Source organism: Sarcophilus harrisii, chromosome 3 (assembly GCF_902635505.1).
Source record: "Sarcophilus harrisii chromosome 3, mSarHar1.11, whole genome shotgun sequence".
Taxonomy (NCBI): domain Eukaryota; kingdom Metazoa; phylum Chordata; class Mammalia; order Dasyuromorphia; family Dasyuridae; genus Sarcophilus; species Sarcophilus harrisii.
In genome coordinates this window covers 418,947,662-419,019,750 of record NC_045428.1, presented here as the reverse complement: position 1 = coordinate 419,019,750, position 72,089 = coordinate 418,947,662, and the positions used below count along the sequence as shown (strand labels likewise).

The following is a 72,089-nucleotide window of genomic DNA, read 5'->3' as shown; positions in this document are numbered from 1 at the left end:
CAAGTCCTGATGTGTTGTATAGGAAATGACGATTTTGGTGGGTGGAGGCAGAGAGAGACAGGAAGAGAAGCTGGAAGAGATTGAGCCTGACTTCCATACTCCCAGCTGCTAGTAGTGTGGCTTCTGCTCTAGCTAGCTTCTTGACTCAGCTGCACACATTGCTATTGCTGATTCCTTTCCACCTCCAATCTTTCTTCACTGAGAATAAACTGACGATTTTCCCCTAACCTGAATTCCTGACTCCGGTTGATTTTAAAATACGCGGTCTTCACACCCGTGGATGTCTTTCTCTTTCAAGTATGTTTCTTCTAAACACCTTATTTCTGGTATCTAGTTTTTAATCCATTCTGCTATCTGTCTCCATGTTATGGCTGAGTTCATCCTATTCATATTTACAGTTATGGTTCTTAACTGTGCATTTCCTTTCTTACTATTTACCTTTTTTCTCTTTCTTATTATTCTGTATCTCCTCAAAATTCTGTTTTCCTTTGATCAATACCTTACTCGATCTGCCATTCCTTTTAACCATCTTCTTTTCTCTTATCTCCTTCCCTTTCTCCTTTTCTTTTGTGTAAGAGATCTGTACACTACTGAGTTGTACTATATATGTATGTTATAATATATATATTATATATATAATATAAAAAGATAAAAAATAATAATATATAAAATTTGGAACACAAAGGATTTTTTGTAATTTTAAATCTTTCTAACTATTTAGGTGTTTTTAAAAATTGTAATAATTTTATTTATTTTTAATATACATTGCTTTATGAATCATCTTGGGAGAGAAAAATCTGAGCAAAAGGGAAAACTATAGGAAAGAAAAAAAAAAACAGAAAAAAGTGAACATAGCATGTGTTGATTTACATTCAGTCTCCTTATTTTTTTTTCTGGATGCAGGTGGCATTTTCTGTTCAAAGACTATTGGGATTGTTTTGGATCACCGAACTACTGAGAAGAACTAAACCTTTTTTCTTTGATCATCATATATTCTTGCTGTTATCGTGTACAATGTATTCCTAGTTCGGCTTGTTTCTCTCAGCATCAGTTCATGTAAATCTTTCCAGGCCTTTCTATAATCAACTTATTCATCATTTTAAAAGAACAATAATATTCAATTACCTTCACATACCACAACTTGTCCTTTCTTTATGATTTCCTTGGATACCAAACCAGTCGTGGCACTGCTGGGTCAAAGCATATGTCCAGTTTTAAAGCCCTTTGGGCATAGTTCCAAATTGCTCTCCAGAACAGTTGCATCATTTCACAACTCTGCAATGCATTAGTGTCTCAGTTTTCCTACATTTCCTCCAACACATTTATATTATCTTTTCTGATCACCTTAGCCAATCTGAGAGGCTTGAGGTGGTAATTCAGAGTTGTTTTAATTGGAACACAAAGTTTTACAACAACGAATGAATGTTGAAAATTATCTTTATATATTTGGAATTTATATTTATATTATTTATTTATTATTATATTTATAATATTTGGAAAAATAAGATACTATTGAAAAACTAATGGCCAAGGTCTACCATTGCATCTAGGGCCATCTCCAGTTGTTCTGATCTATATCTTACTACTGGACTCAAATGGCTTGGAAGGAGAAAGTGATGCTGGTGATTTTGCACAATCCTTCCTCTTTTAAATTGAACTCACTTTCATCCTATGGCATCAACTACATGATGTCATAGTCCTCTTCAAGATTGAAGGACAAATAACATCATTATCAACAACTGTCCTAAGTGACTACAGTGGGTATATGTGAAAGAATATTAGAGAATGTTTCCCAGCTGAAATCTGAACTCTTTATCCCATTCTTTCTCATTCATTCTTACACTGCCCTGCACAGTATCTCTTGCCTCTCCCTCCCTGATGATGTCTTAACTTGTTCCTTGTTGCTTAGTTCTCTGGTTGGCTATTTCTGAACATTAGCACCTGGGATTGAATTCTGCCATATTCAGATCTGGAAACAACATACACACACATCACACACATATATATATATATATATATACACACAAATATATGCCTATATATGTATATTGTATGTATATATATATAGTATATAAGTGTATTGTATATATCTGTGCATATATGCACAGATGTATATAATACATGTCTTTTTGGGTAGCATTTACTTTTATAATATTTACTTCTCTGTGTAAATGTTATTTTTTTCTAGTAGAATACAAGTTCCTTAAAGACAGTGGTTATTTTATCCAATCTTCCTTTCCTCAGCACCTATCACAGAGTAAACACTTAATAAATGCTCAATGAGTTGAATACAGGAGGGAAACCAAAGAAGAAAGGATGTCTCAAAGGCATGATGGGTAATCTTTAAAGATAAATTTCATTTGCCTCCCAATTTCCTGTGGCTATAATATCATTTTAGGCAAGTGTCTACTGAGCAAGGCCTCAGGGCAATATCAATAGAAATTACATGGAGCAAAGCTAAACTATCAGGACCTTGGACAAGTACTTGTAGACTGGGATGAGAGTTTTATGTGTGTTTGTATTTTTAATCAGGGCCTAAGTTTTATTCTTCTTTGATGTCTACAGTCTTATGTTAGTAAGTGGGGATAACATAGGAAGACAGGAGGTAATCTTTCCAGTATGCTTGGCAATGGAAAGCTTTTAATCAAACACTGTGCTGATTTGAGAGAACTATATATTTAAAAGGATAGAAGGTTTGGAGTGATTCCAGGACCTTTGTGGAAAAAATTAAAGGAGTTGGGATTATTTAGTGTGGAAAAGGTACAAACCCAAGGGTAATGTAATTTCAAGAATATCAATGGTTATTTTAAGCATGATATCCACCAACTGTTCTAACTGTTGTCTGAGAATAACAGAAAAAGCTCCAACAGCAGCACTAAGGACTTGAGTTAGGTGTAAGAAAGGACTTCCAGGATCATAGATAATCCAACAGCAAGCCAAGTTACTAAAATATACCGTAAGAATATCTTGTCTGAAGAGTTTTTAGAATCACATATCATGTGGCTTAATTTGAAACCTGTTTCTTCTCTAGTCAAAGGACAGGTTCTAATATATAGAAGTTTCTTCCTCTTTAGGATCCCATGAACTTTTTTTGATTCCCATTTATTTAGTGATTTAATTTCTAATAATACCAGGAAGAAAATTTGAACATAATTTATGAAGTCTAGGATATTCTATCTCAATTCTATAAGCATTAAGGGTCCACTGGGTTGAAGGCATTATATATATATACATATATATTATATGTGACAAGGACACAAGAACTAAAGCAAAATTCCCCTTACTTTCAGGGATCTTATATTCTACTTGGTGAATTTGACATATACACAGATAACTAAATTTAATTCATATACAAATTAAACATTAATATCATGAAAATTCAAGGAGTATTAATATCCAGGAAAGTCCTTGTATAGGAAATTGTACTTTAAATGAACTCTAAAGAGAGCTACAGATGTCAAGAGATGGAGTTGAGTAGGGAGAACATTCCACATATGTAAGATAGATAGGCTTTGAAAAGACACATAGATGAATGATATACTTTCATGTTTGGGGAACAAAAGTGGCTGTTTTAGCTAGAACATAGAATGCATGATGAAATGTAACAGGAAATAAATATGAAAAAGTAGTCTAGAGCTGATTCAAAGAGCTTTAAATGTCATATAAAAAGAATGTACTTTATCCTAGAGGCAATAGGGAACCATTTGCTATCTTATGTACTTCAGCCTTTTTTTTTTTTTTAAAAGGGTTATTGAAATTAAACTTGCTGGAGACCTTTATTTAAAAAAGCAACTTGTTTGGGCTGTTGCAAAAATACTACTTTTTCTAGATGCTATGTATTATTGTGTTCTGACAAAGTACAAGGAAATTGTCCCAAGTCTGTGATAAATGTTGCTTCAGAATTTGAAATTTTTCTCAGATATTTCTGCCCCTCCTTTGGATGAATAGAAAAAATATAATATGTAGTCATGGATTAGAAGGAGTTTATTCTCTTCTTCAACCAGCCTTGTTGATGTACTTCTAGAAATTAAAGGGTAGATAACAGAAATAAAGATATTGATAGGAAAAAATATTGAGATTTTATACTCCCTGAGTTGTAATTTTCCTTGACCATACATGCAGTCTACATGTGTGCCTAACTACCATTATATTCTGAGTTGTACCAACTCTCCTCTGCAGCACTCTATTGAATAATGTATTTTTTTTTCCTATTTGCCTTTTTATACTTCTTAAATCTTATATTTGAAGATTGACTTTTTTTGTTCAGTTTTGGTCTTTTCATCAGGAAAGTTTGCAAGTATCGAAGTTCCTCTGAAAAATTATGCTCAATTTTCCTGGATAATTGATTCTTGGTTGTCATCCAAGCTCCTTTACCTTCTGGAATATTGTATTTAAGCCCTCCAAATTTTTAATACAGAAGCTGCTAAATCCCATGTAATCCTGACTGTGGCTCCTTGATATTTGATATTTGTTTCTTTTCTGGCTGCTTATAATATTTTCTCTTTGACCTGATAATTTAGAAATTTGACTATATTATTTCTTGGAGTTTACAATTTAGTATCTTTTTCAGGAAGTGATCAGTGGATTCTTTCATTGATTATTTTACTCTCTGCTTCTAGCATATGAGAATAGTTTTCCTTGATAGTTTCTTGAAAGATGCTGTCCAGAGTATTTTTTTTAATCATAACTTTCAGGTATCTAATAATCTTTAAATTATCTCTCCTGGATCTATTTTTCATGTCAGTTGTTTTTCCAATGAGGTATTTTACATTTTATTCTACTTTTCCATTCTTTTGATTTTGTTCAACTGATTCCTGTTGTATGATAGAATCATTAGTTTCCACTTGCCCAATTCTAATTTTGAAGGAATTTCTTAAGTTAGCTTTTGCACCTCCTTTTCTATTTGGCCAATTATACTTTTAAAGAAGTTGTTTTCTTTAGTGGAATTCTCTCTCCTTCCTTGGCCTGCCTTGGCCAATTCTATTTTTTAAAGAGTTGAGTTTTTTTTCAGTGAATTTTTGTGCTTCCTTTTCCAAGATGTTGACTCTTTTTCATATTTCTTCTGAATAATTCTCATTTGCCACCAATTTTTTCTTCAAAAGGTTTTGTGTAGACTTATTAGGCTTCAGACCAATTCACATTCCCTCTAAGGCTTCACATGGAGGCATTTTGACATTGTTATCCTGTTCTAAATTTGCTTTTGATCTTCTCTGTCACCATAGTATCTTTCTGTGGTTTTTGTCTTTTTGATTTTTTGCTCATTTTAAAAAGTTGAGCTCTATTCCTGGTGCACTACTCAGCCTTCTTATGTTGGAGCCAGGGGCCTGGTCTCTGACTTTCTGCCCTAGAGTCTCAGGTGCTGATGGCTTGTCCATTATGCTGTGGTAACCTGACCTGGATTGTACCTGTTGTGCTGCTGTTCTGGGGCAGCAATTTGCTGTCCATGCTGGGATTGGAGGCCTTATATCTGGCTTGCTGTGCCATTAGTCTGCTTATTTGTAGCTAAGAAACTCCCACTGCATTGTTTGGATATCATCTTCCTTGAGCTATACTTACTTTTTACCCAAGTGAAACAGATCTTTCTTGCCTTCTAAGTTACCTTAAGCTGGAAAATTTTTTTATTCTAACTTTTTTGTGGATTCTGTCAGTCCAGAATCCCTTTAGAGTATTGGTTTAACATTGTTTCTTAAAAAAAACTAGAGAGAAGTCAGGGATCTTCCTGGCTTCTCTCTACCCATCTTGCATTATTTTGTAGCACTTTACTTATTTCAGAGCGTTCTAAATCTTTGAGGAAAGGATATTTTCTAGTTACTGTTCTAAGTATGCTAGGTTAGTAAATGCATTTGCCTTGAGATAATTCTGTTTACTGGCTGATTATTAAAATAGAATACACCAGTGGGGACTTGTGAACCTATTATATTTGTCATTCTGGTTGACAGACTATCTTTTGAATCTCATGGTAGCCTCCTCTGGTGAATCAAACTTTTAAGTAAAAGTATAAGTTAAGGAGCCACAGCACCAGAGAGAGTATTATATATAGATGCAGAATTAGAAGGTGATTTTGTCCAACTCTTTCACCTTATAAATGAGGAAAGTGAGATCTAAAGAAGTTGAGGGACTTGGCCAAGATTCTACAAGTAGTAAGTTTCCATTTCAGGTCTTCTGACTTAAGGCATAAAGTCAGAAGAGGAGGGATGAATTTATGGTATAAGCTGTAATGAGGATAGAGCCCTTTGGAGTAAGCAAATCCCACCCAACTTGTTAGTGAGCTCTTTGTCACTACACAATGGCAGTAAATCTTGTATCTATAACTTGGACTACCTCTTGACCACTAAAGCTATTGACTATAGGTAACATTCTGCCTTGATTTCTGTGGATTTCACCTGTAGTATCTAGCACTGTGTTGACTCCACAGGGAAATTATACTTTGAATATCTTCCATATCAATCTGTCTCTGATTTTCTCTGATACCCTATTTTGATTGTTATAGAGTTTTATAAACTTTGTAACAAGCTGTAAAGAAAAAAAATAACCAAAATCTGTTTTAGGCTGAGAAATCAATCATATATCTCTATTTCCTCATCTTCTCCCATTATGAAAACAATCAGCAATGGATTCTAACCTAGAAGTTTTTTTTTTTTTTTTAACAAGGTATGAGGTGATCCACTTAAAACTGGTTCCATTTAATTTTGGCCAGATTTAAATTGTTGCCTTAAATTGTAATTTGAACTTCTTTTGTAATTAGGACAAAAAAAAGTGTTGGAGTTATTATGGAGGTCCAAATGACTAAACTTGTCCTTTTCTATACACTAATTATTATATAGGTTCCAGAGATGTCTAAGCAAACCTTAATCCTCAAGCCTCAAAATATCTTTCTACATAACTGAGAAACCTCTAACTATGATTCTTGCTTCTACCATGACTTATTCATATCACCTAGGATAAGCTACTAAAAATCTCTGGGCCTCTGTTTCCTGATCTATTAAAAGAGTGGGTAGGACTAGATGTACAGTAAGTTGCCTTCTATCTCTAAATCTGTGATTTTATGCTTCCTGAATTAAATATCTGCTGAAATATACCAACTGAGAATTCTGGAACCAGCCTTCTTTAGGAAAAGGACTTAGAAACCGACTATAGAAAGTGGTGATCCCCAGGTGCTTCCAAAGGTCTTTGGGAACTCTCAGTCTCCTTGGCCTTAATATTCCTGGCAGTTTTCATTTTGGGATTTCTTTCAGGATCTCAATCTCCTTGAGAGATGAATATGCTCACTGTTTTGCTCTCACAGTCATAGGAAGTTTGTCAGGCAGGGCTCTGATACAGAAGAAGGAGCCAGTTATACTAAGGATGCCAGTATGATATCACAGGATTTCTGCCAGGTAATTAAGTTGGGGTCCTTATATAGTTTCCTGTCCCCAGATGGACTTTAGGAACAGGGGTCCCTGAAAGTTTGGGGTTGATTAGGGCTGGAGAGGTTTTAGTTATTTTTAGATGGATGAAATTATATTATATTAATTAATTTATTTAATTACTCTAGTAGACCACAAGCTGTGTCTAGAAAAAATCATCAAAGAGGGAATAGAGAAACTGCTGCTATGGAGAGCTTTGAATGACTCAACCACCCCATCCCCCAATCCCTGCCTCAAAAACAAACAAACAAACTTTCAAAATCAAAACATCAACACTCTCTCTCTCTCTCTCTCCTTTCTTCCCTTCCTCCCTCCTTCTTTTTCTCTTTCAACTCTCATGTCTCTCTCTTTCTCCCTCTTTTCCTCTCTCCTTCCCTCTCTTTCTATCAACTCTTTCTCTCTCTTCCTCCCTCCTTCCTTTTCTCCTCCTCCCTCTTTCTCTCTCATTTCTCTTTTTGTCTCTCTTTCATTTCTCTATCTCTTTCTCTTTTCCATTTCTCTCTTTCATATTTCTCTCATCTCTTTCTCTTTCTTTTAATCTCTCTTTCTTTGTGTGTGTGTATATGTGTGTCTTTCTGTCAATTTTAAGTGACTTTCTATATTAATGTAAGCATGGTTCAGTGGAAAGTAGAATCACAGAACCCACTCTACCATTTACTACCTGTGATACTTTGGGCAAGCCATTTGAATTTCATTTGTGTTCATCTATAAAACAAGGGAGTTAATTTCTCCTCTCTCTAAAATCTATGATCTTATGAATTGACATGACATCAAACAACTTTTAAATGCTAAAAATTAGACATTAAATATGAAGTATTCTCCACTAGATCTAGACATAGTTCCTTACTACTTTTCTTCACTAAAGCCGTTATCTTCACTAGGCTAAACTTTTCAAAAAAATGTACTTAACTTCTTTCAAATCTACAGCAAAATTAATGATATGCAAAGCAGGAAGGAAGAAAATTCTTTTTAAAAACTGAAATTATTTGTATAACCAGGAATTGAGATGTTTTCCTACAGAGCTAAGCAAGAGGCAAAAGGGCCATGTTAGTAAAGCATCAGTTAAGGTGACAGGATTGTTGAGAATGGAAGATAAATCAATCAAAAGCATAGGAATCCATTTAGCAGACCTTCAAGGAATAAGATGACAAGGATTGAGAAGACATTATAAAGGGGCAAGTCATTTGAGAAAAAAATAGTATTTCCACCAAGATTTTAGCTTCATGTAGTAAAAATACCTTTATCTCTATTGTTTTATTTCATTCGCACAATAGCCCTTTCAGATAAATGAGAAATATTTTCATTTGTATTTTATAGATGAGGATACTTAGATACTTTGATGTAATAGATAGAGTAATAAACAAACCTATTTGTCGTGTGTGTGTGTGTGTGTGTGTGTGTGTGTGTGTGTGTAAAAAGCATTGGATTTGGAGTTAGATGATCCAGGTTCAAATCCCACCTCTGCCATTTATAGTACTCGTGTGACTTGAAGTAAGTCATGAAATTTCCTTATAGGCCCTGGTGTTCCCATCTATAAAATGAGGGTGTTGGAATTGATGGGACCACTAAAGTTTTTTTCCTGCTCTAAATTTGTATTCCTTTTGTATACTTTTCAAAGATCATCTAGTTTGACTATATAATTTTACAGATAAGAAATTAAATAATTTGTCCAAGCTGAAAGAGTGACTTAGTGCTAGGCCTGGGTTCTGAAGCTAAGTTTTGGATATCAGCTACAACTTTGGGTGAATCATTTATTGTTAAGGACTATGTCTGGGTGAAGAGGCAGGTCAATTCTCTGAGAGCCTCTTCAACTGTGGATTGTGACACTTGAGGGAGTTGTGGGGAAGCCTTTACTGACACAGGTGTTGTTTGTAGACTGGGAATGAAATAAATTGGAGGCAGAGGGAAGAGGAGAGAGGTCAGACAACACAACTGTCTCTCACTCTCCTCATATCACCATCACCCTCTCATAGGAAGAGATCCATTCCACAGGTCTGAGTTAGACCTCCAGCAGCCACTGGCAGGTGGCTTCCATAGCACAACAATTTATTTTTTCTGTGCTTCAGTTTCTAAAGTTGAAAAATGATGAGTTTGAAACAGAGGGCAAGTAAGATCTATTTCAGATGTAGAATTCTCTTATTCTATTGGCTTAGAGAATCTAAAACAATGTCTCAGTCATGCAACTAGCGATAGGCTGAACTAAGACCAGAATTCAGATTAATCCTAATTCAGAGATCTTCTCAATAGCTGATAATATTGTTTGAATTCTCTAGTTATGTGCAAATTCCAGGGCCATGACAAGGTCTAGGTCTGAGTCTTTGTAGGGATCTTTCTACTATTTTCCTTTTTTGTTTTTTTGTTTTGTTTTGTTTTGTTTTTTTTTTTTTAGCTATCTACCTTCAATACCTAGGCTTTTCTATCAGGAGAAGGTAAGAGAAAATAGACAATGTTTCTCTACTTTAATGTCCCAATCCTAGAATTAGTTCCATCCTTCATTTTGTTTATGATTTGTGACTAAATCACCTACTTGGATGCATTCACAAATTATTAGTAAAAACTTAACCAAATTCTATGCTGGTACCTTGTAGCATGATAATAACCCTCATGTTCTCAAAGGTTATGCCAGATTCTACCTGTTGGACAAGTTTTGAATAATAAACTAGTTATGAGCTCCACATCCATGGTCCAAAGAACAGGATGAGATTTGAAAGGTTTCTCACTAGTTTAGGAAAAAATAGAACCACTTTGTTCTCATATCCTCCAAACTCTTTTTTCCCCACTCACAGCTATCTTTTAAAAATATTTATTTTTTTCACATTTATACAATCTTTAAGATTTTTTAAAATTTTGAGTTCAAAATTCTCTACTCCCACCAAGCAAGCAATTTGATAAGATTATATATGTGTAGTCATATTTTCTTATTAGTCATATTGCCAAAAGAAAACAGGCCGCAAAAAGTTCCTTTTTTTTTTTAAATGAGGTCATGAAAGATACTGAAACAACTTGAGGCTAAGTTTCTTACCCTTAAAATAGGAGTAAAAGCTATAGCATACACCTTACAAAGTTTTTAGTGAAAGAGCTTAAGTAATCTTAAAGGACAGTACAGATATCAGTCTATTATAAAATTAAAGGTAAGCAGATTCAAATCAATCTAAGAGAGAATATTCTATCTGCATTCAGACTGCAACTATTCTTATTCTGGAGATGGATAGTATTTTTCATTGTGAGTTCTTTGGGATTGTCTTAGATCACTGTATTGCTGAGAATAGCTAAATCATTCACAGTTGATTGTGACCCATCATCTAAAAATAAGTTCATCTAAGTCTTTTTAAGTTTTTCTGAAACCATCCTGCTTATCTTTTCTTGTAACAAAATATTGTTGCCTCCAAATTCTTGATCAGATTTTAATTTATGGGATTTAAAATCCCATTTAAAATTTGGGATTTGAAGCTAAATCTTCAAACTCCAAATCCAGTATTCTTTATTCTACCAGAGGGCTTCTTTCTTCTAGTTAATTCTTACATGACGTATGACTTGCCTCTTCATCAATTCTTGGCAAGTGGTAGCACTTCTTATGCAAAGATATCTGACTTTGGTGTCTGAGAACCTTATTCAAATCTTGAGTATAGTATTTACTTAGAATATGGCTTCTGGAAAGTCATTTAACTCTTTGGTGCTCAGTTTTTTCCTCGGTAAAATGAAAGGGTTCAGACTATATGACCTTTAAGATCTCTTCCAATTCTAAATATGTAAATCTATGACCTGTAAAGTCTTCTAATGATGGAACTGAGGAGTTTTATTTTTGGACAATTCTAATTTTTAGATTATTCTCTTTTAGATTGATTTGAATTCTGACTCCCTTTAACTTTATATCAGGCTGAAATCTGTACAGTGCTTTGAGATTACTTAAACTCTTTCATTGAAAAACCTCATAAGGTAGATGCTATTGCTATTACTACAATTTTAAGGGTAAGGAACAAAGACTCAAACTGTTTAAGTATCTTTCATGGCCTCACTGCAGAATTTTTATCCAGTTCTTTCTGACTCTAAGATAAGTCCTTTATCTACTATGCTACATTGCCTTTTAATTTTAAATGAAATCTGTCTTCCCCATCCAAGTATATTAAGAGGAGTCCCAGGAACTTAGTAGTTCTATCATGTGTTTTCATCTCTGCTTATCTGACTTCTGAATAAACATTGTCTTAGCATTTGACACAAATTCTGAAACCTCCAGTATTCCTCTGTCTTCTATCACTTGCTGGCTAAGTTGTCAGTCAGTATCGTGAATACTCACAGATGACACAACATTCAGTTAACCATTTACAACTGTTTTACAATTGGCAAAACATTTTGGATGGACTTATACACTATTGTGCCCATCTTTTTATGATTCTAAACTACACAGAATTCCTGCATACAGCATTACTCTCAATTAAATTAGACATTTTCTTTTACTATATTCTATTTTACTTTTTGTTTTAAAGGAAAAAAAGTGATAATAAAATAAAGGCCATTTTGGCAAAATAAGGAAATGGAAAAAAATACCCTAGGAAGACAGAGAAAACTTTTATTATATGTAATATTTAAGAGTTTTAGCCCTGGATGACATTTATCTTCACTTGTGAGAAGAGGTCTAATAATATAAATTATCAGGTCCCTTCTCACTCATGAAAAGAAATGTCATAAAAGACCTATGCCTTCATATATTCTTCTTGTATTGTGTATTAATCCTTATACTGTTAACTCAGTATGATAGGCTAAATTTGCAGTGTTCACATTTTAAAGCAAGTTAAATATGGATGCCACAAAAGAATTTCCTAAGTTTTTGAAGCTTGAGATTTGCAAAATTGGCTGATATAGTATTGCTCTTGATTATTAGCTCATATCTGCAAAGCAGCATTATCAAAAGGATCTATCACAGCTGAATGTTCATATTGAATTCTCTGAGAGCAACATTATATGGTGGAAAGAGTACTTGTTAGGGAATCAGGAAATCTATGGTTCCAGAATGGGATCTTATATTTCAACTTTAGTTTCTTTGTCTACAATATAAAGAGGTCATATTAAACTAACAAACTAAAGAAGTTGCTTGTTGATTGGATAGTGAATGGGGTTCTGAAGTTTATGTCAGGGACACCTGAGTTCAAATCCTTGCTCAGATATTTAACTGCATAACCCTGGAAAGTTACTCTTTGAGCCTCAGTTTACCCATATGTAAAATGATGAGGTTGGACCAAATGACCCCTTGTAACTCTTTCAGCTTTATGATCCTATGTTCTATGATTGCACAGAATAGTGCGATAATGACTTCATACCATCATACAGCTCCCACCTGGTTATTATCATGCCAGCCCAGAAATTAATCTTTTGAGTAGTAGAAGTCTTTTGAGAGCATGTGCTAATCTTTGCACTAACCAGGATCTAATCTCTGAAGAGAATACAATATCACAAAAATTTTTTTCATGGATATGGATGTTATCTTTTCTAAGGGGAATGAGAACTCAGGAGTATGGATGACTTAGGGCAAGTTGACTCAAAGTTTATTGGCAAGGAAACAATGACCTATCATCATCTTTTTGCATAAGCACTACTTTCCTCCTGAGATCTTTCCTGTCCCCTTCTGTGATTAGTGCCTTGCCTTGTCTTTCATTCTAAAACTATATTTCATTTATTGTTTTATGTACTGATTTAGGAATATATTCTGTTCCATGAGAATTAAAGTTTTTTGATGACAGAGGCTGTTTTTTTTTTTTATTCTTTGTGTTTAGCTTAGTATTTGGCATATAATAAGCAAATTATATATATATATATATATATATAGACACACATATATAAAATAAAAGCTTGTTGATTGATAAGTTAATCTATTTATTTAAAAACAAGATGGAATTGGATGACTTCCTTTAAAAAATCATAAAAATATGTGGGAGAACAGAAAACCATTTCAGAATTCAATTCAAACTCGATTGATTATTTTTTAATGTCATTGGTGATGGTGTTGATTTATTTCCTGTTTTGTATTTTATTCTTGGAAATAACTTGTCCCAACTCCCAAGGTTCTAATGAAACATTTTGCCCCAAAGATGTTCAGCTTAGTTGAGCATCAGGGTCCATTTTCACCTTTGCTTTTGGGGCATATTTCAGTGAGGGAGTGTTTTACTTTAATCTCTCATTTCCAAAAAAACCCGTACATTTTCAATAGTTTGTGACATAAGTAAACCTATACAATGCAGAGAAGCCATGAAATGACTGCTAAAACTGACGTAATTGATTTGTCTTATCAAAGGGAATCATGGTGATGTAGAGTTATTATTACTTATTCATCCAAGTAGAAATTTGGCTACAGCAATGTTTCTCAGTGAGAGTGAACTTTGGAGGAAATGCGATCAGGACTAATAGACATGGTGTTACAGGATCAGAGACTATAACCGCTTTTCATTTTTGCCTTTGTCTTCCTGATTTATAGGACATTGCTTTGCACATCATGGTAGATAGGTTTTAAATGTTTCTTGAGGAAGATTCAATATGCATTTCTTTCTCAGTTTTAAAATAGCCTGCAAATTTCATTTGTGTCATATGTGCATAGACTTTGATTGCAATACTATCAGTCCCTTTCTTATTCAGTTTTTTTTGTGTTTTAGCAGAAATCCATGATGGGTCTAGGGATGACTCTAAATCCAAAGATGACTCTAAATATTTTGTTGACACTTTCTTATAGCCTTAATATACTCTGATAATTCCTCTGGCTCAAAGTTACATATTTAGTATATACAAATACACTTTCTACCCAATAATACAAACAAGTATCATAGAAATAGAATGTTTGGCCTGGGTAAGACCTAAGAGATCATGTAGTCCTTTGTTTTTATAGATCAGGAAACAGATGAAGAAAAGTAAATGGACTTCTACATGACCACAAAGAATTAAGGTCTAACATTTAGGCCTTGACTTCAAATCCAGTTGGATCTATATTGCCAAATAAAGTGGGTCTGTGATTCAGTGATCATAGTTAGATAACTGAATAATAAATACATCTCTAAAAGTGGCTTCATATTAGGGGAATGTTAGTAAAAAAATAAGCTCTTTGAGCACTTTTTTTGTATTTGTTTTCCTTCAACACTTAGCATATTATTTTTACATTGTAGGTACCACATAAATGGATTGCTGATATACCAGCATAGAATTCTTGGTTTTGTCTATAAATCTAGGCCCCCAAGTCAGGGTTTACATAGCTAGGGGTATAGTGTTTGGAGTCTGGAGTCAAGAAGTTCCCAGGTCAAATATGCCTCCTGACATTTACTTGCTGTGTGTCTCTGGGAACATCATTTAATATGTTTACTTATATTTCCTCAAATGTAAAAAAAAAGAAAATAGTAGCATCTAATTTGCAGAATTATTGAAACAATCAAATGAAATATTTGTAAAATACTTAGCATAGGGCCAGGCACATAGTATGTGCTTAATAAATACTTATTTCCTTCCTTTCATTGTTATAAATGACAAAACTACTGGTTAAAAACATAGCATCTGCTATGTGCAATTAAGTCACAATATGGTCACTCTGACCATAGCTGATATTTCTAAGGACTTATTTTCATCTAGCAGAAGGTGGTATTGAGAAATTCTTCTAGAATAAATGTTTAATGGTATCCATTCAATGAATAACAAGAGCATCAATAAATTAATAAGCATATATTTTATGTCTACTATGTTTCAAGCACTTTTTTAGGCCCTAAAGATACAAACAAAAAAATGACGTAGACTCAAGTCTTTAAAGAGCTTGTTCTCTATTGAGAAGGCAAAAAAACATAGGAAAGTGGTGACATTAGAATAAAATTAAGTCAAGGTGTTCACAGGGCTTGTAGGTGAAGCCAAATGATAATGTATTGCCACACCCTGTTGAATAATAATTTTTTTTCAATAATAATGTTTTTGTTGAATTAACATGCAAGATACCATTTAGTCCTCATGATGACACAATGAGTAACCAAATGAGATATTTTCCTCCTCATTTTTGATGAAGAAATAAAAAAGCATACAATTACAAAATATTAATGCTGAGAGGACCTTAGAGATTGTCTAGTCTGGGTGTTTTAACAATTAACAGCTGCATAACACACTTTTAGGTTTTATCTGCATTATTGACATTTTCTCCATTACTTTCTGAAGTCTCAATAATCAACCTGAGCACTGACTCCAGGTTTCCAAGATGTAAATCAATACATTGAAAATATAATAATTGGGTTGCTGATTTAGTTAAAGCTAGCTCTAGCATGCCCCTGGTCTTATCCAATATCCTCATAATATAGATGAAGAAATTGAGATTCCCATGGATAAAGTGACTTGACTGATTCTAATTATAAAAAATCTGGGAACCAGATCCAGGTGTTATTTTCTGACTCCATATTTTTCTGCTATCTTTTTGCTGCCTTATCTTCTTGTGGTTGGTGGGTAAAACCATAGTAAGGATCTGGACAATGAGCATATTGGTGGAGCTCAACATATTTTCCCTGGGTACACATTTCTGAACTACAATAAATGAGAATCTATGACTCATTTATAAATCTCTATAATCTTCACAGTGAAAATGCTCAATAAGTGTTCATTGATTGATTAAGTTGATTTTAAAGTATATGGCAGAAAGAAAAAGTACAATCAACTCACTTTCATGCCTTTTGCCTATATAGAATCCTTCTAATTGTCTTAATATTGATATCATTATTATGAATTATATCTATCATCTTCCCATTTAAGAATATAAACAGTTTAATCTTTTTTTAAATCCTCTATGATTTCTCTTTCGTGTTTGCTTTTTTATGTATCTCTTCAGTCTTATATTTGTAAGCTAAATTTTCTATCCAGCTCTTGTCTTTTTATCAAGAATATTTGAAATCCTTTTATTTCATTAAATATCATTTTTTCCTGCAGGATTATGCTTAATTTTGCTGGATAGGTTATTTTTGGTTAATAATACTAGATATTTTCTCATCTGGACTAAATTTTTTTTTTAATATATTAGATGTTAAATCTTGTGTAATCCTGACTGTGGTTCCAAAATATTTGAATGGTTTCTTTATGATTAGTTGGAGTATTTCTCTTTGAGTTCAGAACACTGGAATTTGGCTACAGTATTACTAGGAGATTTTATTTCAGTATCTCTTTCAACAGGTAATTGATAGATTCTTTCAATTTCAATTTTACTTTCTGGTTTGGGATATTGGGATAGTTTTTATTTATAAATTCTTAAAATATGATGTCAAAACTTTCTTTGATTATGACTATCAGGTAGTTTGATAATTCTTTTCTTTAAAATTTGTTTTTTATTTTTAACATTCTTTTTAGAAAAAAGTGTGAGTTTCAAATTTTCTTCCTTCCTCATCCTCCCCAACGTATTGAGATGGAAATTTAATGCAAATTATACATGTGAAATCAGGAGAAATGTGTAAAATAAAAGTAAGAAAAAAGAAAGAAAATGAAAAAAATATGCTTTACTCTGAACTCAGACCTCATCAGTTCTCTTTAGGGAAGTAGACAGCATTTTCATTATGGACTCCTTAAAATTGTCTTAAATTGTTTTTATCAGAATATGTAAATCTTTCATAGCTGATAATCATTACAATATTATTCTTACTGTGTACAATGTTCTCCTTCTTCTGGTCATTTTGCTTTGTACCAGTTCATGTAAGATTCTCCAGGTTTTTCTGAAAGCATCCTTCCTTATATTTCTTATAGCACAATAGTATTCCATCACATTCATATACTGCAACTTATTCAGCCATTCCCCAAGGGATGGACATCTCTTTAATTTCCGATTTTTTGCCACCACAAAACATATTCATGCTAAAATATTTTTCTACACATAGGACCTTTTCCTTTTCCTTCGATCTCTTTGGGATATAGACCTAATACTAGAATTGCTGGTTCAAAGGGTATACAAATTTTTGCAAGCCTTTGGGCCTAGTTTCAAATATTTTTAAAGAATGGATGGAGAACTTCACAACTTTACCAAGAGTACTTCAGTGTCCCATTTTTCTATATCTCCATCAGTATTTGTCATTTTTTTTCTTTTCTATCATGTTAGACATCCTCAGAGATGTGAGATTGTACCTCAGACTTTTAATTTGCACTTCTCTAATCAATAGTGATTTAGATCCTTTTTTTCTAATGACTATAGGAAGCAGTGATTTCTTTTTCTGAAAACTGCCTGCTCATATCCTTTGACTTATTCTAATACTTCTTAAATTAGTCCTCTTTGAGTTATTTTTCTTTCTCAATTATTTTTTCTGATGAGATTTTTCACATTTTCATCTATTTTCCATTCTTTTGACTTTGTTTTATTGTTTGTTCCATGAAGTTATTGGTTTCCACTTCACCAATTCTAATTTTTAAGGGATTATTTTCTTCAGTGAACTTTTATGCCTCTTTTCCCCCATTTGGCTAATTCTGTTTTTTAAGGAGTTTTTTTCCCCCCAATAATTTTTGTTACCTTTTTATTGAGCTCTTAATTTTCTTTTCATATTTTTTTCTCTTAGCTTTCACTTTCTATTCAGTTTTTCCCCCTACCATGTTTCTTTGATTTTCAACATCATTTTTAGCTCTTCCAGGTAATCTTGTTGGATTTGTGTGTTGAATTAGCACTTTGTTTTTCCTTTAAGACTTTGTTTATAGTTGTCTTAACATTATTCTCTTTTGAGTTTACGTCTTAATCTTCTCTGTCACCATAGTGTTTTTTTTTTTGTTTTTTTTTTTGGTGGTCAAAGTATTTTTTTCTTTCTTTTTTCATTATTGTTGTTTGCTCATCTTTCCCCCATTTCTTCATCTTGAGCTTTAGATTAAAGTTGAGCTTTGTTCACAGTTTGTGTGTGTGTGTGTGTGTGTGTGTGTGTGTGTGTGTGTGTGTGTAGGTAGGGATATTGATCCAAGTTTTAGGCTTTTTTGCACTGGTTCTGAGGACTTGAAAGTTTTTGGTGCTTTCAAGCTGGTGTGATTTGGGGAGAGGTCCAGTCACTATTTTCCTGTCCTGTCCTCTGATCCTTATCCAAAAAATATTCCTGATTCTTTGGTATTACAATTAACACTGCCTCTCAAGGACCCTGCTCCCTTTGGGATAGTAATACTATTCCTCAAGTACCTTTATAAAGGTACTTTATAAACCTTTATAAACCAAACCTTTATAAACCAAAGTGCTCCTCACTACCCCTAAATTGTGACTTAGAAGTGGATATGGGCAATGGAGTCACCAGACAGTATCCAGTCCTGCATCCAATGGCAACCCAGGTGGTTCCTGTTAACTTTTTCTGATGAGTTGTCTAATCTCTTTCTTGTCTCTAGCTTGAGAGCTCCTGAAGCTACTGCTGCTCCTGTCACCACTCTAGTACCATCAGTAGTATTGCATCCATGTGGGCTCCAGCACAAACCTGTACCTGAGTGTTACAGATCATTTCTTTGACCTCCTAAATTATTTCATTCTGGAAGAATGTTATTGGCTCTGCCATTCCAGAATTATACTTGAAGCATTATTTTAAAGTTGTTTGGAGGACAATGTTGAGAGAGCTCACCTGTAGTTTTTCCTCTAGTCTACCATCATGGCTCCTCACCCATAACTATTGAAAAGGCTTTGAAATAGAAAAGTAGGACCCTATCAAGAGACAGGAAATGTGTATCTGGACAGATATAATGAATCTTATTGAACTATATGTACTCTGTCTTCCTATCATGAACTTGCTGATCAATTACTAGGGTTTATAGGCAACAGTCAGATTAGAATAACATGGTTATAGGTTTAAATTAGATAGAACATTAGAAGCTATCTAGTACAATCCTTTTTATTTTACAAATGAAGAAAATGGGTCTCACAGAAATTGAGACTTATTCAATATCATACAATTAGTAAGTGACAGAAAAAAATTTAAAATCAGGTCCTCTAACTATAAATATAATTATAAATCTTTCAACTAAATTATTTTGCCTTTTCATACTTCTTCTATGGAGCTAGGCTTGGTCATTAAAATTTCTTAATATCTGGTTTTGATTGCTTTTTCATTCTTGACCTTTATTCCCCATTTGTTGTAATCATATTATGTATCATTTTCTTGGTTTAGTTTACATTCTGTTCTATCAAGTTTATATGTTTTCCCTTGTTCTTGTGTACTCATTTTTTTTTTCTTTTTAATATCACAATGATAGATCATTGAATTCTTGTGCCATAACTTGTTAAGTCATTCCCCAACTGATGAATATCTACTTGGTTTCCAGTTTTTTTTCCAACAATAAAAAAGTTCTGATATAAATATTTTGTTCACTATAACGTCTTTCTTTATGTTATTTGCATCATTGGATTATGTGCCTAGTAATGGAAACTCTAGGTCAAAGGGCATGTACTTTTAATTTACACCTATGGGTCATTCTAAATTGTCTTCCAGAATGGTTGCACCAATTAAAGATAGTGTATATTTCCATTTTTCACAATTCTTCCTACACTAATTTCCATTTTATCACCTCTGTCAATTGCCAAGTGTGAAATGAAACTAAATTGTTTTGATTTACATTTCTCTTATCAGAAATTTGGAATATTCATGTGATTGTTAATATGATTACATTTCTTTTGAAAACTTTTTGTTCATATTTTTAAATTACTTATCCACTGGGGAATCCCTTTGGTAATGAATGTAATCCCTATTTCAAAGCCCATTGGTTTAAAGTTTTTTTTTTTTTTTAATTGGAAATGAATGTCCTGCAGTGAGGAGTGAGACAAAGTTGGTGAGATCAGAAAGCTCCATGGAATAAGGATTACATGCATTTCTGTTAGTTGCCTATATATCTTAAAAAGCAGAATCTTATTACTGATATTTGATTCCAATATTTTCCCTATGTAACTTTTCATTCTTATCCTAGTTGAATTAATTTTGTTTATGCAAAAGCATTCTAATTTCATGTAAGCAAAAGCATCTTTTTATTTTTTTAATAAAATGACTCTATCCTGTATTAAGAGCTTAAATTAGAGGTGTGAAAATACTTGATCTGATTCTTCTTAAATTTTTTAAAAAGAATGTCAACTTCAAAATCTGGGCCAAGTATTGATTTTAATTTTACTGTGGTATATAGTATAATATGTTGCTTTCAATCAAATTTCTGCTGTTCATTTCCAATGCTCTTAGCATTTCTTTTCAAGTAGATAATTCCTTCCTAGATAATTTATGTTTTGGACCTTTAAAAACAGTCAGTCATTGGGTTCAATTATTTCTTATTTCTCCTTGTCTAATCTATTCCATTTCTCTATTTTTGAACCAATATCAAAGAGTTATGATTACTATTATTTTATTTACAATGGAACTTGTGGTCTGGAAGTTTTATTAAGCAGTAATATTTTCAGTCAATCAGTAAATAAATATTAAATGTCTAATATGGCCTAAGACAAGAAATTTACATCTTAGAAATACAAAGACTTAAAGAAATGAAATTTGTCAAGAATTATTTTCTGTGGAACTAGAGATGATGTGAAAAGTTGTATTACACGATGCAATGATTAAGATATTAGTAAAGTATATCTTAAGTGAAACTATGTATTGAATTGATATATAACATCTATGCAACCTTGGACAATGAACAACTACTCAGAGCCTTTTTTATTCCTTCTGTAAAAATGAAAGGGTTAGATAGGAAGATCCCTAAGGCCTGTTGAGCTCTAACATTCTATAATTGTATGATTTACTGTTAACTGTCAATTAGCTACGCCTGGCATGTTTGGGATTTGAAATTCTCTTTGAGGTAATGTATGTAAAGTACCATAAATGTAAGCTTTTATTATTATTTTAATTGTACTTTCTAGTATTTCAGAGTCTGTGTTTATTTAAGCTGTGTTTCATCTAATTTGTATTTATCTACCTATGGTAAATGGAAAATATGGAAGATTTGTCCCCTTGTGTTGCTCATTGAACTAGTAAATATGTATATACAGAGAGCCTATTTTTATGAAAATCTAAATTTATAAACTAATCAAAGGGTAGAATGATCATTTATTTTACAATATAATTATTTACTTTATAAAATTATTCACTTCAGAAGTTTTTTGTATGTTTTCTATGTATGTACTGTGTATGCTCTATGCATTTGAAATTAATTCCATTTTCAGTTTTCCAAAACAAATCAATTATAACAAAATATAGACTGAAGAGATCTATTGCTGGCAGAGATTCAGAATATATAGTTCAACATATTTACTTTACAGGTAAAGAAAATGAAACCAATAGATGGTGAAGTCACTGAACCAAGTCATACAAATAGACAGGATAGAATATTCAAACCTTGGTCTGCAGATTCCCAATCTACTGCTCTTTCCTTCATTATAAGTCCCTATCACATGAGTTAATGTAGAAGTAAAATGTAAACTCATCCTTATTTTCTATAATGTATGAATTGTAATTTCATAAAATGTTTATTTAATGTCTGTGAGATGCATGAATTTTGATACAATGGAGCTACAAAGAAGATTCTTATCTTTTTCCCCAGAGCTTTATAATTTAGGCCATGTCATATTTCAAATGAGTCTTTTTAATATAAACTATGTTGCAACAAATGGACTACTTGCTACTTCCTATATATAATGTTCCATCCTCAACTTACATGACTTTCCTCAATCTGGCACCTATTTTTCTGATGCTTTGCATGCTCACCCCATTCCCTATGCCAGCTACTTTCAAAGCTCAGCTCAGTTGCAGCCTCTGACTTAAGGTCTTTGTCAATACCTCCAATTATTAATGATCCCTTCTGACCCTGAAATTACTCTAAATTTATGTACAATAATATTTTGTATTTACTGACTTGTGAACATATTTTATTCCTGCCCCCTTTCTGGCTAGACTTTTTCTTTTTGATAGAATGACTAGAATATTGAAAGGACAGGGATAGTTTGCTAAGATTTTAGCAAAGCATTTGACAGTAGTAATCTATGAAAAAGATTCCTTCAAGGAGAGACAGTCTCTAGTGTGAAGTAGCATTTGACAGTAGTAATCTATGAAAAAGGTTCCTTCAAGGAGAGACTGTCTCTAGTGTAAAGTCTTCTCTGATCTCCACAACTGTTAACACTCTGTCCTCTTTGTAATGATCTTGTGTTGTACTTATCCGGGTACGTAAACACCTCCTCTAACAAAATATAACCTGCTACTTGATAGCAGAGACAGTCTTGACTATTTCATTTTGATCTTGGACCTAGAGCACCTAGTATAGTATCCATAGTGGTTACTTAATTTTTTTTTCAGTTGTACTTCTCTCCCTAGTTGGTATGTACCACATTTCCACACATTTCAAAACTTCATGCTTTCCAGAGTTCCTGACCATGATGTCTCATTCAGACACTCCTCAGAAACATAGCATAATAAGATGACCCCTCTATTTCTGTTATTTCTCTTTTTTGCTTTTCTAATAACTCTTTCCCTGATTTTTTTCATTTTTGTCTTCCTTCCTTTTCTCTTATCCTCTTATTTTTCTCTTTCCTTAACTTTCTTCTCCTTCTCCTCCAGCTCCTCCTCTTCTTCTTTCTTCTTCTTCTTCCTTGCCTATGTGTTCCTCCAAGTCAACATGAATTGAGTAAATTGAGTATCTATGATATTTTTGCCCTCAGAAGTAGAAATTTAGAACTAAAAGGAATCTTAAATGATCTTGTTCAACCCTCTCCTTCTGCAAATAAAGAAGCTGAGACTTAGAGTGAGGTGAGGTGACATTTGAACTCTTGGTCCAAACCTAGAACTCTTTCTACTATATTATATTTGAAGCCCCTTAATTTTTCTTATTTCCCCTCACCCCTCACCACCAATGACTATTGGTTAGATCACTGATAGAACAGTACTAAATATGTCATTAGTCCCTATTTTTGAGCAAGAAAAACAACCTCAATATCTTTTCTTTTAGAACATGAAGGATAACAACCAGTTTGATGGACATGAACATAATTGTCACATAATATGAAGTATTCACAGCTGCATGAAACAAATTTAAAAGACTCCAGCATAAAACATATTGCCCAAATGGTGTAAAATTTTAAAGGTGAACCAAAAGCATATAGCTCTACTCATGGGACATTGGGATATATCCAACCCAGAATGGCTTTCTGCAGATAGTACATTTCTATAGTCAGCATACAATTTCAGAACACAGACCAGGGCCAGTGGGATTACATGATTCAATGCAGCATCTTAATCGAAAGGGACATCATTTAGCAGAGAAAATCTGACTCATTACAAAGCAAACTTTTTCTAATATTGAGCCCTCTGCCCAGGCAGTTCCATAGCTTCAGAATGCTGATATGATAGAAATCATATTATTACGGGAATTTAAGGAAAGGGCACTCTCCCTTGTCATTCATGTATCATAGATTTAGAGCTATAAATGTCTTTAGAGAGTATCTAGGGCCATATTCTCCTAATTCTATAAGAAAGGAAACTGATGGCTAAAAAGTTAAAGTGGCTTGTCCAAAGTCCAAAATGGGACATATGAACTTCTCCAGTCACCTACCAAATAACTGTTTTAAAAGGATAGTATACTCTACTATAGTTTATCCTTGAAATGAACATATGAAACTCAATACCCCAAAAACTTAGGTTTTTAAAAATAGTTTCAAGAACTTAAGTAAACTCATGTATGACCAATATATATGCATTTATTAAAGGAAAATTCCCAAATCTTTATAAGTCTGCGCTACAAAGACCAACTATAGTTATCTTCCAAAAGATAAATGCCCTCTGTAATAATCTTAACTCAAATTTATATAGTGCTTATATTATTAATGGGAGTATAGAAATGAAGGTCAAAAAGGCAATTTAGAGCTATACTGTGGAAGATCATACATTGAATAAATTCTGGAGATAAAGTAAAAAATTTTGCATTTCAATAGTGGCAGGTCACAACTCTCTGGTCCTCAGTTCCTCTTTTATAAAACAAAGATATTGGATTAGATAGTTTCTGAGGTAACTTTTGACTCAAAAATTAATGATCCCATGATCCAATGGTCCTATGACCTTAACTGAGTTAAATAAATGTGATTGCTATGCTAGAGAATATAGTGCAACAGAAAATTTTTGAGCAGAAGAATGAAATGATCAGATCTTAACCTGGGGTGGTTAGTTTTTTGTTTTTGTTTTTTTTTTTTAATAATAGCTGTTTATTTTCAAAATACATACAAAGATAGTTTTCAACATTCACTCTTATAAAACCTTGTTCCAAATTTTTCTCCCTTCCTTTCTCTATACCCTAGACAAGAAATAATCTAATATATGTTAAACATGTATAATTTTTCTATACATATTTCCACATTAATCATGCTGAACAAGAAAAGATCAAAAAGGATAAAATTAAAAAAAAAACCAAGCAAACAACAACAAAAAAGGTAAAAATACTATATTGTGATCCACATTCAGTCCCCACAGTCCTGTTTTTGGATGCAGATAGCTCTCTCTATCACGTCTATTGTAATTGGCCAGAATCACCTCCTTGTTAAAAAGAGCCAAGTCCATCAATAGCTGATCATCACATAATCTTGTTGCCAATGTACGATGTTCTCTTGGTTCTACTCACTTCATTTAGCATCAGTTTATGTAAGTCTCTCTAGGCCTTTCTGAAGTTATGCTGCTGATCATTTCTTATAAAACAATAATATTTCATAATATTCATATAGCATAACTTATTCAGCCATTCCCTAACTGATGGGCATTTGCTCATTTTCCTATTACTTGCCACTACAAACAGGGCTGCTACAAACACTTTTACACATGTGGGTCTTTTCCCTTTCTTGTTATCTCTTTGGGATACAGAAACAACAGACATTACTGGATCAAAGAGTATGCACAGTTTGATAGTCCTTTGAGCATAGTTCCAAATTGCTCTCAAGAATAGTTGGATCAGTTCACAATTCCAAGCAGTAATGTATTAATGGAGAAGATTATTTTGGTAACTTTATGGAGGGTAGCCTGTGGAGAAAGCTATTGGAAGCAGACAGATTAATCAAGAATCACTAAATCCAGGCAAGAAGTGATGGGAACTTAAAGAAGAAATATAATTATACATCTGTAAAGGGCTGAAGCTCAAGTTGATGCACTGAGGTCCCAAGCACATGAGGCTAAATAGTAATTGGACCATACTCTATTAATATATATGCTCAGAGAAAGAATGGCCCCTGCCCACTCTTTGTGCAAGTCCTGATGTGTTGTATAGGAAATGACGATTTTGGTGGGTGGAGGCAGAGGGGCGGGGAGAGAAGTGGAAAGAGACTGCTGGCTGGTTTCTTGATGCAATTGCACACATTGCTATTGTGATCCCCACTTCACCTCCCATCCCCCTTCATCTCCTATCCTTCTTCATCTCTACTGAGAATAAAGATTGAAGATTTTCCCTTAACCTGAATTCCTGACTCTGGCTGATTTTAAAATACGTCGTCATCACATACGTCTATGAGGAAAGAAACATGTGAGTGATGCTATTCAGTAGTAATTGGTAAAAGTTGACAATTTGCTACATAAGGGAGAAAGGAAATTAATATGTAAAGAAATTACAAGGATTCTTAATAATTTTTTCTAGAGATGAATTGATTTAATCCATGCTAGTATAGAACTTATATGATAAAGGAGCATTACATATATTCAAATAATTTTTTTTCATTTTTATGTTGTTGTTGTTCTTTACTGTACTTCTATTTTCATTTCAGTAGGAAGCTTCTGGTGGGGAATTTCTTCTACTGGAGATAACTGTCTTTTCCCTATCTATATTTTAGAGAGGTGCTTGAGTATTGAGAAGTTAAGTGATTTAAGGTCACAAAGTCTGAGTCAGAAGCAAGAGTTGGACCCAGGACGACTAGACTAATTCAGCAATTCATATAGTTATCCTTCCTCTACATAAATAAATGTGATATATATTAAAAAGATGCATGATAAGCCCTTTCAAAGATACATGCTATTGTTCAGTTGTAATCATTTTGTGACCCCCATGGACCATATTTTCCATGGGATTTCTTTGCAAAGACACTTGAATGGTTGCTATTTATTTCTCTAAGGGATTGAGGTAAGCAGGTTAAATGACTTGCTCAGTCACACAGCTAATAAGTGTCTTGAGACTGGATTTGAATTCAGGTCTTCCTAACTCCAGCCAGCCCTATATCTACCAAGCTACTTAATTGTTTCCATAAAATATATACGACATGTTATTTGAGATATGAAAAGGGAAAGGTGATTTCTGAAAGCAGAAAGGGAGAAGATTTTCTGCAGTGGGTCTCATCTGAGTTGTACTTCATAGAAGAGCAGAATGTAAAAAGGTAATGGTTAAGGGGAAAAGTTATAGGGTATCTTATAATTATAGTGTGAGCAAAGGATTAGAGTTGGGAAAGTGTGATGTATGTAAAGGGAATAATGAGTAGCATAATACCTAATTTTTTCCACAGCTTGATTTCTATGCCAATCAAATTCCAACACAGTACTAAATAGAATTACAAAAAAAATAATATAAAATTCACATGAACAATTAAAAATTTGAGACTATGAAGGTGAACAGGTGACCCCAAAACTCTGAAAATCCTTGAAGGCTGCCCCAAGGGACAGTTTCACCCTTGTTATCTGGGTGGGGCTGGCTCAGTCCTGAAACTCATTGAATTCAATTCAAATTTTAGTTCAAGCTGAAACCCAGGAGGAGCTAACTTGAGACTCCACCCACTGCCCCCTTCAGGTAAAACTCTCATTATAAAAAGAGCCAAACTAAAACCCTCTCTTTGCAGAGGTTCCAAACATGCCAGCTCCATGCTTGGCATCCCAAGGAGCCTCTGTCTTTCTCTACTCTTTCCAGTGCCATTCTCTCTTATCCTCACCTACTTCCTAACCAGACTTTATGCCTCTCTGTCAGGATTTCTAATCTTACTTCCAATCCCCATAATAAAACCTTTTATCAATCTAGGTTTTGGGGTCTGTAAATTCTTTTACAGAGAACCTCTGTGCCCTCAGAAGGGAGTCCCCCAAACTCCCTATCCTTGTGCCAAATCCCAAGGGATTGCAGGGGAGCCAATACTCTTCATTTGGTTCCCTGAACACCAAACCTGCCACTAGACCTTATCATTTAACTCCCTGACTACCAGAAACCCTAATTTCATTTTGGTTCCTAAATCTAAACCTCATTAAAGGGAAATAATTAAGAGGAGTAGTAAGGGGGAAAGACAATATTGCTGAATCTAAAACTATATTACAAGTCAAGAATCATCAAAATTATGTGGTTTTGCTATTTTAAAAGAGTCTAAAGGAAGAAGAACATGCCATTTACCTTCCAGTAAAAAGAAAATGAATTTAAAATGAAAAAAGAGATGTACATTTTGGGGAATAGCTAATGTAGAAATTTGTTTTTTGGAGTATGCAAATACTCCAAATACATATTAAGGGATCGGTCTGTGTTTAAAAAAAAGTATCCAATTTATGGTGTGTCTATGTGGGGAGGCAGTAGTAAAAAGCAAACAAATCTGTTACTTGGAAAAATAAAGATTAACTATTTAAAAATCAAAAATATATACAAAAGTGAATCTATAGAGTAGATAAATAAAATAGGCAAAGATAGACTAGGCAAACTAGTTATTTAGTAATATAATACTTAATAAATTCTATATCACAAAAGACTGGGAAATGATGTCTTTAAGGGGAAAGAACTGATAATAAAACTGGTAAGCTTTTTGTTGGAAACATAGACCAGTGTTTTGGGCATTTTCACATAATCAAAATACACTAACTTAATCCAAAAGTTATAGTATAAAAATCAGAAAAGAATGAAAATTATTTGTATTGTTAATCTAGAAGAAGTATTCATTAATAATGCCAGTAATATAAAATTTAAAAGTTTTGACCTAAATAAAATCCAGGCAACTAGAATTAGAGTAAAAAACACAGATTAAAAAATGTACATTGTGAATCTCCAACAAATTTTGCATCCAAATCTAAAAGGAATTGACAAAAATTTGTAAAATTAACAAATGACCAATGTAAATGATTTTCAAAACAAGAAAAGCAAACTATCAACAACCATCTGAAAAAAAAGGTCCAAAATTAATAATAATCAAAAGACTTCAAGTAAAAAGTAATTCTCTAAAGTATCACAAAACATCCATCACATTTAAAAATAGCAAAAGATCAGAAAATTCAATTAAAGTTCCTTATAGAGAGGTTGTGAAAAAGCATATGTGTTAATTTACGGCTGATAGAGTTATAAATTCATCTGACATTTCTGGTAAACAATTTGGAATTATATAAGTAAAGTCACTAATTTCTTTATACTCTCTGACCTAGAATTCCCCATCTTGCAATTATTTTTTCATATAAGTCAGTGACAGAAAGGAAAAAAAAACTTTATAAACTAAAAATATTCATATTAATCTTATTTGTGACAAGAAAGAACTAGAAATAAAACGTTATCAGTGAACAAATTGTAGTTTATTAATGTACTGGAATATTCAGTGGCAAAGACTGGTAAAAGTAAAAAAAAAAATAAGAAGAAATATGGCAATATGTGTAGATGTGTCTAAAAATATAGAAAATAGCACCAGAATAAGAATATAATCCAAGAGAGCACACATATAACAGTCTTCCTTTCTGTTAAAATTTTGTAATTGATAAAAGTAAAAAGCAAGAAGTATAGTCCATTGCAATCTTGCTATTAGGTAGTTTCATTAAACTTTTTTTTTTTTTTGCTTTCTCTCTCTCTCTTTCTCTCTCCCACTCCCTCCATTTCTCCTCCTCCATCAGTTTGCAAATTGGTTGAAAGATGTCTGCTTTATTAAAACTAAGTATTATAAAAAGATAAAAATAAAACCTTCAAGATTCAAGTTCATCACCTCCTGACACATTTTAATGTCTGTATTCATTCATAAATGTCCTCATAATAATGTATTTTCATTGTAAAACTTTACCCTACTTCAGAGAAGTACAAAAGAAGATAAAACAATGCTCTAATAAAAGCAAATGATTGTGGAGTGAAAATCAAAATTGAACTCAAAGGAGAATAAATATTGCTAAATTTTATTTAAATTCTACTCTAGTATGGGATGTTTCCATTTGAAAAAGTCTTAGTAAGAAGTTACTCAATCATCTTCAAAATACATTAAATACCTCATTGATTATCAAAGTAGACTAGGAGCTGCAATAGAAAGGTTCTTTTATAACTGCTAACCTGATCTGGCCATGCCCCCAAATTCAAGTAGGTATTGGCAGAAATACAAAAGAAAGGAAAGAGTCTATTCTATTCTCTCTCTCCCTTTCCCTCTTCCTTGACTCCTTCCTTCTTTTTTGCTCTCCCTCTTTCTCCCTCTACCCCCCCTCCTTTTCTTCACCCTCTTTCTCACTCCTTTCCCCCATTCTCATTTGTTCTACAACCTTCTAACACACACCTACTGTCTAATCTATTCTTACCCACACCTACAGCATAGCTGATTATGGAGGAAAAATATAATTAAGACCTGCTGCATGCCCTTGAGATTTCAATCCATTCTGGATATATATATATATATATATATATATATATATATATATATATATATATATAATTTTTTATTTTTTGTGAATTTATTCACGGTCCATCATTTTTTTTTTTTTTTTTTGGTCCATCATTTGTTGATGCCATGATTAGGAAGTAACTTTGTGAAGTTTTTTCACTATGTTAGAACAGAGCTGTATCCTGACAAGCTAATTAATTACTCTTGTATTTTGGAATTACCTATTGTTTTATGAACGTCCTTGTTGAATTTGAGTGACATGGTTTTCTAAGTATTGTTTTTTAAGAGAGAACTACTGTACATTTTAGTGTAAAATAACCATGGCATACTGATGAGCTATTGTTCTTTAGTTGTATCCATTTGTCTAGGGAACATGAGGGAGAACGTTTCTTGTATATAGGCAGACAAGATGGAGAGAAGAATAACTCATCTCCAAATGTGACACAAAATGTTTTTTTCACCCTTTTGTAATAATATGCATCAAATAAAACTAAAAGCCTCTCTGTTTCTGTCTCTGTCTCTATGCATATACATATGCATGTATTTGTATGTGTAATCTTTAATTTAGCTTAAACTGCTTTAAGACTCTTGCACTACCCCCCAGAGATATACATGCATACATGCATGCATGCATACACAAATACATACATACATACATACTGTGTTATAATTATATTTAAGTTACTGGTATCGGCAAACACTGGTAAAGCCATGGGCAAAGCTGGGTTAAAATGCAATTCCAAGAACTGCATGACATTTTTCAGAATCTTCTTCCTTTGATGGCTTTATTGGATACTATAGAACTATGGAGAAGTAACTTAAATTTATCTTAGTATGTTATTGGTCTTTATAGCTTTGTTTTAGTTATGAAGATCAAGTTTTTGAGTATAAAACTTTATATTTATTAGAATATACCTTCCTCTCTATCTTCCTCATTCTCTTGCTGGTTCATTCCTGTCTTACATTTCCCCCTAAAGAGTAGTCTAGGATGTATTGCCTCTGTAATTGCTTTATAATATCCTTGATATACATTGAAAGGAGGAGTCTGAGTTGTGTGACTCAGAATGGTGAGGGATCAACATTTAATAAAAAAAAGCTAAAGAGATCTCTAGGAGCAAAGCAAAAGTTTATTGTATGTTCTCAAGAGAATTGGGCATCCCACTTGTCCAGCAAGCAATTGAAGGAAGGGGACAGATCCTGGGACAGGTTTTACAGTTTAAATAGTCCATAATGCAAACACCTCTCCCACCACTGACCATCATCTTCTTTGGCTGAGGGTCTTACATTCTAAATGCGGGAACTACCCAAGAAATTGAACTTGGTCAATAAGTACATAGTTGCCTATATTTGGCTGAAGTAGGGAGAAAATGATGTCATGGGAGGATAGCAGGAAGGGGATTTAGGTGACCTTCAGGCCTACTCCAACTCTGAACTAGATGAAGCCTTACTCGATTTTTATAACTGTCCTGAGAGATTTCATCTCATCTTGTTCAGTCCCCCTTCTTATTTATACACTGAGATCTCTTCAGATTTTTGTAACATAATTTCACATTCCTCATCTAATTCCTCATCCCCTTCTGGCTCCTGTCAGTCTTCTTGGGGCACTGGCCAAACCTTTTAGCACTATCAATCTAACAAACCCTTCATGTTTCCCTATCTAATCATTCTGGATAATGAGTTTTGGACTATTCTACTTATCAATCAGATCTAGTGCCTTAGCTGTCTGATTGGTGATAATCTCTACAACTGCTTGAAGTATAATTATCCTATTCAGCAGATATACTGGGATTCTAGATTCTATATTCCCAACTTCCATCCTGAGCCCAGGTGGTTGGCTCATACTCTTTAACTATTCTTTCTGGGGGCCAGGTATCACTCCAACCATTTGCATCTCCAGTCTGGGTAATAGAGGTATCTAAACTCCATATCCCTCTTTACAAATCATCATACAGCTGAATCCCTAAAGATTTGTCTGCCTGTTCAGGAAGAAAGAAAAAAAAATTGGCCTTATTAATCCAGTATTAATCCAGTCCACCTGGATACTTTGGAATGGTCTGATTCCCAGAGCTGGTCCCTTTTTCGGGACCTGGGGTTGAGCAGCCTTGCTAGTCCCTCGACAAATGAGGCAGCTGTCCACCAGTTGTTGGGCCATAGTATATAAGCTGGGGAAAACATACCTTTTCAGTAGATATGATCATATAAAACTTACTGGACATCAGCAGGAAAGGATGTCCAGTAAGTTTTATATGATAATTATATGATAATGTAATTTATAATTCCATAAATCTGTTCCAAGTATTCTTCTTGAATGCATCTGTATTTTTTGAAATAAAATTCCTATAACAAAATATAATTGATACTAAAGGTAAGTTATAGCTCATAAGACTATTCTGTAATTAGAGGCCAACTCTTGAGGCAAAATTCTTTGCTTTCAAAACCTCCTCTGCTCTGTTCTCTACTTCCCTCTTGGTTATTCCTAGCTTTTTACACTTCATGTGCTTTGAATATTACAAGTAAATGTTTATATATAGGAGAACTGAAAGTTGTAGCAGTAGTCAATAAAAAAGGATCACATGAAGAAAGTATGCTTAGGATTTTTTTTCTCCTTTTTTTAATCTTATTGCCCTCTGGTTGAAGTTCTTGACTTTTCTGTTTGTCATTCAAGGTTTACATTTGCACTTTTATTTTATTTTATATTTTCATATAACATTTTATTATATTAAAATGTTTTATTTATTAAATAAAATATATATTTTATATTCTTCTATATACTCCAAATTTAGCCAAACAAGGTAACTTTGTCTGCTGAATATGCCCGGTGTAGTTTCTACTTCAGGCAGTCAGCATATGCATTTAAGCATATACCTTATGTCCAGTTCTTTGTTAAGCACAGAGGATACAGAGAAACATAAAAAAAAACAGTCTCTGCACTGAGGGACTTTACATACTAATGTAAGATAGCATGCAAATAATTATTTACAAGTAAGATACAAGTCAACTGAAGAGAAATCTTAGAGGGAAGACACTAATATTAAAGGGGGCTCAGAAAGACTTGTAGAAGGTGAGATTTTACCTGAGACCTGAAGGATTCCAAGAAAGCTAGGAGGCAGAGAGGAGGAGAAATAGTATTCTAGCCATGGACACAGCCAATGGAAATGTATGAAGTCATATCTCTGGCATACATTAGTTGTGTGACACTGGATAATTCATTTAACTCTTAGGCAAGTGTAGAGAAAGTAACAACTTGCGTTGATAGTTTTCTTACCTCTAAGATCCCTCTTATCAATAAAAGCACAAGTCTAGTCCCTATCTTAAGCCCATTGATATTTTGTCTGGCACAAAATTTCCTTGAATTGATCCCAGGTTAAAAAAAAATTCTGTACATATTACAACTAATAAATTGGCAACTCTTGTTGAGTACCTACTGCATACTAGGAATTAGAGCTACACAAACAAAAGCAAAAGTCCCCATCTTTAAGTAGTTTACAATCTGGTCAGAGTAGACAAGTATAAGTATGCCACGTGCAAAATACACACCATGTAGAAAAAAGTTGGTTTGGCAAGAAAATACTAGCAGTTGAAGCAATAATGAAATCCAACATGGCAGGATAGGTAAGGCATTAGACCTAAGTTAGAAAAATCTGACTTTAATCCTTCCCCAGACACTAGTTATGTGATCCTAAGCAAGTCATTTCTCAGTTCAAGAATTTTCTCATTTGTAAAAGATAAGGTCTCTTGTTATTCTAAATTTATGATCATATGAATGCAATATTTGTGTTGAATTTTGAAAGAATCTAAGGATTCTAAGAGACAGATGTGAGGAAGAAAGGGAGTCGGGATGCAGTGGATAGTCATGATAAGGCCATAATGAAAGATGTAAAGTACTGTATATCAGAGACGGGGAAAAGGCAACTTTGGTTGAACATTATCATTCACTAAGGGATCAATATGTAATAATTTTGAAAAAATAGAAGGGAGTCAGACTGTGAAGGTTTTTAAATGACAAAGTTTGTTCGTGTTGTGTTTATGTAAATACCAATTGCTCATAAAAAAACTATTTGAACAGTTTTCATGAAATGTATATATTTATGGAACTATTGGAAATAATAATTATTTTATCCATTAGGTAAAATATCATTTAAATATTTTAAGCAATTATAATTTCTTATCAATATTTATCTAATTTTTAAAATTTTAAGATGACAGTTAAATATTTGTAAAAAAGAATAATCTAAAATGCTTATTTTCATTGGGTTAAAAAAATTCTCTTTTCTCAAAGTATAATAATCAAATTTCTCCCCCTTTCAATTTGTATATCTTTTTCATTTTTTGCAGGACTATAATTTTGTACTTGAGTGTTATCAGAGGCAGTATTTTTGAAAAACAACAACATGTATTTGAAATATAAAGAGCTGTATTCATGTTGTGTTTTTCAGTTATTAGTTGTGTGATCTTGAAAAATTAGCACTTTTGAGTCTCTCTGCACACATGCATACACATAAATATACAATACACATGCCTACACACACATTTGTATATGTGTGTATACATGTAACAAGGGACAATAATATTTGTAGTCCTAACCTCACAGGTTTGCTGTGAGAATCAAATGACTTTTTGTAAATTGCAAAATACATCATATATGTTGGTTACTAAATGAGAACATGTTGTATTGGAGAGAGTGCTGGATTTGGAGCCAGAAAGACCCAGGCAGTAACCCAATCAGTGACACTACTAGCTAGCTAGCGATCTGTGCTGCAGGCGTCTCACTAAGACTACAAGTTAAAACTTGACTGTGATCTGCTTTGGTGGAGGCAAGTTACATATTCATGAAACCACAGGTCCTTGACATGTGTGTAAACTGTAAAGTGTTATATAAATGTCAGCTATTATCATTCATTGTACTTTTAAAATCTCATTTTAGAAAGAATCCTGGAGTGGGAGTCAGGGGACCAAGTTTTAATTCTGGCTCTGCTTCTAACTTGCTGTTACCCTGAGGGCATCATTTAAACCCTCTGGGCCTCAGTTTCTACATCTGTAAAATGAGATTGTTCAACTAGAATAAACTAAGGTTCCTTCTATCTCTTACATTCAAAGATTATAGAGGTAGAAAATTATTGGTGTGGTGTTAACCCTGTGCTATAAAACTCACATGTGGAATCACACTAAAATTGCAATATCTCTAATTCCCGATGCTTTTCTCTGGCATGAATATGAAATTACCAAATTACTTGGATCTCTATTCTCCTCTTAATATGCTATATTCAATTGCCTTAAAAACCATTATATGTGTTTTATCCCAGAAATGCTATCGGCTTGATGAGTTAATTGTAATTATTTCATTCTGTTCTTCCCTTAAATCAATAATACAAGTCTCGTTTATAACAAGTACAATTTAAACTTTCCTTCAGACATTTTAGGGCTGGAGTTCTATGTGTGTGCTTGTATGTGTATATGCGTTACATGTTCTCACATGTGTAATATGTGTGTGTTTTAATGATAATTCCAATGAAACTGAAACAGATTTTCTTGGGTGAAAAATACATGATAATGCCTGAGAAAATTACCAGTCCAAGGTCATGCAAACACTCCATCATAAAAAGGCACTTTGGTGGTTCTCTAGAGGGTGGGCTAATGTGCCTTTCTCCTGATCCTGTCTTCCCACCATCCCCAACCACACAGTACTTCCCCACCCTTGGGTTAAGTTATCAGCGATGGCTGTGAGACAGAGAATACTTCACCACAGGTGCTGATGTGAAACTGACAAGTAGTTTATAAACTAGCCCTACCCTATTGCTTGGAGAAGCTTTATAACTGATTGTTTTAATACCAAAGTGACACCAAAGGGGGTCAAGTAAATAAATATGCATGCCTCGCCAGTTCAAAATAATAAAATTCCAATGTGTGCAAGCCTGCTTGTTGAACATATGTTTGAGGCACGGCTAAGCCATCTGGCTCAATGTCAAGCATTTACACCAACTGCAGTCTTACAGTACCTGACAGCAGAAAAGCTTTATTCCCCTGGTGTTTGGGCACAAATGGAGAAATATTATTGAAATGATTATCTGCATCAAGACTCAGATTTGCTTTGACATTTAGCTGGCTCTGTTTAATCCAAAGGGTTGTCTGAATGAATAAAGAGGAGGGTTCCTCCAGAAGAGACTTCAAGCAGCCAGGAAAAGCCAAATGATTAATGAGACGGAAAGGCAGGGTGGACCCTGCCCACCTCCACCCAGACCTCCGTGCCAAGAACTGAATATGAAATTAGTCTAAAGCTTCCCATGGCTTGTCAAGAAGATTCTCCCCATCTCACAGGGGCTCTCCTTTTGGACCTCTAAAAACAAAAGGAGCTGCTACTACCTGACCCAATATGGAAGAAGAGAGAAACTGAGACAAAGAGTTTCACTCTCTAATCAGAGAAATTTCTAATCCTAACTTCTTGAGACTTTAACAGCTCCACTAGAGACAGTTAGACTTTATATTTGGAAGGCATCGGGTCCTTCTTAGAAAACAGAGCCCTACTCTGAAAGATGGCATCTGATGAGTGCCATGAGGCAGCATAAGCCTCACATCAAAGTAGTAACAATTACTGAAGAAGAACCCAGCTCTGCTGTGTTTATATGTTGTCACTCAATAACACTGAAAAATGAAGCCTTGAGCCGAGGTTATTGAAAAAAAAAAGAATTCACTATTGTACTCATATTCACCTGTCTTGATGGAATGCTGAAGTTGATCAAAAGCAGGGACCTATATCATTAACAATATTCCAAAGCCAGCTTACTTGCTAATAATGTAACACACCAGTGTGAAATAAGTGCCTTCCTCTGGAAACCGTTTTCATGAGGTTTCATTCACTTGATCTGATTACTCTACCTTTGGACTGTGAGGGAATGAGAGCTATGGATACTGATTGTTGATTTGGATTTGAAATTGGATTTGGTGATTTTGGTTAAATAAGAATGTTAGATATGATTTCCTCAACACTTACTTTTAATTAAGTTTTTATGGAGATTTAAATGAATTCTAAATGAACACAATTAGCAGCCTAATTGATTTGTTTCAGCCCCATAGTGGATGATCAGTGTGCCGGTAACATTGTGCTATACTATTCTAGGATGTCAAACAGTTTCTGGGTTTGTTTGTTTGTTTTGAGGTTAGTTGAGGGGAACTGTGTCAAATAAGTGGCTTAATTATTTTTCTAATATTTTTTTCTATCTATTTTTATAATGATCCTCTATTGCTTTGCATCTATATCATCCTTAAATGTCTCTGTTACCACCTTGAAATAGTATTGTGGTTTACTGGATATATGTATGTAACCCACAAATATTAAAGAATTCTCAAGAAAAGAAAAAAGTTACTCATTATCAATAGAAATTAGAACAAACAGTATGATTTTTGTGGGAAAAGTATATATATATATAATTAATCCCTCTTCCAACAATTCATTTCCACCATTTGTATCTGTTTCCTCACTGGAAAATAAAGAGGTTGAAGTAGATAGCTTCCCAGGCCCATTCTGTCTCAGTATATGTTCCTAATTCACTTTTTTTTGGTATAAGAAAACAAACAAGAAAAAAGAATGTTCAAAATAAAACAAGTATAAAATACTCACAAAAAGCAAAAAAAATAATAAAAAAGAAAACAATAATAACAACAGCAAAAGCATAACTTCAAGACTATTCTATTTTGTCAGGGATCTCACTTAAAAGGTTTTGTTTAAATAAATCTCTGTAAAATGACATTCTTTTATAGTGTTAAGAACAATGAGCGGGTGAGAAAATATATTATGACATAGTTAAACACAGGGCTATAATTTCTAAACTGAATAAATTACATGTTTTCCCCTATTATGATACAGACAGCCAAACTGAACATTTTTTGAAAGAAAATGACCAACGCATGATTAATTGCAAGCTCACAGATTTTGCAGCTTCAAGAGTAAATCAACTGCTAAGAAGTGCTAACTTGCTAAAATATAAACTAATTTTAGTCTCCAGATATTAAAATATAATCCATCTTCTTCCTCCATTGGGAAAGCTAATTAGAAATTGTGACTGGCATAAGGAGGAGAACCCAGAGAACATTGAGATTAAGTTCACTTGCTTAAAACCTGAGCCCAGAAAATCTGTGGCTAGATTTTTTTTTTTTTTTTTTGCATTTTACATGGTAGAGTGTCCTGAAACCAGCTTATGCTAATGACTGTTCCCAAAATATGTAAGTGACAGAAGAGTTTGTAATGAGAACAATCTGAGCTTGCAAAGGATGACTTAAATAGAACTCCATTTTCCCCCCTTCTGCCTAGACACAGAAGAATGGGCAAAGAGACTGTGGATGGCACCTAAACCTCTCTTCTCAAAAGAACTGAATTTCTTATCAAATATGATATGCTTGAGCTTTAGAATGTCATTAGCAGGTAAGTGATAGTTGAATTATAAAACTGGGGCTTCAAGAAAGATGTTCAAACCTTTGATTTCAGGTTTAGCTGTAAATAGATGTTTCTGCTTCAGGAAACTAAAGGAAAGAAGGACTCTAGAGAGCCAGTGTGAATAAAAGAGTAATGTAATAAATTGCAAAAATTTATAGAACTGATACTGATTATTTTATATTTTTATATAGAAATGACACCCTTAAACCATCAGTTTTAAGACATTATTTTACTTTCATTTTTGACAGGCAAAATGGTACAAGGATAGAGTTAGCCTTAGGGTTGGGAATCTAGATTCTAGTCCTGCCTGCCTCTGATAACATACTGCATGACCATGGGCAAGTCAGTTAATTTTTCTATATGCAATTCATGATTAGGTTGCAGAGAAAATACTGGCTACCTTGGTAGAGAAAAAAAAAATCACTATGAGCTTTCAATGAAATCACGGGTCTCTGTCTTTATTTTTCTTTCCAGAATAAATTAGCTATTAAAAAGTCTTCTCACAATACAGTCATAATGTTTTTACAGAAGAAAAGAGGAAGAGAAGATAGAATTAGAAGTAATTTATCATGTGGATCGATGACCCACATGGGTACATTTATGATTGGCGGTATGGCAGAGTGGATAGAAGAAAGGCCTTGGCAATAGCTTGTCCCAGGTTTATATTCTGTCTGACACATATTAGCTTTGCGGCCACGGACAAGTTAATTCAGACTCTTTGTGTCCTAGGGCAAAGCATCTTAAACTGTGAGTTGTGATCTCATATGGTCATATAACCGAATGTGGGGGTCACAAGATTATGATTTATTATCAGCAAATGATTAATTTCTATACCTATATTCCTGAAGTGGCATAAAACTTTCTCAGGCAAAAAGAAGTCATTTGTAAAAAAAAAAAAAAAAAAAAAAAAGTTTAAGAAGTTCTGTCTTAGGGAACTTTCTGTCTAAGAATTTAAGTTACAAAGGAGTTACAGTATTTTAATGTAAGAAATTTCCATGGTGGGAATTCTCCACACTGATGATATCACATCTGGATTGAGCCCACTCCTTGCAAAAAGTGTGTGTGTGTGTGTATGTTATATGTATATAATATATATATATATATATATATATAATTTAACTTTAGAAATCTTTAGATCTAGATACAAAAAGATAGATATCAGTGGGCATAGATTATACTTATTTGCTATTTACATGGTATCTGCTCTTTTATAGTGTAGCATATTATATAATATACACAGTAGTATGTCTTGTATTTCAGTGTTTGAAAAGATCTATGATCTTACTGGTATTTCACTAATGTCAATCATAAATAACTATTATGTGCCTTAGCAAACAATCTTCATGAATTTCTGTGGCTGCAATAATTCCTCACTTGGTGAGGAATCAGCTTCCTGGTGAAATTTGAAGCCATTTTAACCTGATGGACATTCCAAAGCTTGTGTCCTATTTTCTTAGCCTTTGTTTTTGATCCCTAGGATTAGTGCCTTTTGCACAGTAAGGATTTAGTGAATGTTTCATGAATTAAATGGAGAACCTAGTGTTCCATCCATTTTATGAACAGAACTTTTGGTGAGTCCTGGAGACATACACATGAACACATGTATACACCTTTATTCTATGTACTCTTGTGCACATGATACTATTCTACATACAATTACATATCCATTTTTAGATAATTTACGTACCTCATACATAACAATCATATACTTATATAGATAACATATCTGTTATATACAAAAGAATTGACTCTATTAAATTTGTCTATACACATAGACTTAGGAAGGTACCTAAATCATTTCATCTACCATCAAAAAACTGACATCAAAGTATAATATATTGTGATTAAAGTTGAAACATTCCCCAGTTGAAAAAACTGTATTGGTTACACTTACTATTATCAGATTCAAATTATTTGTCCTATACAATTTATTGAGAACATTATGACTCTTTCTTGGCAAAATCACACTCTGAATTCATTATGCTTAATGAGATTTGAATTGTGAAGGTTTGATTAGATCTGTGCCTGGTTCTCTTTCTTCTTCCAAATTCTTCCATGGTTTAACTGCACAACAATATCCTAAGTTACGTGAAGGATCTATAATTTCCATCACTGTGGTAGTTCTTTCTACCAGTACAGATCACAACCCATTTTTAATTTGGCAGGTATATGTATTCCAATAGAATGTAAACCCCTTGAGGGAAGGAAGCACTTTATTTTTTTGTCCTTGCATCTCTAGCACCAACCACATTTAATAAATGGTTATTGATTGATTGGTAGAGAGCTGACTAAAATTCAGAGATTAAATATTCCAACAAACTCATGAAACTTGTGAGTATTCCAAGTGAGATTTATTCCTAAACTTTCATGATTCCCTGCCCTGCTTTTTAAATTTTATACCATTACTTCTGACTTAAACTATATTTTGTTGTTCAGTTGTTTTTAGTCATGTCCAACTTTTTGTGACCCCATTTGAGAGTTTCCTGGCAGAGACACTAGAGTAGTTTATCATTTCCTTCTTCAGTACATTTTACAGATGAGGAAATTGAGATAGACAGGATTAAGTGACTTGCCCAGATCACAAACATAGGAAGTGTTTGAGACCAAATTTGAACTCAGGCTTTCCTGATTTCAGGCTTAACATTGTATCTATTGTGCCATCTAGTTGCCTGCATTAGGTTTCTGAAATAGTCAGTGTTTAAGTGGTAAATGTATAAATTAGGAAATTTTAGAGCTTGAAAATAACCTAAATTCTTACCTAGTATCAGTCTGATATTTTATAAATGAAGAAACTAAGAAAGGAAGTGACTTGCCAAATGACACCAGTAAGAAAGTTCTGAATTATTCATTTTCTGTAGTGTTTTGTTTCCAGGAATTGCTCATTTTATCAAACCATTCTATATTTTTCAAAAGTGCTCAAATACATTTCCTTTGAAAAGAAAGTTCTGCTGGTACAATTTTTTTGTACATTAATCAGTATTAATAATTCACATTTATACTCTTCAGTTCACCAAACACTTTTCTTATGACAATCATGAGAGAGAATTCTAGAAGTGTTCTCATCCCCATTTTTTTTTTTTTTTTTGCAAAAAAGAACTGAGTTCTTAGAGATTAAGTGCTCTGATCAAGATCAGGAAACTATTTGTAGGAGAACAAATATTAGACCAAGGTATTCTTAATTTTGAGTGAATGATATGTTCTTTCTCTTTTTTTTTTCAACATGGAAAGACAGACTTGACATGATATCTATCATCTTTGACCAACTAGAATAATGATCAAATCCAAGAAACCAAAGACAGGCTAAAGGCTTATAATAGAGATAGAAGAGAAGAGAAGAAAAGTAAACCACGAGTCAGAAAAGCTCAATTTCAGTCTTAGCACTGCTAGTGAAATTGAAGTTCAACCAAGTCTTCAGGCCATGGTTTTCACAAGAATAAAAAAAGAGTACATACACTTGTTTGCCAAGATTACCAACAATAATGTGTTATTTCCTTGACTTAAACAGAAAAAAGGCATGACTCCCTTACCTGGCAACATCTGCCAAAAACCCCAACTACATCAGGAAAATGAAAAAGTAAAGAAAATAAAGGAGAAAAAAGTATGAGATAATAGAGCAAGGGGCAGAAAGCAGAGAAAGAAGGTCAAAATGGCAACAGAAGTAATAAACAACAATGGTGTGAAGTGGGAATGGAAAACAGTGACTACAATGAAAGAAGGAAAAGATTTAGTTAGAGACATTCAATATAGATTACTTATTATCTGCTTCTTTTAGGCCTTTGCATCCCCAGCAGTTAGCACAGTGCTGGAACATAGTAAGTAGCTTAATTAATGCCTGATGACTGATTGACAAGCAGAACCTTATAGATCTAGATAGCTTTTCTCTGTATTACAGCATAACACAATAATAGATGTTCAGAATATTGCTGACCCTGGGTCATCAAGGAAAGGTCAAATTATGTTCAATGTCCTCTGTTTCAGAAGATGATCACAGAATCTAGGAATTAGAAGCAATGGTATGCTAAAGTTGCTGTGACTTGTTAAAGTCAATTGCTAAATTTACAGTGTGAGCATTAACACCTCAAGAAATTGGCAAATGTTGCAAATTAAGGATTGACCTATTGTTTTATGGATCATATAGAGTTAAAAAAGTGATATAAAATGCTAATAATGCATATTAGCTTTAGAAGTGTGTTGTGCATATAGTTGTGATTATTTTGGGTTTCATTGTTATTTTTTAGAGATCTTGTTAAATTTTACCAGCACAACCCACATAGAAGCAACCTCAGAGGTTATCTTTTTCAGTCTGACCAGGTATGCTTTGCAATTTGTTGATAGCAAGTGGTCATTCTTGAAGATCTCCATTAAGGAGGAACTCATTTATTCCTAAAGCAATCCATTCCACTTTTGGATAGCACTGTTAGCAAGTTTTCCTTCATGTGAAGTTTGAATCTCTCTTTTTGTGATTTCTACCTGTTTCTGGTTCTTCTCTATGAAAACAAGAAGAAGCAAGGTAAATTGTTCTTTCTTTCAAATACCTGGAGCGGGATTAATCATCCATTGCCTGTCTTTTCTTATCCAGGCTAAACCCCTTTCATTTCTTTAGTTGATTCTTGTTTCTCGTTCATTAGTTTCTCATTATTCTATTTACCCTCTTCCAGACACGAACCAGCTTAAAAATATCTTTCCTAAGGCTGGCACCACAACTATACCTAGTATTTAGAATTTGGTCTTACTAGGACAAAAAAAACCAAGGGAACTATTTAAAAATTTAAATATCTGCCTCTCTTTATATCATCTAAGGTAGTTCTAGCTGTCTTGGCTACAATACTAAACTCAACTAGGTGTTAAGTTTAAGTACACTAAAATCCCCATATCTTTTGCGTAGTACTTGATAACATGTCCCCCTTCCTCACTTGTACATTTTTTTGAATCCATATTTGATTTTATGTTTACCCTATAAAATTTCAATTTATTCATTTGAGACTATTATCCTTGTTTGTTTGATTCTTTCGTGGCCCTGAGTGTCCTTGAATGATTATTATACATCTGAGTAGAGTGTTAGATTCAGTTTTGATAAACACATCTTCTTTGCTCTGATATGTTATTGACAAAAACATTAAACAGCCCAGGACTAAGGACAGATCCCTGGGGTACCCACTAGAAACCACCTTCCATATGACCATCTATTAATGACTACTTTGCTCTTAGTCCTTCAACCAATCTTTTGGACACATAAATATATTATCATCTACCTTATACTTCTCTATCTTACCCTTAAGCAAAACAGGAGAGAAATTGCAAAATACTTTGCGAAATTTAGACATTGCTTCTAAAATCATCTCTTGATATATTCTTGATTTTTGAACAACAACAAAAAGGAAATAGCGTTAGTCTAGCACGAGCAACTTTCAATGAAGCCATGAATGCAAAAGCATCCTTTCTTTACATGTATCAAGTATTTCTTAAGTAAAGTGTTATAGAACATCTCTATTTTATCAGAAATCAAGTTCATTGTCAAGATTGCAACTCTGCCTTCTACCATTTCTTTAAAAAATTCTTATCTAAAATCTGAGTGGGTTGATGAACTTCCTCTCCAGCCTCTTTGATTTCTTTAGATAGCTACTCTTTTTTTTTTCCTCCTCATAAAAATTATTTCTTCTCATGTTTTCAGAATTTTATTTTGAGGATATCCCCATCTATCTTTGGCAATGTATATATTTACACATTTAAGGAAAGTAATATATTTTCACGTTATAAGAAAATTGCAACATATCTAGAAAAAATTAGAAGTGATTAAAATTTAAAAGATTTGTTCTTATTGTTGTAGTTTTTTAGTGCTTAAAAGGGGAAATTTTCCATTATTTGGAAAATCTTTAGCACCAAATTCTACCACTATTCTGTTGATTGAAGCAAAATTAAATTTTCTATTTGTGTTTCTTTTTCACTGTATCTTGTAACTTTTTACATCTTCTAATTTTCTTATTCTTTTCTGAAAATATTTTAGCAATTATTTTCTTTGCTTAATCCAGGGAAACTATATATAATATTCATACACTTTAGCTATACACCCTGGTATAAATATATATACAAATACAAATACATATATTTAATGTGTATAAGACATAGACTTATATGTAAGTATGTATACTTATATGTACTTATATATAGACTTATATAGGTCTTTTTCTGGGGTCCTGATCAGTTATTTCATTAAGGAAATACCCTCTACCAATGAGAATCGACAGCTTTTCAGTAACCTAGTCTTAGGGAAGTGTTCAAGGTTAAATAGCTAGTATAGTCAGGTTTGGGCTCAGGTCATGTTAACACCTAATCTCTGTCCATTAATCTCCACTTACACACATGCACATATAGGCAAATGTCTCTGACCCCAACTGGGCAAATCATATAGCCTCACAGTGCCTCAGGCATTTCTCTAAGACTAAATTGCAGATTATTTGTCATTCTGCAATGGTGGAGCTAGTTTCCCTACTGGAACTTTCTTTATACTAAAATAGAGAAATTGATTAAGCAATAAATATAAATAGATAAATATATGTGATATTTATCTATTTATAATATAATAATAATATATAAATAAACAAAATGAATTTTATTTAATAAATAATTGAAATTATTTATTAAAATAATAAATAATCTTGAGTGATCAGTAGGCCTGATCTACCCAGTCCCCATCAAGGAAATGCAACATCAACAAAAGCCCTAAGTCAGAAAAATTATAGATAAATTCTAGAGCTTAACAGAATCTTTAAAAATATATTGCTCTAAATTTTTTTTATCTAATTCGCTTCCTAAAGTTCTAGAATTATTTACTATAATGTTAATTTATATATATATATATATATTTCCTTTTCTTTTCCTTTTTTCATTCTCTATCCTTCTTAGCCTCTCTATCTCCTTTGTGATATTCTATTCCTTAACCCATTGTTTCATGAGGAAGAGGAATGAAGCAGTTCATGAAGCTCCAAGAGTCATGGGAGTTTCAAAAAGGAAGGTTTCATTCTGTTTTACAGAAAGAGCTTTCTCATGATTAGAGCTGTCCAGAAATGCCATGGGCTGCCTCATGCAGGAAACAATACACATGGGAGGTATCTAAGGAAATACAAGCAACTTAGCTGATGTTCATAAGAACAATCAGAAACTAGAAATGATTGCAGAGGTCATTTAGTCCAGTCTCTTGATTTTAGAAATGCAGAAGCTGACATACACAGAGAAGTCAATGATTTGTCTAAGTTCAAATAGGCAGTTAAGTGACAGAGCTGAGCATCAAATCCATTCTTTTCCCTGGCATTAGGACATGGACAAGTGTCACAGCAGTATAGATGAGGCTTAGTTGTATAAGAAATTCATTCATCAAACAGGGTATTACTACACTAAATGATTTCTAAGGCCCTTTCCAATTATGGATGATCACATTAGTTTATGTTTCATACATTAGTTTATGTATATCTACACATACACGCACACATACACACACACATACACACACACACACAAACATACACAAAAAGTACTTCTTAAGGCTTGATAAAATTTCAGTTGAAGGGTTCTTCTACTCATTAAATTTTATAGTTCTTCACTTCATTCTGAAAAAAAAAAGTTTCCTTATAAAAACATCTAGCTTGCTAGAATAATTTTTGTTAATTATTTTAAATATATGTATGTGTGTATATATGTATATATATATATAGATATGTGTGTATATATTTTTGATCAAATTTCATATAAAATTATCATACCTTGGTCATATAAATCTGTCAGTCAAAAAAATCAGCAAATGAGAAATGCACTCAGTAAACATTTGGGAAAAACATTACAGTTTTCTCCTTTTATTAAATTTTGACTAAACAAATGGCAAGTGGCTTGCCTTCAGAAAAGCTGCAAAGATAGTGAAATTGGAGGAAATGTATTACAAAGATTAAGATAACCTGTTTGAATATTTTACATCAACTAAGTTTCCCTCATAAGTACATACTCTTCCAACTGTAATAGGACACCCTGGAAATTCTGTATCATAGGGAATTGCATCTGCTACCAAACTCTAAGCATAGGAATTGGGTCTCAGTAAAACATGAACATGCTACTGCTGACAAAAGCCATGGGATGGTTTGTGGGAGAGAATGATTGAGCAGGCCATTTTACTGATTATCAGATTTACTCATAACAGCAAAGGTCAGAACATATAATATGATAAGGACAAGATCTGTGATTTCATTTATTCAGGGAACTCGGGTAAGGAAACTCCAACCTCTGCCAGTGCAATTTGACACCCTCTTTGCAACTGAGATTTTCGGTATACAGTTTAGAGTATTAGGAGGTTAAGTGATTTTGGGCACTTTGTCTCAGTTTCCTCAACTATAAAATTGAGATAATAATAGCACCTACCTTTCAGGGCTGTCGTAAGCAACAAATGAAATAAGGTACTTAGAATAGTGTGTGATAGACACGTATAGATACTATATACATGTTAGCTCTTGTTTTTCCCAGTTTCTGTGTCTCTGTTTGTCTCTGTTTCTCTATATCTCTTTGTGTCGGTCTCTCTGTACATTTGACTTTCTGTCTGTCTGTCTCTTTCTCTTCAGCACTCCCTAAGATGTGAGCTAGCTAGTCAAAGAGCTAGTCTCTGTCTAAATATCAACATGTCTAATGGTCTTGCTGATGAGACAGCTTATAGCTAAAAAAGTAAGTAATATGTTGAATCTTAAGACAGATGCTATGTCAATAGAAAAGTAAATAAATATTCTCATGACCTGCAACATCAAGCTTGATATGATTTCTTTTAAACAGCAGTTATAATTTACATCCCATATACATAAAGGCTAATGTACATAAATTTCACTGTTAATATAAATTTCCTCTTTTTCCTCAGGATTTCAATTCAAGGCTTAAAGCACATGCCATGACTTCATTCTGTCTACGCCTTATGGCAGAGTGAAGTTTTAAAATGTTTAAAGGGTGAGAGAACAGCTTTTCTGACCCAGGAAAATCACTCAGATAGGACATTCTTTGGATATGATGCAATCAGCTATCTATACCAACTGGGGAATTACTTTCACATATGTAGTTACCACTTTGCTTGCCTCGACTTAAAATATCAGAACCTGTCATCCAATATTTCTTAAATTTGATTTGGCTCATTCTTTGGAAGAAGGGAATGCTATTTCTAAGAAGGATGGAACCCCAAGAAAGATAATATGGAAGCAGACATATGACCACATAATAAAAATTTTCTTATAAATACTTATGTCTGTCTTGTCCATTTATTTGAAAGCTTCAAAGGGATAATCCCTGTATAAAGGGTGCAATCATTTTAAATAACATGAAAATTGGATTTAAAAAAAAAGTATAATGTTTTCAGGGATTTATTTTCCATCAAAATCAATTCAATAGGAATAGATAAAATGACTATTGTATCAAAATAATAAAATAATAATAGGTTTTGGAATAATTAAAATATCATAGTCCTATTTTAAAAACTTTAAAAATCATATTGATTTTTTTCTACATATTATTGTATAATCAAGACTTCAAGGATTTGTAATTTTATTGGTATGGGAAGTCCCTTTGCTTCTGTGGTTTTGTCTAAGAAGAAGCTTCATCCCACAAAGCAGATCATAAATTGGCTGAAACTGATAGTCTTGCAGACTTGCCTGAACCTCAGAGAGGTTAAGAGCCCTGCTCATATCTAAAATATCCAAAAATTTTCAAGTACAAAAATATAACAAAACAGACCTGTCCATGTTTGCACACCTACTAAATGTTAAATGCAGGGTTTTAAGCCATGTTTTCATGAATCCCAGTTTAAAACTCTTTACTACTCTGTATTGTCTAGTTCATTTACTTTCAAAGAATAATTTTTAGCATATTTTATATTATAAATTATACTTTCTTCTGAATTAATGGGGCAGTTAGGTGGTAGAGAGAGTGCTGAATCTGGAGCAAAGAAGTTTCATATTCCTGAGTTCAAATTTGGTCTCAGATATTAAATATGTGAATCAGTTTACCCTGTTTGCCTCAGTTTCCTCATTTGTATGATGGAATAGAAAAGGAATGGCCAAACAGTCCAGTATTTCTTCCATGAAAACTCCAAATGGAGTCACAAAAGTGGGACACAATTGAAAAATGACTGAACAATAACAGATGTGACAATTAGTTCTTTCTCTGAAAATCCAGTAGACACAGGTTGAAATATACTTAAAGAGTTAGAACAACATACTCCTAATTAATGATTTATAATATAAAATGGTATCAAAAGTTACTTAGAATTGTAGCTATACTGGGGTTCAAAACCGCTGTATTTTTAGTTCTCAGACTTTGGCTATATCACAAGCCTCAATTTCCTGATATGTTTCATTCAATTAATTTTATTTCAGTAAATATTTATTGAGAGCCTAATGTGTCCAAAACATTGTGCTAGTTGATTCATAATAACCTATGTATGAACTACTCTGGAAATATAAACAACCAGCCAAAGGAGGAAATATTTTTTGTAAAAAGGAAGCAGAAATGGAAGATGATGAAGGAAAGAATGGAATGTCATTTTAAAAATGATTTTATTTGAAGCAAATATTTTGATGTATTATAGATAAATGCACATTATAATATGGGATTGTTTGATATGTTAAGACAGCATACAAGCCTCAAAATCTAGGATCAAATCTTGTCTCATAGTGATTGACTGAAATCTGAGTACTTGGCTAGCTCTTTTTTAGGCTCTCACTAACAAAGAAAATATCAATCTACATTAATTTAGAGAGCTTCCTCCTCAAAAGGACATCAGTTTCTCTTTCCCCCCAACCCCCACAAACAAAAGCTACCCTACACATTACAATAGCTTCATGAGCTATAAAATGAGCCATAAGTCAGGGTGTAGAAGAGACTAGATTATATACTTATAATGTATTTACTAACTTGTTTCTCAATTGTGTCATTGTGTTACCAATTGTATTTTTTTCAATGAGGCTACCAGATCATGCTACTGTATCCCCTATTCCCGCAGTCCCCATCATATTCCTTGCCACTGTGCCTTAAAGACCTTTACATCTGAACTCCCCTACATGAATTGTATTGTCCAACTAATAATAAAAATGACAATAAAATAATAACAAGCATTTACATAACTCTTTAAAGCTTGCAAAGTACTTTACAAATACTATTTCATCCTCAGCACAATGCTGAGAGATAAGTGTTGTTAATATTCCCTTTTCCAAGTGAGGAAAATGGGCCAGAAGAAGTTAAATGATTTAGGCAGTCATAGAGCTGATAAATATTTGAGGCTGGATTTGAACTCAGCTCTTCCTGCTTCAAATCTTGGTGCCTAAAATATGTACTCAACCACAGGGACAGCCCAGCTGTTCAATTTTTATTTCTGGCACAGTTCTGGGCTCCTAGTAAGCTCTTATTAAGTACTTTTCCTTACAATAATTTCCATTCAATTCACTGAATGTCAGAGCAGGAAGAAACCTTATGGTCCAACTCTCAATCCTGGAAATTTCATTAATGTGTTATATGCCCATTGGTAATGCATTTATTGTTTCTAGACCTATTTCATCATCTGCAAACTGGAGATGAATTAACTAATCCTAAAATTCCTTCCAGATCCAACCATCTAAATTTCTGTGGTTTTCTTTTCTTTATAGGAAGTTTTGAAGAAAAAAAGGAGAAACGGGGCATGAAACAAAAGTGATAAGAAAAAAAGAAAGGAAAATGATCCAGGTTTTTTTTTTTATTATTATTTTAAATTACCTCAAATAACCTTGATTCTAAAGCACACTGTAGTAACTGGGTTAGTTACAGTTGGGTTACTCATCCTGGTAAACAGGCTTTCCCCAAACTATTCCTTGGTGACTTAAAAAAAAAACTATGGTGAAGATGACTCGACTTCAATATTTTATTCTGTGGGCTAATGTGTCAGAAAATTATAGTTGTAGTAGAAAGGTTTACATTGAGCTTCAGTGGCTCCCAGCCAGCTATGATAGAACACCATGGAGCAATTCCAAGTGCATATTTTTCTCCATGGAAATGGGGGGACGGAAAATAGGACAGAACTATTTAAGTTTATCATTGGAGCATGAAATTCTAGAGGAAGTTAATGTGTACTGATGACCAGGTATTGATGAGAGTATTGGTAGAGAGGCAACATGGGTTCTTGGAATGAGCCAACTTCCCAGCTCTGTCACTATACTTTTAATTGTGTGGAGCTTTAAGCAATCACTTCACAATAGCATCAAATGAAGGTGCTGGATGGAAGAATCTCTGACTTTCCTTCCAATCCTCTGTGATTCTAGATGAATACATAGGTTGTTATCTACTCTATTGCATGTTTGTTTGATTTTTAAAAACAATTGGTAGTAGTGTTTTGATAAATGGAGAGATACCCAAAATGATATCTGCACTTTTATTTTAGGGATCTGATGGTATTTTATAAAGAAACTTTGAGGTTAGCTAAGAGTGCTCTGACTTCAAATGCTTTCTCCATTGCCTTTTGGATAACTGAAAAAATATTTTTATTTCTATTTTCAAAAAATTAAGTTAGAAGCAATTTTATTTAAATTAGTGTAAGTCCATTTTTGGAAACAGGTGAACACTGAAATTATTTTTAAGTGGTACTTTATAGTTCTTTGAGTTAGGAAGATTTTGTTTGGCCATTCAAAGATTGGCTTTCAACAAATTGGCAGACTTACACTTAAGCTTTCTTTATGTCAATATGTCAAGGGTTGAGATTTCATTGATTTAGAGACTCCCAGTGTGGGAGCTCCCTCCATGGAGAAAGATTACAACCAAGCTATAATTTATAGCCTTAGAGCTTTCACTTCTCCCCAAATCCTGCCTCTATTTTTAAATTATCTATTTCTTTTGATTGTACCACCTCCCTCCCAGTCATTCAGGCTTATAGCCTGGGTCATTTTTGATCCTCCTCTCTCCCTATCTACTCATATCTGATCAGTTGCCAAATCCTGTCAGCAAGATCTTTCATTTATCCTTTCCTTTCACTTGCAGGCCCAGAGAGGTTAAATGCCTAATTCTTGGTCACATAGTCAGTCTCAGAAGTGGTATTTGAGCTCAGGGCTTCATGGCTGAAACTACAATACTCTACTACTCCATAATGCCTCTCTAGCCATCTTTATATTTTTGTAAACAGATACCCTGCTTTCTTAAGGTACATATTTGTACCAAAATTACAGATTCTCTTGTAGCCTTTCAATAATTTCAGAAGATAGCCTTTTGCTTTCTAAAGAAAAAGGTGCTATTCTTAGAGCTAACATAAGTGAGGAAATGTTGATCTTCATAGGGACTCTTCACCTAGACTGAGTTAAAAAAAAAAAAAAAAGTTTTTTTAGTTAACTGTATTTCAACATAATTGGTTTCCTTGTATAGTTTTGTATTTTGTACATTAAAAACATTATTCTGAGAAGGAATTCATAAATTTCATTAGGTTTAAGACTCTACCTTTAAGAAAATGGCCCTTGTTTCTGCTGTGTCTCTAATGTAATCAGGATAGGGCCATTACCCATGATGTGAGTGTCCTGGGCAGAAGGGAATTTTACTGCCCATCCACTCCATATTGTTTATGCCTGACCACAAAGACTAAGAGTCAGAGCTGGGAGCAATCTATGTCCTGATTTACTACCTGTCTGGGTATATCTTTTGGTGAGTTTGTATGATGGGAACCTAACATATTGCTGTACATTCTACAGATCTGCTCTGTTTGTAGTCACTATTCCCACCATGTTGATAAATGAGTATACTGAATTCTAAACTCATAAAATCAATATGGTGATTTCATCAACCTGGAAATTGACAGTTTCCACTCAAGTACATCTCAAAACCATTTCAGCAAAGTTCTAGCTGTAGGCACATCTCACATAGGACCTTCTAAAAGGTTTGTGGTTATATATACATATATAAACTTAAGTCAGAAGAGCTTCATTTAAATAAATTATCATGTCCCCTTTTGAAAACAGGTAGATGCTAAAATTATTTTTAAGTAGTACTCTATAAATCTCTGAAGTTAGGAAGATTCCATTTGGCCATTCAAAGATAGCAAACTGGCAGATTTCTATACACAAGCCCTTATATTTCCCTTTTCCATTTATTGATGTGTCAAATTGGATCAGTAAAAAAAAACAGATAAGATTTTTTTTTCAAGCTGCCAACATAAAGCAGACTCAAAACTGACATCTCAAACCTGAAGCTATATTCTTTCCATTTAATCTTCACATTGCATCAATAATCATCCTCTGCAATGCTGATTCAAGGATCAAAATTTAGTCGGAAATTTTATAGATGATGCATACAGCAGAGTAGAAGGTAACCTGTTTCCCATTTGCTCTACAATTATGACAGTAGTAAAAAAAATAGATTTTGGTCTGCACATGAAGGAAGAGAGAAGAAAAGAACAACCAAAAATAGGTTTTTAAAGAGAAAGCAAAAAAATAATTCTAAACACAATTTAATATTTCACATGTTCTCTTCTGAAGTTCAGAATTGGCTGTAACTATTCTCTCTCCTCTGGGATTATTGTCTGCTTTATATCCTTTGCTATCCTGTACATTTTTCTCTCTAGGCAATCTCAAATACTTCCATGGTTTTAAGCAGCACCTCTGAGCTATTGACTCCCAAGTCTATATCTGTACCCTTAATCTCTCCCCAGAATTCTGGTCCTATATCTCCAATTTCCTGCTGAAAATTTTCATCTGGATGTTCCACTGGAATTTCAAACTCAATGTGTCCAAAAATTGAACTCATTATCTGCCCTAATTTTTCCATTTCTTGTGATAGAACTCTTCTAAATCATCCCTGAGTCCTCCCTTTCCTTAAGACCCAATATCTGATCAGTTGTCAAATTCTGTCAGCAGTCTCTTTCACTTTTCCTCTTTTTTGTTTCATTCCAACTATATAGCCACTACTTTCTATGTCCTCTTTATTTCTGTATGAGAAGACAATAATAGACAACTATAATAACTTCCTGATTGATCATCAATGTTCTAGTCTATATCACTTTCTATATCACTGATTCTACCCCAATAAATTCCTTAAATTGTTATTTGTGATAAACATCAAAAATGATCATTCCATTTTTCTCCCAAATAAAAATATAAACTCTTGATTCTTCCATTCAAACCCCTCCAAAATATGACTTCAAGATATTTAATTAGTGTAAGAGATGTATAGTAGGGAGTTTACACAACACATCTTCATTTTTGACACATCCTTCTCCCAAAATCTTGACCTATTTCTATGGGGTGGTTGTGGCTGCTTCTACTTTCATTTTCTCAAATCTATCTGGTTTATTACAGTTGACTTTTGTCCAGGTCCATGTGGCTTCATACCCTTCCCTTTCTCTAGCTCCATTCTTCTTTTCTACTTGTAACATAAAGAATTGACTTAAAGGTCACTCACTCTAAGGTTTGGCCTATCATTCTTCATCCTATCAGTTATTTCCTTTCTGATTCATTCAAAGGACTAATTTGCACCTCATAAAGAATTCACTTGTCATGGTCACACCTTTCATTGTTCCCTTTTCTGTTATAAGTTCCTGTTATAAGTTATAACTATAACTATAGTTATAGTTTCAAGGAACATTCACATTAACTTAAACATTTGCTATTCTTTGCATATCCTGTTCCAGTCTGCCATTTTCTATTGTTCCCCAGTTTTTTCTTGTAACCTTCCCTTTATGTTGATTACCCCTGTGATGGTTTTATTTCTGTTGACCATACGTGTAAATGGAGAGAGAAATGGCAAACTGCTTCAGTATCTTTGTTAACCAAACCCTATGGACAATACTGACATGATATGGTCCATGAGGTCATGAAGAGTTGGGCATGATTGAATAACTGAACACACCTATAATAAGCTTCACCTTTTTATTATTTATTGAAGTGCTTCTCTCCTATCCATTCAAGTGCTACTTGTTCCACAGTCTTCCTAAAACACTACCACAAAAGACAGTGACTTTCTCCTCAAATTTCTGAAGTCATTTTGTCTAGATCTCTCCTTTGTCCATCTTTCTCCAGCCTTTCCCCCCCTTTCTGTCTGTCTCACCCACGATTGGAAAACCTTTGAGATCATCAAGTATATACTATTTAACTTTGTATCTCTTAGCATCAGGACCAATGTCTTACACACAAAGGGTAAATTTAAAATCTTTGTTGAAATGAAGTTGTTGAAAAAAATTCATCATCTGAAATTAGCCATAATGTATATCCATACAAAAATATGTAATCAAGACAGTTAACTCCATTTTAAAAAGGTATCAATCCTCCCCCCTCTGTCTACACAGTTACAATACAAACTTTGTGTCTAAAAAGTCTTTCTCTCTCTTCTCTTATTACCATCATTTTTTAAATCCTCTCTTGATCAAGGCCTGGCCCAGGTGCCTCCTTCTCTACCAAACTTTTGCTAATAGTACAAGCAGATGTGATCTCTACCTGTTTAAGTTTATTAAAGCATATAATCTTACTCACTAGCCTTTTTCATTTTCTACTATGTTTTGCATGCGCACGTGCGAGAGTGTGTGTGTGTGTGTGTGTGTGTGTGTGTGTTTGTGTGTGTGGTCATTTCAAATATTCTATTATTGTAAGCTTTTTGAAGGTTCAAACTGAATTGTTTCATGATCTTTTATGATTTCAGAAGGATATGATGGACTAATGTTGCTTGGAAGGGCAATCTAGATTTGTGAATCCTTGGAATGTATAGAGAAGCACACCAACTTAGCAACTCCTTACCAACTCCTCCCCCACCCAAGAATGTTTCCTTCTCAGGATCTTGGCTCTAATTTTCAAATGGGAATCCTCTAAACCAAAGTTATTCCACCAAAAGAGTGCTTGACCACTTGACTGTTATTTTTATATTTAGATTTGGAAGTATGTCTAATTTTTTCAGCCAATCTTACAATGTTTTCTATGTGACATCACCTTCCTTCATTCAGTGGTCAAAGCCTTATTATCCTCTCAAATTGATTAAGGACTTATTCATATCTAGTTTACAATTTTGATTGATTGGCTCAATCAAGGTACCTAGTCCTTCTGTGATTACATTAATAGGAGTGGGGATAGAACCCCACCCTTTTACTTGCTAATTTATTTCCATAGGAAAGTCTTTAGATCAGTGATGGTATATAGCTTTACAATGAGCATAATCCCCAGATATTTAGAGGAAGGGATCTAATTAATTGTGTTTTTGGAAATAATTTATATGCAAAGGACAGGTTAATCCAATGTTTCCTTTTGTAAAGATTTCCCTGTTTTGTAGTAACCATGGTCTCTTTCTTTTGTGAAGAAGTCCCCTCTATGGGTCCCCTCTATTCCTTTTTCAAAGCTGCTTTCCTTAATTTGAACCCTTTCACAGACATGTCCATTTTGATAGATCCTGATGTATGTGAAATATTTGATAAAATTTGGAGTATAAATACAGTTATGTAAAATATCAGCTCTTAAGGGCTTTTTTATTTCTTTGTCAATGTGTACCTGTATACATAGAGTAAGGAAAAAACTAGAAGTAGAGAAGAAGAGGGATGAAGTTTGAACATGTAGAAAGACAGTGGCAAGACTGGGGAGAAGAGGGAGGCAGTATGAAGGAAGGGGAAAAGAGAAGAAAGTAAAAACCAGTAATCAAATATATGTTTCTTGTTCCTTTTTTTCCCTTTAGCATTAGAGAATCACAAAGATGTCACTGACTAATTCGGTTCTCCTTAGGATTGTGATCTTACTTACCGGAGGGTTTTCCCATGCTTTCACAACATATACACTCGAACACACACACGCACACACAAAATAGATGCTCAGTTACTATTTATATGATATCATCTGCTAGGGTCTTTGAAATTTCTGCTTTGCATTAAAGACAAAGAATTCTTCTCAGTGAATATGCTTTGAGGGTTTCCTGCCACAGGAACATAATTAACTCTTTACTGGCCCTAACTAATTTCTGCATTTTAAAAAGTAGTCTGATAATGACAAAAGTGGAGCACTCAATCCACAGGGTAGCCATTAACTGCACTCAGTTATTGTACATTCTCAATTCAGACCACAATTACTGTCAGAGAATTGCACTGGAAGCTACTTCTTGTACGCAAACAGGAATACTATTCATTAAAGAGCACTTTCAATAAAATACAATCTCTATTTTTTAATGAATATTTGAGAAAGAAAATACAATCTTGGGTTCAGAAACCTGCAATATGGTTATTATTCTTTTAATAACATAGCCTTCCTCATGTACATATACTGACAGATGTAGGAGAAGGAAGCAGAAATGAGATGGCTGGTGCAAGAGCTTTAACTCAGAGAAATGAAAAAGCAGAGCTCACAGTAAACTAAGTCAATGTTAAATAAGGATTTCTTAGAACCACCTAGAGCCAGGCATAGCTTTTCTATGGGTTTTATTGAGGTCCCTGTGATAGTAGACTCTTCTTAAACCTTTCATGCCCAGTTAAATATGAGAACATGGGGAATTTCTGAGACTGAAAATAACCAAGGTGCTCATTTTAAATTTATTCCCTTCTCCTGACTAGGTCCCAACTTTTTTTCTTTCAAAAGCATTTTTTTTTTTTTTTAGTAATATTGCAATTGTGATTCATTTTTGAAATGTTGGTTTAAATAAAGAATTACTTGCAGTTTTCTGGAAATTACAAGTATAGTTATATTTGATTCTTAAGGTTTTTTGTTTTTGTTAAATAAGGAAATCTATAATGATTTCCTCCATTGAACTTCAAATTTATCCCCAGGGCTAAAAGTCAACGATAAAAAAACAATCCAACTCATAATCTTTTTAGTAGAAAAATTGTGGCTAGTAGGTTTATTCAATAAAACATGGATTTTGTATATGGCCCAGCTCATGACATTGGGATGTTCATACAGGGCAACTGTAAATAGCTCTGGCTGAGCATTCTCATTTGAACCATATAGTGAAAATAAAACTAAAAATCCAGCAAACAATTCATCTAGCTTCTTTTTAAATACCAGGAAATCCTAGGAAATCTGGTGTTTTCTGAAATTGCTAAAGGATGCTTCCAAAACTTGATTCAATGTTTCAGAAACGAAAGAATGACAAGTTAATAGAGTTAAGCTATCAAAGTTTAAGATACCTTAGGCAAGCTATAATTCTTATTTGTGGAAGAAGTGCCTGATGATTAAGCTTCAATTAAAGAAACAAAGGTATTATAGAATTACCTAAAAGTCAAAGTAGGCACAATAATCTGGAACATTCAAATATGTAAAATCAACATATACTGAATGACAATGACTTTTAGATATTGTAGATGTCCCTGTTATTAAATGAGACATGTTTCAACTGAAAAAAAAAAAAGTTCTTAGTGAGTAATTTTCCTCTTCTCTCCAACAGTCATTTCTATTACCTCAGATTTCAGTTCAGACACTGAATGGGTTTCTGAGGCATAGGGCTCAGTTGGAGAGCATAGGGCTATATAGCTCATGGATAAAATATTTGTGAATAGGGAAATTTAAAAAAAAATTCCTCTTTCCACATTTTCCAAATGTGGTTTGTTTCTAGCCTTGCTCATTATTGGCAGAAAGAAAATGTTCAAATGGGAGACATGGCACCTTCTTGAGTTGTGTGATGCTGGTCATGCATGGAGTGAAATGTGTTAACCTTTAAACAATTTAGAAGTTGGTGCAGTTAATAGGTAGGACAGATAGTTACAAAGTCCTGATTAACTACAGAGTGGCTAGACATGTGAAAACTTGTATACAGCCAAAGAAAAAGACAGCAGCTATTATTTACCATAGTAGACCGAAAGACTAGGAATCCAGCCTCCTGATGTTGGGATTTTGAATTGCAACATTGCCCTCTTTTGGCAAAACAGTATACGAGATGTTGACTTCGCTCTAGCAGGTGAAAGAGGTTTTCTGCAGGACACAGAAATTGTTCTCTACCAAGAGCAAAAGCATAAAACAGAAAAGGGAGTGAAGGGATTTATCCTATATGCCACAAAAGTAGACACAATTAGTACAGAGTGGTTAGTGCTCCTACTTGGGAAGATAGAAAAGATTAAGAGCTGTGCTAATGAAAAAGCTCTAAATCCAAATCAGCCATTGCTGTCCAGGGACAGTATTTAAGTTGCTTCTTTAACCCCTTTCCTTCCTCCTTAACAGGTTCGTGGGGAATGTATTTAATGGACACTTTTGAGAACTTGAAGTGTGAATTTAAAACAAGACCCACCTTCACTTCCAAAAGCAAAACAAAATGAAACAAAAAACCTAAGGTCTTCCAAATAAACAGGGGAAAGCTTTCTTAGAGTCCTGTGCTCTGATTACATCCTGATCCTTGATAACTAGTTTAAAAATTGGATTAATCAGGACCACCACCCCAACTTGACTCTGCTAAAGCTGATTTCAAAAGGTGGGAGAAAACCTAAAAAGGAAAGACTAAAGGAAAAAAAAGATTAAACTAAAAGGAATATACAAGCTGTGGAAAGTCATTAGGTATTACTGTAATGGTTCTTGTTTATGATACTGGTATCATAGGTATATCTATGGAAGATATACACTTTTCTTTTTAAGATGCATTCACTGGCTCCTATTTCCTCTTTTTGCAGAAAAGTTTTAATGACACTTAGGCTATATCATGGTATGTGTTTAAAGTAGAAGGCATCAGAAGACTACAATTTAATAAAGCAGGTTAAATAGTCCTTTTTGAACATTGTGAATGATTGTCATTATTGTTATTATTGTTATCAAACTTTTTTTTCACCACATCAGCTCAAATTCTCATCACCTCTCATCTGGACAGTTGCAACAAATGCCAGGCTTCTGGACTCTCTCCTCCCCAAAATATCCATTACATAGAAGTAAAAATAATGTTCTTTTTTTCTGGAGTTAATATTATTTTTTCCTATTACATTTAAAGATAGTTCCAACATTCATCCTTGTAAGATTTTAAATTCCAAAATTTTCTATCTCTTTTCCTTCCCTCCCCACCCAAGACAGCAAACAATCTGATGCAGGTTATATGTGTACAATTATGTTAACCATATTTCCACATTAGTCATACTGTGGAAGTATGACTAATGTGGAACATTATTAGGAACTACCAGAACAAAAGAGAAAGCCATGAGAAAAAACAACAACAACAACACAATTACTAAAAAAAAGTGAAAACAGTGTACTCCAATCTTCATTCAGACTTGATTGTTCTTTCTCTGGATGTGGATAGCATTTTCTTTCGTGAGTCTTTTGAAATTTTCTTGGATCATTTATTGCTGAGAAGTGTTAAGTCTATCATTTTTGATCATTGCTCAATGTTGCTGTTATTGTGTACCATGTTCTTCTGGTTCTGCTCACTTCATTCAGGATCAGTACATATAAGTTTCTCCAGGTTTTTCTGAAATCTGTTGCTCATCATTTCTTATAGAACAATAGTATTTTATTACATTCAAATACCACATTTTGTTCTGTCATTTCCCAATTAATGGGCACTCCCTCGATTTATAATTCATTGCTACTACAAAAAGAATTGATATAAATATTTTTGTACATCTAAGTTTTTTCCCCCTTTTTATGATCTCTTTGGGATACAGACCTAGTAATGATATTGTTGGATCAAAGGGTATGTACAGTTTTATAGCCCTTTGGGAATAGTTCCAAATTGTTGGATCTGTTCACAACTCCACAAACAATATTTTGGTGTTTCAACAAAATAATATTCTTAAGCCACAAGTCCAAATATGTCATTCCTTCTCAAAAACCTTCAGTAGTTCACTCTTGTCTCTGCGATAAAATACAAACTTCTTAGGTTAGCTTGTAAAGCCCTCTACAATCTCTATCCAAAATTTTCAGTCTTATTAAATGTTACTCCCCTTTATGTTGCAGCCAAAATGCTTTCCAAAATGCAACACTTCAACTCCTGGCTTTATGCCTAGAATGTACTCACTTCTCATCTCTTCCTCAAAATTCGAATCTTCCTTCAAGGCACTGCTTATGTTATCTAAAGGAAGCTTTTCTTTGTTGTTAATGCCTTCCCTGATCTTCCAACTACCAAGGATGTTCTTATCTGGTTATGGATTATATTTACCATGCTACCCTCAGTAGAATGTAAACTACTTCAAGAAACAGATTGTTTTTCACTCTAGTCCTTATATCCTTAACTATTACTATAGCATCATGGGAGGTGCTTAATAAATGCTCCTTGGGTTGGATAAGATTATACATGTATATTTGTTTCCATCGATTGGATATTATATAAACTTAACTCCTCAAGAGAAAACAAAATCTTTCTTGCTTTCTCTTTCTTTTTCTCTTCTTCCTTCTTTTCTTCTCTCTTCTCTCTCTCCCTTCTTCCTTCTCTCCTTTCCTACTTTCCTCCTTTCCTTTCTCTCCTTTCCTACTTTCCTCCTTTCCTCTCTCCCTCCTTTCTTCTCTTTCCTTTCCTCTCTCCCTCCTTTCCTCTTTCCTTTCCTCTCTCCTTCCTTCCTTCCTTCCTTCCTTCCTTCCTTCCTTCCTTCCTTCCTTCCTTCCTTCCTTCCTTCCTTATCTCACATAGCCAATAAAGATTTATTAAGTACTGACTGTGTGCTAGTCACAATGCTAAGCATCAACAAGCATAAGCATTGTTGGGGGATAGAGAGTTGATCAGCATTAATAGAAGGAACATTTGTTTTGTTTAGTGACTAATGAAATACCTGACATATAATAGGTCCTCAGTAAATGAATATTGATTGATTGATAAATAAAAATATAGATTCATTGAATTATCATCTATGCTGGGCAAATATTTTTGAAGCAAATTTCCTTTACAACCAAGTTCTCTCCCTTCTTCCCTCCCTCTCTTCTTTATTATCCCTCCCTCATAAAAGGAATTTTATTCATTTTTATAACCACATTCTGGTAAATGGTAACTTGGTTTTTTTGGTGAAAATCTCAATGTCAGTGCATGGTTTCAGCAATCCACATAGTTCCCATACACAGATATGGTATTGTGGATTGAATTCTGGACTCCAACTTAGGAAGACCTGGATTTAAATTCTACCTTAGATGTATAATGACTGTGATTCTGGATGAGTCATTAACTTCTTTGAGTCTGCTTGCTCATATGTAAAGTGGGAGAATGGATTCAACAATTTTGAAGATTTCTTCCAGCTGTAATTCAAAGACCTAGGCTATGACATTAGTTACTAATGTTTCATTTTAGCAAGGACATTAATAAAATGGATAGTGTCTTCAAGAATGAAGTTGGGATAATAAAGGTCCTCAAAGTCATTCCATATAAAGATAGGTCCAATGAACTGAGGATGTTCAACTTGGAGAAGAGAGTTGGTGAGATGGGATGGAAGGGACATGATAGTATTCTATAAATATTTCAAGGGCTCTCCTGATAAAAAGAAATTCTATTTTCTTTACTTTTCCCTTAAAGGCACAAGTAGGAGTGGGAAGCTCAGTGGATTGAACACTGATCTTGAAGGTAGAATATCTGGATCCAAATCTAGCCCTACTAGCTGTGTGATTCTGAACAAGTTACTTAACTTCTGTTGCCTTAATTCATAGGAAAAGGAAATGACAAATCACTCCAGTATCTTTGCCAAGAAAATCTACTGCAGGGTAATAAAATCAGATATGACTGAACAACAAATAAAAACATAAACAAACAACAAAAATCTTCCTTAGTGGTGGGTTGTACAGGTTTTCTGGGAAAGATAGTGAGTTCACCTGTATACTGAAAGTTTTCTGGTATATTATAGAGGGGATTTTGGTTCAGCTATGGTTTGGAGTTCATGGCCACAGATTTTCCTTCCAATACTGATAGTCTGTGATTTATTTATCAGACAGTCATGGATGACAAAGTATTGTATAAAGAACTACTAGGGAGAGAAAGAATAATAATTAAATTTAATAAGCATTAATTATCTTCCCTGGAGTACGAGGTATGATACAAAGACATAAATGGAAATAGAATCTGATCTCAAGGAGTTTACATTTTAAAAAATAATAGTTTATATTTGTGTTTTTAAAAAGAATTTTCCTCATAGCAGTCTTGTAAAGAAAAATATTTGGATGTAGTTTCATAGTTGATAATTGCCAGAGCTAGATTTGAATCCAGATCTTTTGGCTCCAAGTCCATTTTTTTAAAAAATGAGTCAAGGCTGACTTCCTTTGCTTAATGGAACTTGGCAAAAATTTTTAAAGGATTGTTTACTTTAATATAATGGGTTGCCCATTAAAAATTAAATGCATGCTATTTATTTCTGTTTTTATAGTTTTAAAGTATGGATATTACCAACCCTGGACAGTGTGTGCACCTGGCCTTCTTGCCTTCTAGAATCATCTTAACTACTGTTATTTTTTAATGTGACAAATCAAGTTCTTTATTCATTCAATTTATTTGGCAATACAATAGAAATTGTTAATTCATCTTTCCCTCATTTGTCTGCTCCTCATCCCAGAGATACATATAAGCCCATCTTACCCTTAAGAGAATTATTGCCAAAAACAAAGCAAAATAATCTTCCAAGGGCAGCATTTTTGGAGTGCATGTGAGCTCTACAGACAATTGCACCGACTTGTCACTGAACACAAACATATCTCCTAGGTAGGGCTTTGTGGCCAATGTTATTCCCTTAAACACTATTTTCATTGGATTCCCCTTTGAACCTAAGGAATTTGCTTACTATTACCTGTCGAAGCATATGTCCTTGTACAAATTTCTCCTGACCAAAATATGCAAACCCTTATTATGTTAAAGAAGAGGTAGCTCCCTGTAGTCATATCTACCTTTCTGCATGAATGTATTTATTGACCTTTGGGGCCAGCAAGAGAATCAGAAGAGTCACAGGGAGGGAGGATGTCTTTTCCTTCAGGATAAAACAAGGAACAATCTAAATTTGCTGCTTCTTGGGGTGGGGTAAAGTGGATGGGGAGATCACCTTTTCTTCTGCACTGAGGGAGGGAATTTACAGAGACCATAGTCCTAACATAACTAGTATGACAGGCATTCTCACATAGGAATGATAATTCAGGCAAAATGCATGTGACATTTTCCAGCATGATGCTCAAGTTATAAATAATAATGGTTCCTAGCATATATTTTTTTTCCTGGAGATATTTATTTTTAAACCAAAATGTTTCAAAAGGGTATTGTCATCATCACTTAATTATACGGCTAACCTGAAATGCTTGGACTAATAGCAATTCTGAAGAGAATTTTTAGCTTTTTAAAGTCTTAATGTGATTAGGTTTCAGACTAGGACAACATGAAAAACCAGGATCCCATAAGAAACTGTTTTCCTGGGTTTCTTTTAGAAACCTACACAGTCAAAAAACACGATTTTATTTATTAAAACCTATTTTCCTCAGCTATTACTAAATTCAGTTCACTCTAATACAAATAATTATCAAGTACCTGCTATATACAAGGCACTGGGTTAGGTTGGGGATCCAAATGCAAAGAAAAAATAATTTCTACCTATGAAAAGCTTAGACATTAGCACTAGACAAGAAAGCACTATTATATATAATATACCGTTTCAGACATACCTTGGGAATTAGATCTTATTGGTTTTTATGATTATTCCCATTATACAGAGATAAAAATTGTGGCTCAGAGAGAATAAATAATTTTGGTGGGAAAATGGTACACAGTTATAATCAGAGGAAGAATGTGAACCTTGGTCTGCTTTTTAATCAAGCTCCAGACCCTGTTGACTCCATCTCATTGCTTTTTGTGTTCTTAAACCTTTCTGTTTCCACTTCTTCCCAAGAATTCCTTCTATTGGCTTTTAACTAATGGCCATTGTTCAACTTTTTCTCTTATTGAATAGCAAGTTATAATGGGTGATAGAACAGATAGGATAGCAGAGAGAATAAACATCAGGCTTAGAACTTGGAGAGCCCTGGGGTTGAATCTTACTTCTGTTACTATAAGTGTGACCATAGACAAGCTGTTTATTCTCAATGAGCCTCGGTTTTCTCAGTGACATTTTAAGCTCCTCTATTAGAGCACAAGCTCTTTGAGGGCAAAAACTCCTCTTTTGCCTCTTTTTGTATCCCCAGTGTTGAATATAGTGCCTGGCACATAGTAGACATTTAATAAATATTTTTGAATTGATTGATTTATAGGACCCACCTTATGACAACCCAAAATTTAGCCTTACTATACTGCTGCTATCCAGACTTTGTTCCAGACTCCTCTACTCCCCTCACTTCCTCATTCACCACTAGCTAGGGGAACAAAAATCAAATTGACCTTACCATTCCCAGAGAGGACTTGTCAATCTACAGTGACATCCCTTCATTCACCATTTTTGTGATTTTCCCAATCAATAATACTTCTTTAGCTTGTTAGTCCCTTGCTATATAAGTTTCTTAAAGGCAAAGACTTTTTCTCTGTATATCCCTGGTGCTTGACAATCCCTGGTGTAAGTATTATAAAGAGGAAAGGAATGAGCATATATTTTAAATGTTTACTACATGCTAGGTACTAAACTAAGCATTTTACAACCATCTCATTTGATCCTTACAACAACACTGTATGGTAGGTGCTATGATTTTCCCTGTTTTACAGCTGAAGAAACTGAGGTAGAGAAGTATTAAATAAATGTTTTTTTTTTTTAATTCAGCCATTCAGTGCTGCATTTCATTCATTCCTTAGGGTGGGCTAGCAATAAAACTATATAAGGCAACAAATGGCTTATATGTATTTCCATGGCTGGGTCATAGACTTTTGGGTGCTTAATTGAATCAAATCCCCAATAATTTCCTCACTCAGAATACAGGCAATTCGTAACTTATAAATGAGTTGTGTTTCAAATGTTTGTCTGCAAGGGAGTTTGTAACTCAGGATACATTTCTCTAGGGTCACAATATTATAAATAGTTATTAGATTCCCAGGCTATTAAAAAAAAGCCTTTTTTGTCATGATTTGCTGAATTGCTGTACATTTATAATGAAAGAATAATAGAAAACAAGCGTGTTTTAATACTAGTAATTACATGAAACAGAAAACAATAAAATTGAATAAGAAATCATTTTTCATTTCTCTTGAATGTTGGTGCTTGAAGAAAAACAGGTTCAATTAGAAGAGGAAGAGGGTGTAGATGGAGATTTTTGCAGAGATTCTGAAGGGCACTTCTGGGGGCTTTCAAGGGCTTTAGAGGTTGATGGTACTGGTCCTTGATTATGTCTAATTTCACTTCCAAAGTTATGAATTTCCTTTTCTTTAATGCAGGTGAATCACCAGAACTACTTTTTGGTTTCTATAATTTGAGGAGTACTTGTATTTCTATAATTGGGAAAACAGAGAAAATGGTGAGCATGATGCCCTCCCACATAGGATTGCATGGACTGGTCTTTTGAGAGCTGTTTTGACTTTCCTACAAATTTATGAACTTGTATTAACCTGTATCTCCAAAAGGAATATTTTTTAATATGTAGGAAAGCTGTGGAAGTTAAAGACATTAGACTACTGGCTTTCAAAATCTGGGAAGAGTTCTCTAGTAGAAATTATTCTGTAAAACTTTTTTGTAGAAATGTTTATAGCTATACTTTAGCAGGATATTTTGCTAACGTTTGGGACACAAACTGGATTGTTATGCTATGAATAATTAGTCAATTTTACAAAATAATTTGCCTTATCTGGTTGATTCCTCCCATCCAGTTTGAACATTGGAATATCTAAAAAAAATTAAATTTACATATGCAGTTATCTATCTTACTAATTGGTTGTTGTCCTTCATTCTTGAAGAGGAACAAAATGACATCACTATGTTAGAGTTCCAGTTACAGTGTGTCCAAAGGTGGCTGATCATATCAATATAAGCTCAGAGTGCTCACTGCCACGGGCTGGACACAAGTAGTCCATATGAATATTTTTCTCTAAGTTTGTACTTCTTGCATTTCTTTTGGGCTAATCCAAATCTGCTTTGTTCATAAAGCACATTTTCTCTGATGAGGGCATGCCATTCTGGGCACTGCTATGCCAGTATCTCCCATGTCATACATCTGATTCTAAAGTTCTTAAGACATGCCTTGAGAGTGTCCTTGTATTGATTTTTCTGACCATCTTGAGAGCGCTTGCCCTGTGTGAATTCTCCATAAAACAATTTTTTTTGGCAAACGTACATTTGGCATTGAAACAATGTGGCCAACCCAATAGGGTTGTACTCTCTGCAGTAGAGTTGGAGAGTTTGGCAGTTGAGTTTGAGAAGGGACCTCTGGGTCTGGTACTTTATCCTGCCAGGTGATCTTCAGATTCTTCCTAAAACAATTCAAATGGAAGTGATTTAGTTTCCTGGCATGGTGCTGGTTTTACAGGTATACAACAGTGAAGTAGCATAGGTAAAAGAAATAGGAAAACATTTAATTTGGACAGAAAGACATAGCAAAATAATTTCGTTTGAGATTCATACTTTTATGTAGGGAGAAGTTCAGGTCATCAGTATTGACATGCTTATTGTAACTTGAAAGCTGCTCCCACAAGTCTTTGCTATTCATTTTCCTATTGGATGTCTCCATGTACTTCTTGGTTTGCCTAATCTTAATACCATTTGTGCATTTTAATTAGTACTTGTCATTTCAATGCTATTCTAGTCTATATCCTTGTCTTTAAGATCACAAGCTGAATTATGGCTGTTTTCTTCCTCTTTATATTTTACCCTTATAATCCAATTTTCCTATGCCCATTTTTCAGGGAACAGAAGCCTTGGCACCTTCTCCAAAGACGGATTATATTTAGGGCCTAGGCAAACTTGGAAAATATAGTCCTTCTAATCAAATATACCTCTAACATCATACACCTCTTTATCTTTGGACAAATAACTTCCTAAGCCTCAATTTTAACAACTCTTAAAAAGAAGGAATTGGATTACATCTCTAAGGCCCCTTATAACTCTAAAAATCCTATTATCCTATGAATTGTGATATAATGAACAAACATTTGATTATTTTTTCTATTCATTTCAACCATATCTGAATAAGAAGGTATGAGGAGAAATAGAGTAGAATGCTTGAAAGATCACTAGGCGAGACTGTAGTGCTGGCTCTGATGGTGATCTTGGTCAAGATTCCTCATCTTTGAGTTTTCCCATCTATAAAATGGAGATAATAATACTATCAGTCCCACTGAGTTGATGTGAGAAAAAGACTTGTTATACTGAAAAGTACTTTATAAAAGTGAGTGGTAACCAATCACCATTACGAAAGAAAAAACCCTCAAAACTTTCTTTACGCAAGATGAGCAACATCTCTCCATATTACTCAAGAGCATAATTGTTTGATGCATCAGTATGCATTACTAAAACATTTTTGTATGGTTGGAATGATGCATGACTAAGATTTTTCTATTTTTTTCTGATAATTTAATATATTTACAAAACATTTACATATAACAATCTAATGTAAAAAATACAATTATAAAAATATAATTATGTAGTATAATTTAAACATACAATTTAAATTTAATTTAAATATGCAATTTTAAATTTAAGTTTACACATATAATTTTAATATAAAATATATTATACATCATTTATACATTACATATCTAAATATAAGCATCTATTATAATCAATTAAAAACAAAAAAATCCCAAATATTCTTAAGGAGCAAATGATCATTAGATTGTAAGCTTCTTGAGGGTAAGAATTATTTTTACCTTTCCTGGAATTCCTCTGTGCACAATGCATGGCACATAGTAACCAATTAGTAAATGCTTATTAATAGAAGTTTTATTGTACTTTTTAATAGCTTATATACAGAAATAGAACCATCCTTATTCTTGATGGCTCATTTTACATTAATGTTAATTAATGTATTTGTTAAAAGAAAATTGTCCCTTTTTGATTAGACAAGTATAGATTATACTTTGATTTCAGATCCCATGAAAGTATCATAGAAATAACTGTACATTCTAAAATGTTTTCAAAACTAAATCTACATGTAAATAAAACACATTTAATGTAGGCTTAATTCTCTGACCCCAAAATATTCCGTTATACTAATCAGCAAAAGAAATAGGAGAAAATAACAAATAGACTGAGGATGAAGTGATAAGAAGGGAAGAATTTTGGGAGAGCTCAAAGAAAACAGATATTTTCGAATGGGAAGGGAAATTAATTCTTTTCTTCAGAAATGAAAAATCTGCTTAATTTTGGCTTAAGACCCCTCTGGCAGGAAGGGTTAGAATACACTTAGTATTTTTGTAATTCATATTATCATTTTCAAACAAATTAATATTTACTCCTAGGCATAATTTTGGTTTCTTAAACTAATATTTTTAAGGAAAGGATTCCAAAAACATTCAGTAAAATGTTTGAGTGCCTGTTATCTTTTACTATTCAATAAATTTTTTATTCTAATCTTTTAAAAAAATTTCTGAAGTAATTTTAATCTATTCCTCCCTTCTCTGATCTCCAGGAAAAAGGAGAATGGTCAGTACTTTGTTCTAGATAATATACTAGCATTTCTTTGTAGGTGGTTATTATGCTAACCCTTAGTTCACCCTTGTCCTTTCCAGGACAGATTAATTTATAATTTTTAAATCTCTCATTATTAATGAAATTATTAATAATTCACATTTATTTAATAGTTTAAAATTTACAAAGGTGGTGCAACTGATTGGAATCCTGGGCCTTTATAGGAAAACCTGAGTTTAAATTTAACTTCAGACATTTGTCAGTTATATGGTTGGGGGGTGAGACACTTAACTTTTCTTTACCTCAGTTTCTTTAAGTATAAAACAGGGATAATGATAGTACCTACCATACAGGGTTATTGTGAGGATCAAATGAAATGTTTGTATAACTCTTAATTCAGTGCCTGGCATATAGTAAACATTTAATATATGCTTGTTCCCTTCCCCCTTATAATAATCCTATGAGGTAATAGATTATTATTTCATTTTACAGATGATGAAGCTGAAGTTCAGAATGATATGACATCTCTTGTTATGTAGCTAATAGGTATTACAGCTAGAATTTAAACTATATACAATATAGATTCAAATTATATACTCTGCATTCAATTATGTGTACTCCATTGGACATATTTTCTAGGCTTTTAGTCATGTTAGCTGCTGTGCTTAAAAATTTCATCATTTTTTTTTCTTCACAAAATGTGGAGATACAGAGTAGCATAGCATTTCACCTAGCATATGGAAAATTAATTTACATGTCAGGATTAACCTTCACCTCCTTCCCACAACCATTTTACTCATGCTACTTTCTAAAGGATCAGGTCTAGTGAAACTTGAATTTTATTTCAAGGCTTCTTTATTATAATTGGTTTATTACCAAGTTATGCCTGAATTCGAAACTGGAGTTCAAAATATCCATATCAGCATTGTCTTAGAGGCAAAAATTAACTTCCTCACAAGCAAAGGACTTGCTTGTCTCTCCTCCTTCTTTCCTATCCTTAGCCCCAGTCAGTGAGGAATGGTTTTGAAATTTGCTTCCACTGGCCTTGATGGAAGCCTAATATTCCTAAGACTATCTATTTAGGATCTTATAATCATTCTAAAAAACTATTTTCTTTCATTCTTTCAATAAGAAGCTATTATCACTGAAATTAGTTTTGGTGAACATTTGAATAGTAAATTTAATTTGAAAAACAAGCATGAAGAAAACATTTGAAGGTGTATTATAAGAATTTTTCCAGGTCATTTCAGAAAAGGGTCAAATGACCTGTTAAGTACTCCCAAACCATGATGGACAATTATATTCTGTATAGTAACATTGCCTTAAAAATCCTTTTTGAATAAAAATGTAATACGGTTTGTTATATACTGAGATATGACTCAGCAAGAAATTTAATCTGCCCTTGATATAATCTTTAGCCATTTGGTGCTAGGGCATCCTGACTATGCTCTCTGCTTGTGGAATTTTCTACTAAATTGCTTATGTAATACCAAATTTGTCTCTTTACTTACAAATAAATTGAAATTTTGTTTTTGTTTTGTATTTGTTTCCTGTGGCATTCAACTAATTGTAAAATGAAAAAATGTCTGTGTTGAATAGCCTCTAGAGTGATCCTAAGGTATCCTGTAAAAGTACTACAGAAACACCTGTAGAAACCTGAGCAAATCATGCAAATCAAGTTTGAGGGACAGTACAACTAATAGAATCGTTTTGCATTTGCAACCATGGCTTTTTATGGCATAAGTGAAGATATGTAGCTTAATATTTCACAAGAATATCTAAAAGGACAGAATGTAGGATTGCTCATTCTGCTTTATATTAAAGTTATTTGTGTGCTTGTCATCCTTCCTATTAGAATATAAACTCTTTAAGGACAGGGATAGGGTCTTATTTATCATTGTATAAACTATCATAGCAAAAACAAGACCTTCACATAGAAGATGCTCAGCAGATGCTTGTAGAATGAATGAATATTGAATGAGTATATTTGTATGATAGGACTACAAATCATCTTTGGTACTGCAAGAGAATATGAAACATTTATTTTGTAAACAGAAGTTGTTCCTAGTTCTGTGGATGAGAAATTTTATATAATTTATTTGATAGAGGTCTTTCTTGTATGGAATATTATATTTAGATACAAAGGATCTCAGAATAAAATAAAATATTCTTATAAAATAATTTCATGAAATTCTAGCTATGTCTCAATCTGGTTAAAAACTCATTGAGTTTAAGAAACTTTGAGAAAGTTATTTCTTTGAATAAAATGTGGAATGTATATGCTCACATATTATAAAATGTAATTGTGTTCTGATAATTCAAAGAACCATTGTTATTCATGATATATTTCTTAGATTTACATCTTCTGGAAGCAATATTACTGAGCCTTCATATGTACTGAAGTCCTATAGCAAGTCAACTTCAACTTCCTTTTTGTCTTTGACATTAAGATTATTTTAACATTTTTTTCATGTAACTTGCATTCCAGTATTACCATATTAGTTTTTAGAGTAAAGAATAACAATGTCAATATTTATATCCATTTTTCCCCATCAGTTTTAATGATAGTGAGCTTATTTTAGTTATGCTTCACTTTATATTTTTTTTTGTGATCTATTAAGTATCAGTGGTAAAGTACTAATAAATTCCTGGACATGGACAAAAAAATAGAAGTCTCTATTTCACAATCCTGTGTCCTCAGAGATGCTTTCAGGGCAAGAAGCAGGTTATCCTTAATCAGGAAGAAGTGAATTAAAAAGTATAGGAGATTTTTCAGTGTTTTTAATGAACCCAAACTTGTCTATGAAATAGTTATCATTTTAAAAAACTATTTGAATTCTTATGGTAATATTATATGTCTACAAGTCTTAGAATACCATATAAACCATATTTACCATGTAAAAAGCTAAAACCATGAGTAATCTACAAGATAAGGCATGTGTGGATCATGACTAAAATATAGTTATAACTAGTGATGAATCATGGAGAGATAATATAATAGTTAGTTAGAAGAATAAATAGAAAATGAGGCAGGCAAGTCACATAGGGAGGAAAAAAATATAATTGATAGTCCTTATACTTGCTGATGTCCATATAATACCAAGAGATCTTTGGTTTTCATCTCCAAAGTGACTTGGAATTATCAAATGGTTCAATAGTAGAAATAAAGCATTTTGTTAAGGGAAATGATACTTAAAAAATACATTACCATATGCTCTGTTGCTGCCTCCTAAACACAATGGGGCCTTTCCATTTGACATATAGCTCAAATATCATGTATGCATTATCTCTACTATTTAAAGTATGAACTTCTTGAGAGAAGGGGACTAATATGTTTATAAGTATTTATTAAGCAAATACTATATGTTAGTA

General features: G+C 33.5%; 1 long non-coding RNA gene across 2 annotated transcripts; it reads left to right on the top strand.

Moving 5' to 3' along the window:
* The first annotated feature begins 20,980 nt into the window (after positions 1–20,980).
* On the top strand, positions 20,981–47,591 carry LOC116422464. Of its 2 annotated transcripts, XR_004233116.1 has the most exons (4): positions 20,981–21,173; positions 38,213–38,323; positions 46,936–47,035; positions 47,223–47,591. It is a non-coding gene; the product is annotated as an uncharacterized LOC116422464 (long non-coding RNA). The 2 variants fall into 2 exon arrangements; XR_004233117.1 differs by lacking the exon at positions 46,936–47,035 and having other exon boundaries at positions 21,047–21,173; positions 47,223–47,590.
* Positions 47,592–72,089: the final 24,498 nt, after the last annotated feature.